Here is a 72,089-nt window from a genome sequence, read left to right on the forward strand (position 1 = left end):
AATTGCTTCGATTTGATCTATTAAGTGTTGATATCTTCAAAATTATCAATTGTTGACTTTAATGATTTTAGATGTATTAATAATTCGTTATTAAAATCTATTTTGTAATTTATATTTTGAGAATATAAATTAAATATATCTGCTTTATATCGTTTCTTTAAATTCCATTTTGTATGAATTATTTTATTTTGTACTTTATAATTTAAGAGAGGATCTCTAATCGAAAGTATTGTTGAATTCATTTGTAATTGTAATTTTTGGCTCTGATACCAGGTTGCGAAAATACTTCTATAATTATGTGAACTATAATTATGTTAATTATTATGTTCATTGGTTGCGAAAATACTTATATAATTATGTTAATTATTATGTTCATTATTTTCATCTAATGAAACTTCATCATATATTTCTTGTATACTATTTTCACCAAATCGAATAATTATATAATTTTCCAAAATGAATAATCGTTGATTTATTGTATTCATTTCATTATAGATCTGAATGTATACTGGATATGTATTTTCTACGGTTTTAATTTTATTTTTCAAATCTCTAAACTTTTTGTTTAAAATACGTATTTTTTGCTTGAGAGTTACTCCAGGCATGATAAGGTTTCAAATAAATTTGAATTAAGAGCAGCAGGAGGTTCAGGAAGGTTACCTTGATTGATTGATTGATTCTTGGTTTTGAGCAGATGCCAAATCCTTGCTTTCCTTAACGATCACTTGATCAGATGGTACTTTCCGTGTGGATCTCCAGGTTTACTCTCACCATGAATCTTCAATGGTTGACTTCCAACCTTTTTCCTCCTTACGTTCTGCTTGTTTATTTATGTGCCATAAGGCTTAATTTTGTTTCTGATTTTTATGTTTCTTAGAGGGTGTTTGGCAGAGCTTAAAAGCTCTTTCAAATAGCTTATAAGATGTTTTAGAGCTTTTAAGCTCTGAAAATATGTTTGATAAATTTTTTTTAAAAATAGCTTATAAGCTGTCAAAATAAGCTGTTTGACAGCTTATAAGCTGTTTTTAAAAAAGTAAAGGGGAAAGTATTTTTTTTCAAAAAGATCTTATTTTAATATTCTATCTCTCTAAAATATCTTTAACATTTTAAAAAAATCTCCATCTTATCCTCCACCCATTAAATATTAAATATTATTTAAAAAATTACAAATCACATATATTTTTCTAAAATTAAATATTAAAACAACTTTATTTTTTAATATAGGTTTATTCTAAAATTATTTTCGTATATGTATAACTCGAAATATTATTTTCATACAATTATACCCTTTTTGGTAATTTTGACAATAAAAAAATCTTATAATACCAAACATATAAACATATATAAGTTATTTAAAATAAGTTTATCCAAACACTTTAACAACTTATTTTTAAAATAAGTTCTAACAGCTTATAAGCTCGTAAAATAGCTTTTAAGCTCTAAGAGCTTATAAGCTCTTTTTAATAAGTTTAGCCAAATATCTTCTTAGTTTCTGATAGTTTTCATATGTCTTGTATGAACCAGATTGTAAGAAACTTAAGAAGAGAGAGAGAGACTCAAACTTCGCTTATCATTTCCACAACAATCATCATCCTTTTATAGAAGGAGAGATCACAAGGTTCAAAGTAAAACAAAAAACAAAAGGGACCACCCCTGACTCTTCAAAATTTAAAATGCATAATGGAATACAGTTCATTTATAATCTGAATGGACGCCTTTACACGTGGTGTGGTCCACGATTTGTAATTTTCTTACATTGATTTGTTGTCTGTATCACTAGTGGCTTCAGACCACTTCTTTATTGTTTTCTCTTCTTTGACAGCTGTTTCTTCTGTCTTTTCTTCTGTCTTTAGACAATGTCCATATTTGTGAGTAGAAATCATTGTGCCTAATTTCTTGCATAGCATCTGTTGAGTTTCTCTGGTCATGTCAACTCTTGCTTCATATATTGGAGCTTCAAATTGGGCTAACATGGCTTGATATTTCTTTTGGATGATCTCCTTGTGTCCAGTGGTTAATAAAATTTTACTAGATGCAAAATTTATTTTAACCTTTGAATTTTCATCAATCTTTCCAGTTTTTGAGATCATGTCGATTAGTATTTTTATTCTTATCTCCGGAATTATCGAGATATCCATCATTGGTTTCTCTTCATTTGATCATTTAAATAAGAACTTTTCTTTATTTCTCCGAGATTGAATGTATACCATTGGTTGGTAGAATTTGTCATTATCCCAATCTGGAAGGGTTGAATGAATGTTCAACGTTAATACTGGATCGTCTTTAAAGACTGCTTTCTTGAATTGAATGATATTATTTCTCAGTTGGTATGGAAATAGTTCTATCTCTTGATTGTTGGGACTGACTTCTAATCCACTTAATAATCCATTTGAAAAGAATCTTGCGACTTCATGCACTGGAGCACCTTGAAGTATTCTTGCTCTGGATATGTTTTGTGTATCACAAGTTTGTAGCCAAAATCCTGCAGATTGTTTGGCTATTCTCAAATAGTTTAATGTTTCAAACAACTAAATCTTGAATTTTTCTATAAATTTTTTTCCAAAAATTTGTTTTTGTGGTCGCAAATTGACCATCTTTCTTTCCCTTTTTCAAGGGAGTTTTTAAACGTCATTTCTTCTTTTTCATTTTTCTCGGTGCTGGTTGTGACCACCAGTTCTTTTTTCTTTTCTTTTTCTTTTTCTTTGTTGTTAGTGTTGGCTGTGACCACTGACTGTTTTTCATTCATCTCCATTATTTTGTCAAATGGAGTTGCTATCTTGATTGGTGTTCTTGATGAGGATGATGATGACGAGGTTTTCATATTCTATTTTGTCCTCCGAATTTTTCTGATTACATTCTTTTCTTTTTGTTGAAGAATTTGAATTTCTTCCTGTATGTTGATCAGTTGTTCCTCTAATTGATTTAATTGCTCCATCATGCACAAGAAAACATATTTATATACATATATATAATGGTTATTAATTTAACTCTTTATCGTGAGTAATTCAGATAGTTTTATTATGTGTATAATTGCATTTGTGGATCCTCTTACAAGAATCGAACCAATATTCATAAATGAGATTGATTATTTTACTCATAGAGTAATTTATGTTTCTGAATATGAATCTCTTTTCATTAATTCATATTTCCCATGCTTTATGAGGCATGTTCGGATGATTTAAAGTCATAAAATAATTCATGTTTCCGAATATAAATCTCATTTCATCAATTTATATTTCCCATAATTTCTAAGGTATGTTCGGATGACTCGAAGTCATTTTCTAGATCTCTTAGGATCTCTTTTGTTATTCCGTTACTACGGATAGTATAATTTGGATGAAATCTCTAGTTAATGCGTTGGGTAATGAATTATCCGTTTCTTTGACATGCTGGATTTCAAACTGATAATTATTCAATTCCAATTGCCATATAATTAACTGTGCTGCATTTCTTCCTGCATTTCTTGATATTTTCCTTGATTTGAAATATGTTAAATTCATATTATTTGTCCTTACTAAAAATGGTTTAGAGATAAGATAAATTTCATAAGTCCTAATTGTAAAAATTAAAGCTAATAATTCTTTTTCATTTGAGTGATAATTTAGTTGTGCGTCTTGAAAGGTTCCTGATGTATAATTACATAATTCTTCATTATTCCTGGTAGCTGTTTTAGTTAGTTCTTCTAAATTTCTTTCTCTTGTGTAATCTTTTAAACACGCTCCCCAGTATTCATCTGACGCATCTGTTTCAATTATTATTATATCTTTATTTGAAGGAAATATAACTCAGAAAGATTACTAATTATTTTTTTAATAATGTCTATGCAATTAGTATCTTCTTTCGACCATTTCCATTTATAGTCCTGTTTAAGTTTTGACTGTAGAGGTTTTCTGATCTCTGCAATTTTCTTAATGTAATTTTCGGAATATGTTAATAATCCTATAAATCTTCTTAATTGATCTTTATCTTTGATTTCACTAGGGAAATCATGAATTTTCTTAAGTATATGCTATTGTAAACAATGTTTTCCGTCTTCTATTTGTAATCCTAGATAATTTATTTTTGTTTTAAACAATTGTGCTTTCTTTTCAGAAAGTATAATTCCATCTTTATGACAAATTTCTAATACTGTCATGAAGTTTTTATAATGTTGATCCAATGTTTTGAGTAAATTAATATGTCATCTATATAAATACAACAAAAATCTACATATGGTTTAAAAAATTCATCCATATATCTTTGGAAAATACCTGATTCTTGTTTAAGTCCGAAAGGTAATACAGTCCATTGATATTATCCTTTTTGGACAACTGAATGTTGTAAGTAATTGTGTTTGTGGATCTAGCTGAATTTTCCAGAATCCTGATTTGCAATCTAAACTTGAGAAATATTTCATTCCTCCTATATAAGATAGTAAATCATTCTTGTTTGGGATATAATATCCATCCATAATTGTTTCATTATTCATTTTTCCATAATCAATTACCATTCTTTTCTTGTCAGTATCTTTCTTACTGACATAAAAGACTGGTTGAGCTTGAGTAATTCTTGAACCTCTTTTTAAAATATTTTTACATCATCCATGTTGCATCTTCTTGGTGCTTCTCGGATAATGATATTAAGATCTTTAAGTTTTATTGAAGTAATACATTGTTTTCGTTTCTTAATTTTGTCTTGAGGATTTTCAGAACAAATATCATGAAATTTCTTCATGATTTCTTTTTAAGGGTTAATCATTAAAATATTCTCTATTTTTAATTCTATCGAGTTTGTATTTCGTTTATGAAAATTCTTTGTAAATCCTTCGTTTCCTACACGAAATGATGTTCGTATTTTAGGAATTTAGATCATTGATGATCCTTTATTTAAAGTTATGTGATCTTCAAATTGCATAAAAGGAAGATATTGTCTCAAAAAAATTATTTTCTATTATAATATTCATTCCTGATTCTATTTGGTATATAATTGATATTACAAATTTTGTTTCCTCAATTTTTATTTTTAATTTTTCTACTACTGTATCAATCATAATAATTGATCCATATCCTATTCGAACTTTTAGTCCTTTATCGTATTTTTTTTAATAATGACTTGGAAGTATATGTTTACTTGATAAACACATACTTGCTCCTCTATCAACATTAGCATGTATATGATATGGTTTATGCTCTTTTAGTTTTATTTGAATTTTTATATAAATACTATTTGGATTAGTCTTTGATAAGTACATTTTGTATGCATTAGTTCATGATATTTTTATGTTTATTTTGTGTGCATTTATATTGTTTTATGTGCTTTTATGTGTTTTAGTACATGTGTGTGTATTTCACTCCTCGGGTGTTAATTTTGTAGGAAAATAGATTTGTGAAGCATTAATTACCGAGCAGCCTTGGTAAAAAATTCAAATTTAATTTTAGAGAGTTCCAAATCTGATCTCCACCGTTCAAATTCAATTTCAAGATGTTTGAAGCTGCTGTCAAAATTTCAGGTCAATCCGACGGCTGGAACTCGAGATATGATTTTTGTAAGAAAAATGCGTGCGGGAAAGAAGACATACATGGACCTAGACACGGACCTGGCACGGGTCCGTGCACAGCGCGAGCTTGAGCGAGAAATACGGAAAAGAAATTTCGGGAACAGAAAACTGCTCGCTCGAGCGAGACTTGGGCTCGCTCGAGCGAGCCGCGCGATCAAAGTTTTATTTTTAGAAAATTCCTTGGCCGAGCAGGATACAATATTTTTAATATTTGGACATATAAATACCCTTTCAACCATCAGATTAAGGGTTCCAGATTTCAGAGAATTTCAGACGGAAGGCGGCTACTGCTACCAGGCTTGGGAGAAGATTTTTTCTTCTTTTCTTTTATTTTATTTTTACTTTTCATGATTAAAAACCTTATTTGGTCATGAATTTATTTATTGAGTATTTTTCTTTCTTCGATCAAGGCCACGTGATTGGGCCAGACAATTTATGTAGAAAACATGGTTTGTTTATTTGAGATTTTTAGACTTGATTTGATTTTATTGTTTATTGAATTCATATTTGTCTTGTGAATTTCCTGGCCAGTTATTTGCTTGCTTGTTAATCGATTCCAAGTCGACATAGGAGGTTTTGATTTTGATCACTTCGATATTCAACATAGTGTAAAACTGACTAGAAAAAGAATTCGGTTTCATTATGCGGTTTGGGTGTAAACTGAATTTTCACAGTTATTCATGCATTCAAATTTGGTTAGAATTACGAAAGATTAGTTCATCAATATTTGAATAGGTTTGATTGTTCTAGAAATAGTCCTTCGAACAAATTAGGAAAATTCCCGTGAATTAAGATTAAGTCTGATGTCTTAGATCGAATCCTTGTTACATGAATTGTCTGATACCTACGTGAGTCCTTGATCGAACTTTTCCCACATTTGAATTAATCCAAATTTTTCTGCTGCGTTTTAATTAAGTTTATTTTATTTGCAATTTTAATTATTAGTTTAAAATCTGAAATTTTTCTTTTTGATTAGTCTAGATTAAGTAAAAATAAATATATTTTGGTATTCATATATATACAGTCCCTGTGGGTTCGACATCTGGACTTTTGTCCACTATATTATAATTTGACCTGGTACGCTTGCTAGTTGATTTTTAATCACACCGATTTAGCCGGCCAAGTTTTTGGCGCCGTTGCCGGGGACTGTTTTGATATCATAATTTTTATTTCGCTTGAGATTACACTGTTTTTTTTATTTTATTAAAAATTCTGAATTTTCTTTTGTTCTTTGTGATTTTCAGGTACTAGCTTGTTGTGCATGCATAACATTTGATCTAAGGAGCTTCTACCACTTGATTTGGAGATCGAACGCACGCTCAGGAAGATCCGGAAAGCAAGGAAGAATCTTAATCTAGTACTTGAAACAGAATCTGAATAAGAAGAAGACATGGCAGACAACCGTACTGTTTGGGATATTATCCGTCCGCCAACCGAAGGCTATGGATCTAGCATAGTTCACCCCGCTGTTGAGGCGAACAATTTTGAGCTGAAACCCTCTACTATTCAGCTGATTCAATTGCAAGCTAGATTTGGGGGTACGTCTGTGGAAGACCCCTACGCTTATCTGGAGTGTTTTATGTCGATCTGCGACACGTTCAAAGTTAATGGGGTAACATCCGATGCAGTGCGACTGCGGTTATTCCCATTCTCTCTTCAAGGCAAAGCTGTTGAGTGGTTAGATGATTTACCTGCAGGTTCCATCACTACATGGAACCAACTTGTTCAGACTTTTCTGAACAAGTATTTCCCTCCTACTAAGATGGCGAAGTTGTTCTCAGATATTATATCTTTCAAGAAAAAGGAGGGAGAATCTCTACATGCAGCATGGACCAGATTTAAAAAGTTGTTGAGGATGTGTCCTCAGCATAATCTCACACAAAGGCAGCAAACCCAGACGTTCTATAATGGAGCAGATCCTTCAGTGCGTTCTATGCTAGATGCTACTGCTAATGGATGCTTATTCAGGAAGACGCCAGCTGAAGCCTGGGAGATCATTGGCAACATGACAGAGAGTAACATTGGGTGACCGGATGTGAAAAGAGAGAAGAATGCTGGAGTTCTAGAGGTCGATGCTTTGATGGCCCTCAATGCGAAGATCGACGCTCTGACACATCAAGTGGCACTCATGAAAACAGCGCCAGCACAAGGGAATATGCAACAAGAACAACAGTTGTTTGAAGTTGAGGCTGTGAATTTTATGGGCAATCAAGGACGACAGCCGTACAACTCCTACAACAACTATAATCCGAACTGGCAGCCTAAGCAAGAGGAGAAGAAGCCGAGTTTTGAGGAGATCATGATGAAATACGTTGCAGGAACTGAGGCTCGCTTACAGAATCAGGAAAGTATGCTGCAGAAGTTAGAAGTCCAGATGAGTCAGATAGCAACCCAACTCTCTACTCGTCCTACTGGAGCATTGCCTAGCAACACTGAACCAAATCCAAGAGGCGTGAACGCTATCATGGTAGTGACTAGATCACAATCTGAAAAATCTGAGGAGCAGAGGGACGAAACATCTACTGTGGAGGGGCCGAAAATTGCAGAAGTTATGGAGGATGTGCGTGTTGAAAATTCCTCCAAGGCAGGTAAGAAAGGTAAGACTTCAAAATTTGAAGTTAATGATAAGGTTGATATATATACTCTACCTTTTTCCTTAGAGCTAAGCAACTGTTATTTGATTCTCAATTTAAAAAGTTTCTTGAAATTTTCAAGAAACTACATATTAACATACCTTTTGCAGATGCTTTAGCTCAGATGCCGAACTATGCAAGATTTCTGAAAGACTTGCTGAAAAATAAGAAGAATCTGAACGACGTAACACAAGTCACACTGAATGAGGAGTGTTCGGCGGTGCTGAAAAAGAAGCTTCCACCAAAATTTCAGGATCCAGGGGGTTTTTCTATACCCTGTAAAATTGGAAGTCTATCTTTTGAAAATGTTTTATGTGATCTAGGATCGAGTATAAATTTAATGCCATATTCTATTGCTCGAAAATTAGGCATAGAAAATATTGAACCTGCTGCTATCTCTCTCAAATTTGCTGATGGTTCTATTAAATATCCAAGAGGGATAGTGGAGAATATCCTAGCAAAGATAGATAATTTAATTTATCCTGTAGATTTTGTTATTCTTGACATGGAGGAGGAGTTAGAGGTTCCGTTGATTTTAGGACGCCCTTTTCTTGCTGCTAGTAGGGCGTTAATTGATGTTGAGAGAGAAGAGTTGGTACTAAGGCTGAATGATGAACAAGTAGTTTTTACCATGCTTAAGTCGGCTACTGAGAGCCCAATTTTAAAATCTTGCTCTGTTGTTTATTTAGTTGATGAGATGCATGATGTTGGTGCATGTCTGCAGGTGCAATTTCATGCAGGAATTAGTCCCTTGCACAATTTCTTTAATGGTGTGGCATGCAAGTGTAGGACTAATCTGAGTTTTTCAAAGACGGTGGATAAACCACCTTGAATGTCGCCACTCAAGAGAGGAGCAGAGTCGGGCTATAGACTATAAATTTAGAGCTGACTGGGAGGCAACCCAGTGTTTTTGTTTTTGCTTTTTATTTTGTTTTTGCTTTTTATTTGATTTTTGTTTCTTTCCCATGCCAGTTTGTCGTGCCTGCTGATTTATCTCGACTGCTGCTACCGTCCCGGTTGATACTGTCAAGAAGGAAGAGGATGAATCGAAAACCAGGGGAGTGTTATTTTTGTTCTCATTTTGTTTTTGTTCGTTTCGCATTCTGTTCATTGTTCTGAAGCATTGAGGGCAATGCTTTGGATAAGTATGTGGGGGGGGGGGGGGTAGACTAGTTTATTGCATTGTTTGTTATGTTTGTTTTGCATCTGTCGTGTTTCGTATTTGTTTTCATACAATTTGTTTTTGTTGTTGTTTGCATTGTTATGAGTAGGATGAGTCATAATAGCCAATGATGATGAAGTTTATTTGAAAAAAAATTTTTTTTTTAAAAAAAATTGCTCTTGACTTGACATGAGAAACTGTAGGTTGAACCGTGAATATTTATAAGCACTTGTGTTAGACCAGTAGACTGTAACGAAAGATTTGATGAAGTTTTTGTCTGTTTGACCATTGCACGGCAATAGGTGGTTTGTGGATCTTGATTGTGTTCTATGAATTTTGATAAGGCTCTAGTAAGACACTTATGATCTTGGGCGCACCTAGAAAAAAAAATTATTCAATTCCATCCGGGCTTTGAAAGGATTAAAATCCTATATAAAAAAAATTAAATTTAAGGCTAATTATGCGGATTAAATGGGATTGATGCTCCATCCGGGCTATAGACGAGGGGATTAAAAAGAAAAAATAGAATGATTTTTCGTATCCTAGCCAGTTATAGCTATGTCAGCGGGTAATTATTGGGGCTAAAGCAATACCGGGTGCAAAATCCGGAGTTGTGTAATTCATTATCTCAAGGGAGGTGGGTATAGTCTAGAGGTCGTTGAAAGGAATTGACACTTGAAGAGAACTTGCACTGATTTATCATAGGTCGCTAAGCAGATTTGAGACGAATTCGATTTAAGTTGCATGAAACTGGAATGACATTTCACACACACACGTTCACATTAAATCGAAAGTGTATTATGAAAAGTTGAGAGCATGTCTGTGTTTTTGGTTTTGTGATTGAACTTCTTGGAGGCTTTGCGCATTTATGAATCGTCCTTACTTATGTTTTTGTTTGCATTTTGTTTTTGCATGTCTTGCTCGAGGGCGAGCAAGAGTTAAGTATGGAGGTGTTGATAAATACATTTTGTATGCATTAGTTCGTGATATTTTTATGTTTATTTTGTGTGAATTTATATTGTTTTATGTGCTTTTATGTGTTTTAGTACATGTGTGTGTATTTCACTCCTCGGGTGTTAATTTTGTAGGAAAATAGATTTGTGAAGCATTAATTATAGAGCAGCCTTGGTCAAAAATTCAAATTTAATTTTAGAAAGTTCCAAATCCGATCTCCACCATTCAAATTCAAGCTCAAGATGTTTTGAAGCTGCTGTCAAAATTTCAGGTCAATCCGACGGCTGGAACTTGAGATATGATTTTTTTAATAAAACTGCGCGCGGGAAAGAAGACATACACGGACCTAGACACGTACCTGGCACGGGGTCCGTGCACATCGCAAAAATTTCAGACTCGCTCGAGTGAGAAATACGGAAAAGAAATTTCGGGAACAGAAAACTGCTCGCTCGAGCGAGACTTGGGCTCGCTCGAGCGAGCCGCGCGATCAAAGTTTTATTTTTAGAAAATTCCTTGGCCGAGCAGGATACAATCTTTTTAATATTTGGACATATAAATACCCTTTCAACCATCAGATTAAGGGTTCCAGATTTCAGAGAATTTCAGACGGAAGGCGGCTACTGCTACCAGGCTTGGGAGAAGATTTCTTCTTCTTTTCTTTTATTTTATTTTTACTTTTCATGATTAAAAACCTTGTTTGATCATGAATTTATTTATTGAGTAGTTTTCTTTCTTCGATCAAGGCCACGTGATTGGACCAGACAATTTATGTAGAAAACTTGGTTTGTTTATTTGAGATTTTTAGACTTGATTTGATTTTATTGTTTATTGAATTCATATTTGTCTTGTGAATTTCCTGGCCAGTTATTTGTTTGCTTGTTAATCGATTCCAAGTCGACATAGAAGGTTTCGATTTTGATCACTTCGATATTCAACATAGTGTAAAACTGACTAGAAATAGAATTCGGTTTCATTATATGGTTTGGGTGTAAACTGAATTTTCACAGTTATTCATGCATTCAAATTTGGTTAGAATTACGAAAGATTAGTTCATCAATATTTGAATAGGTTTGATTTTTCTAGAAATAGTCCTTCGAACAAATTAGAAAAATTCCCGTGAATTAAGATTAAGTCTGATGTCTTAGATCGACTCCTTGTTACATGAATTGTCTGGTACCTACGTGAGTCCTTGATCGAACTTTTCCCATATTTGAATTAATCCAAATTTTTTCTGCTGCGTTTTAATTGAGTTTATTTTATTTGAAATTTTAATTATTAGTTTAAAATCTGAAATCTTTCTTTTTGATTAGTCTAGATTAAGTAGAAATAAATATATTTTGGTATTCATATATATACAGTCCCTGTGGGTTTGACATTTGGACCTTTGTGCAGTATATTATAATTTGACCTGGTGCGCTTGCCAGTTGATTTTTAATCACACCGATTTAGCCGGTCACGCCAAAAACTTGATTCCAAAGAAACAACGTCTGGAGTATCTCTCTGATCTTCGTCCCATATCTTTATGCAACGTACTCTACAAGATTGTTGCTAAAGTAGTGGCTAATCGGGTTAAGGGATTGCTTAATTCAGTTATTTCTCCCTCTCAAAGTGCCTTCACTCTGGGAAGACATACTACAAACAATGTTCTATTGGCCTTTGAGATTGGACACTATTTAAAGCGTAAAACTCAAGGGAAAACGGGAGTGGCAGCTCTGAAGATTGATATGTCAAAGGCGTATGATCGGATCGAATGGCCTTTCTTAAGGCATATGTTGATTTGTTTGGGTTTTCATAGGAGATGGGTAAACTTTGTTATGATATGTATGAAAGAGTGGGTGCCCGGTTAGCTAACGTGTGGCTAAGGGCTTTTGTGACTCTATGTGTAAACAATCTTTGTTTAATATAATTTACACTTTTATATTGGCATTTACTTTATCTTTTATCATATTATTATGTTGTGACGTACTATACGATGTTTAGATAAAGACCTTGAATATAATAGAGTGCATATAAGATATGATAGTAGAATTGAATGACTATCATGAAACACATCTTATAATCACTGTATATTCTAAATAGTTCCTAGTCAATTGAGTCGTCCGCTAATAAGGATAAGGATCGCTCGAGATTGAGACTAGCATTTGCGATGCCTAGTACCACGTTTCATTGGTATAGAACATAGAGATGTTCAAAGCATGCAAATAGATATTCATATGATGGATGATCAAACTACCCTATTCGGACTTTCCAAGTGGTTATCATTAATTGAGTGGATAAGTCCGCGGTTTTGGTTGTACACCATTTTGGTTGTACACCATTAGTCCTTACTACTTGAAATATCATGGAGACTCTATATGCTAGTACTGTACTTTGACTCGTTTACCGACTCTATGAGGGTCATCGGGTGTCGAGATTGGGTACAGTTACGACACATATAGGAGTCGATGCTTTGTTGTCAAGGATTCACCACACGCTTGCGAGTGTGGATATCCTATGCGATCTGAGGAGATATTAGTGTGACAAATCTCTGGCCAGAGTACATGATGTGCTTTAGGTTACTTTCTTTCCTAGTAGCACATGCGATGTCACTATTTGATCTTCAAGATGCATTGCATAGTTATCGAATCTCGAACGACTCTCGATGTACCAATGGTTGTTGATTCGATTGGAATATATGGATGAAGGGACCGTACTGTACGCTAACCAAAACCTACTGGTTCTTGCAGGCACTATCAGTGATACCTAAGAAATCATGGGGCGATGTTGCTAGGCGCTCTTACCATGATTCGATGAGTAAGTCGGAAATTGTTGTTCCGAGTCACAAGGAGTTGTGAGCCCACGGCTAGCTGTATCCCTGAACCATTGAGGGTTACACAAGTAATGGATTTCTAATCCCCGTTGAGATATTTGAATTTAAAGAGTTAAATTTGGCAAAAGAGAAGTTGGACTTCTTAACTAAAGGGAGTGGAATTTCCTAAAATGACATAGGGATGGGCATTTTTGGAAATCACTGAATTCAGATTCAGAAAAATTATCTTGACTTTAAAAAGTGCAGAAATGATTTCTGAGCACATTGGTGAAATCAGTTTATCAATCGGAGTCATGATGAATTTTATATTAATTTCTATAATAACAGGCTTGGCTTGTTGGGCTTAAATTATGACTAATGGGCCCTAAGAAGTTAGTGTCCTATTAGACATATAATTAATCCAGTACATAAATTATATATATAGTAGAGGTAGGGGATTTTGAAAAAGACAATTCATTCCAAGTTGGAATTTTCGAAAATCTCATATTAATCTAAGTTGGAATTTTCGAATTCCTTCTCCTTTTTGAGAGAATTCAGTCTGTGATTTTTTTGAAAAATTACATTCTGAATTGACAGATCAAATATGTAAATCTCTTCGATAAACATCTGATTGATTTCTAGTGCAATCAATCAGAGGGTTTTTGTTTTCTATTCGTGGACCTAATTCAGGAGTTGATCGAGCAAGTCATCAGTTCCTGGGATTTACAAGAAGAGCAGATTTAATCTGTTGGAGTCCATTAATCAAGCCATAGCTTGAAGAGGTAAAATATTAATTGTTATTATTATTTTACTTGTAGATTTTAATCGTAAGGATTTGATACCCATGATATGAAATCGTTTCATATCAGAAAAGAAAAATTTTTAAACTTCCGCTGCTCCGGGTATCAGATCTGACTGATATGAAAACGTGTTCCAACAGTGGTATCAAAGCCAGGTTGTTCTCAGATCAAACGATTAAAATTTATCGATTGTACAAAATTTTGGCCTCGGTTTTTTGGAAAACAAAACAAAATTTTTTTAAAAAAATAAATTTGAAGGGAAACACGGGCACGGGCAGCGATGATCGCTGCCCGATTGCTGCCCTGGGCAGCGATCCAATCGCTGCCCAGGCACCACGTGGGCTGCCCTGTCCCACGTGAAGGTGTTCCCGGGCAGCCCGGAAAAATTGAAATTTTTATTTTTAAGAATTTTAAATTTTTGAAATTTTAGTTTTTGGTCCGATCGAAAATTGTTTTGATTAGACCACGAGGCATCGGGTCAAATTGTTTGAGTCCGAAATTTTTAAATTTGATTTTTGGATAAATTTGAATTTTTGGAAAATTTATAAATATTATCCGTTAAATTAGATTTTACAAAATTAATTATTTTGGTACAATTGATGATAAGATATGATCTTATGATTAAATTAAATAAAATTTGATTTTATCTTTTTAATTATGTTGCCATTGCATGTTATCCAATGATTTAATTATTGGATAAGAGGATGATCGATTGTCATGACCAATTTTGTAGGTGTGTGTTAGGTTGTTTACATTTGGTTTTTATTATTGTTGTTGGGTTTTATTATTGGGCTTGGTTTATAGCCCAAATTGATTTATCATTTGTAATAAAAGTGGGCCTGGTTTATGGTTCGTTCCCATCCTTAAATATGTATCCCCTACTTGTCATCGAAATTTATTGTAAATTTATTAGACTTAGTGGGAGATAAAGATTTGAAGACAATGGTGGGCCCAGCAGACAATAAAGACCGAAGAAATGTAAATTGGAAACTCAATGTAATAGGATTGCATTGCATACTTGCATATTACCTAGGATTGGACTTAGACTCGTGATTGGAAACCACGGGTCGATAAGATCTAGGCATCGATCATCATTTATATAATATTTGATATTATTGTTGTATGCATTTTTAGACTAAATTGCATGAATCCCGCAAGCATGCAAATTATTAAATGATGAGACAATTTTTCAAAATTAAAATCCCTCATTTTAAATATGATTTAAAATTGATATCAAGATTAACAAAAGAGAATTTAAATATTGTTTAAATGTTCCTACCTTCCATCAACGATCAATGTATGAGATGTTACCCGCGGGCGTGGTCCGGCTCATATTATTGGGGGGGGCCCGTTCGTTGGAAAGCTGTACATTGGATCGACACATGTTGTAAGTTGGGTGGAACTCCCATGGGATTGGCTCATATTATTGGGGATTCACATGGCGACCGTCCATCACAACTTAATATTGATGGGTCATCTTGACATGTCACAATAAACGGCGTCATATTATTGGGCCCTTATTGGACATGAAGTAAAAAACATGGGGGTTGCTTTGGAAGCAATTGGGCTCTACCTTTTGAAAATTATGGTTGGCTGATATTATTCGGGACTATGATTTGTCAATTGGACTCCATGTTCCCACTAAGGAAACCAGTTTCTCATTTTCACTAGAGGGTGGTGAAATCGTTAAAATAGTGGGAGTGTAATTCATAAAATTAATCTCGCCTTATTTTATGTCTTAGTAAATTAATTAAGCAATCACTGATAATTATCTGCTTTCATCTCAGTATTTCATTATGATGAATTCGAGTAATCCACATGTTTCTATTCTCAAACAAAATAAAATTACTGGCGCAAACTATACGGATTGGTTCCGTAAGTTAAGATTGTCCTGAGTTCGGAGAAGATTTTCTACGTGCTAGAAAAGGCTCCTCCAAAAACAGCCCCGACTGATGTAACTTCGGAAAGGTTGGACGAACTAGAGAAATTGTGGGACCATGATCTCAAGGCCAAATGTTACATGCAAAACTGGACAAGTTTAAAGAAGTTTGCCATCACTGCAAGAAACCCGGTTATTGAAAACGTAACTGCAAAGAATATCTCAAGCAGTTGCGAACTGCAAAGGGTATGTTTTACATTGAAATAATTGTTTCACTTAATACTACTTTTTGGGTATTGGATACCGGATGTGGATCTCACATTTTCAATGATTTGCAGGTGATGACAAGAAGTCGTAAGCTTAGGATGGGTGAAACCCAGTTGAGGCTCGGAAATGGTTCTAGAGTTGAAGCCAAAGCTGTGGGAGACGTTTATTTAGTTTTGCAGAATGATTTTAAGTTATTTTTGAGAGATGTTTTATTTGTGCCAGATTTGGTTAAAAACATTATTTCTGTTTCTATGCTTGATAGAGATGGTTTTTCTTGCAATTTAGTGAATGAGATTTGCAATATTTACAAGAATAAATGTTTGATTGGAAATGGACAACTTGAAAACGATCTATATAACTTAAAATTAAAAGACGTACCAATTAATTATGTTGATAAACCGGCAACAACAAATAAAAGGAAAAATGATAGTCAAAACCCGGCAAACCTTTGGCATGCTAGGCTAGGTCATATTTCCTCAAGGAGGATGAACAAGCTAGTGGGAGAGGGCATGTTTGATATGTCTGATATTAACTCTCTACCAACTTGTGAGTCCTGCCTAAAAGAAAAAATGACTAAAACTCGTTTCAAAGGAAAACCTGAGCGTAGTCAAAATCTGTTGGATTTGATCCATACAGATGTTTGCGGCCCATTTAGTATTGGTACTAAATATGGTCACATCTACTTCATTACCTTTACTGATGATTATTCTAGGTACGGGTATTTATATTTGATGAAATATAAGTCTGAATCATTTGAAAAGTTTAAAAAATTCAAGGCTGAAGTAGAAAACAAACTAGGTAGAAGTATTAAAGAACTTCGATCAGATCGAGGTGAAGAATACTTAAGTACCAAGTTTTTAGGCTATCTAAAAGAGAATGAGATTCTCTCTCAGAGGAATCCTCCTATGACACCTCAGCTAAATGGCATTTCGGAGCGTCGCAATCGAACTTTGTTGGACATGGTTCGATCTATGATGAGCTTCACTGAGCTCTCACCTTCGTTTTGGGGCTATGCACTTGAAACAGCGGTATTATTGTTAAACAATGTCCACACTAAAGCAGTGAACAAAACTCCATATGAATTATGGAATGGCAAAACTCCTAAGTATTCGTACTTGAGGATTTGGGGATGTCCTACTTACGTGAAGCAGACAGTGGGAGATAAGTTGGATAGTCGATCCACCTTATGTTATTTTGTAGGATATCCGAAGAATTCAATCGGATATTATTTCTATCATCCTACTGAAACAAAAGTGTTTGTTTTGAGGAATGCCACCTTTATGGAGAAGGATTTCTTACTTGATAAGAAAGACAAGATGATGGAACTCGAAGAAATACGAGAAGAACCCAAGATACAAAATAACGATCCCGCACCTCTGGAACCAATACTTGACACGCCTCTTCCTAGAAGATCCGAGAGGACTTCTAGACCTCCTATTCGACATGGTTTGCTTCTTGAAGGGGATCAAAGTGAACCCGACATTGGATGTGATCCAAGAAACTTCAAGGAAGCAATTTCTGATGCTGATTCGAACTTATGGCTTGAAGCTATGCAGACGAAAATAGACTCGATGCATACAAACCAGGTTTGGTCTTTAGTAGATCCTCCCGATGAAATTGTTCCAATAGGGTGTAAATGGATCTACAAGAGAAAACTTGGGCCTGATGGTAAGGTACTGACCTACAAGGCACGATTGGTCACAAAAGGTTATACTCAAAGACAAGGTGTTGACTATGATGAAACTTTTTCACCAGTCGCAATGTTTAAGTCCATAAGAATCCTTATTGCCATAGCAGCTTGGTATGACTATGAGATATGATAAATGGATGTGAAGACTGCATTTCTTAATGGAAACATTAAGGAAGAGATCTATATGATGCAGCCCAAAGGATTCACATCCATGGGAAGCGAGCATAAGGTATGCAAGCTTCGGAGATCAATTTATGGTCTCAAACATGTATCAAGAAGTTGGAACCAGAAATTTGATGAAACAATAAAGGACTTTGGTTTCATCAAAAACCCGTAGGAACCGTGCGTATACAAGAAAGTAGTTAAGGATGCTGTGACATTCTTAGTGCTTTACGTTGATGACATCCTACTCATTGGGAATGATGTAGGGATGTTTCAGTCAACAAAGATATGGTTATCAGGTAGATTCTCGATGAAGGACTTGGGTGAGGCGTCCTATATTCTAGGAATACAGATCTATAGAGATAGATCTAAGAAAATGATAGGACTCACTCAAGCAACCTACATCGACACCATATTGAAAAGGTTTTCTATGGATGAGTTCAAGAGAGGACATCTACCTATGTGCCATGGAGTTTCTCTATCCAAGTCTATGTCTCCCAAGACTGACGAAGAGATAGAGAAAATGACACACATACCATATGCGTCAGCCATAGGGAGTATCATGTATGGGATGATATCTACCAGATCGGATGTGGCCTATGCTCTGAGTGTCACGAGCAGATATCAAGCCAATCCCGGTCAAATGCATTGGAAAGCTGTGAAGGATATTCTTAAGTACTTAAGAAGGACTAAGAATGTGTTCATGGTTTATGGGGGAAGAGAATTGAAATTGGAAGGCTATACCGACTCTTGCTTCCAAAGCGACGTGGATGACTCGAAATCAACCTCTGGATTTGTATTCATGCTCAATGGCGGTGCTGCCTCTTGGAAAAGTTCCAAGCAGGACACCACAGCGGATTTCACCACTGAGACAGAATACATTGCAGCATCAGCTGCTGCTAAAGAGGCCGTTTGGATGAGGAATTTCGTCCAAGAGTTGGGGGTCATTCCTGAATCTGTTGGTCCAGTCCCGGTGTACTGTGACAACACTGGTGCCGTTGCTCAGGCAAAGGAACCAAGGTCTCATCAAAGATCCAAACATATACTGAGGAAATACCACATCATCCGGGAGATCGTGGAAAGAGGAGATATCACTGTCGAGAGAGTGGCCTCTGCAGACAATATCGCTGATCCACTTACTAAGCCCTTGCCAGGACCATTATTTGACAAACATCGCGAAGCAATGGGACTACGTAGTATGACTAGTTGGCTTTAAGGCAAGTGGGAGATTGAAAGAGTGGGTGCCCGGTTAGCCAACTTGTGGCTAAGGGATTTTGTGACTCCATGTGTAAACAATCTTTGTTTAATAAAATTTACACTTTTATATTGGAATTTACTTTATCTTTTATCATATTATTATGTTGTGACGTACTATACGATGTTTAGATAAAGACCTTGAATATACTAGAGTGCATGTAAGATGTGATAGTAGAATTGAATGACTATCATAAAACACATCTTATAATCACTGTATATTCTAAATAGTTCCTAGTCAATTGAGCCGTCCGTTAATAAGGATAAGGACCGCTCGAGATTGAGACTAGCATTTGCGATGCCTAGTACCACGTTTCATTGGCATAGAACATAGAGATGTTCAAAGCATGCAAATGGATATTCATATGATGGATGATCGAACTATCCTATTCGAACTTTCCAAGTGGTTATCATTAATTGAGTGGATAAGTACGCGGTTTTGGTTGTACACCATTAGTCCTTACTACTTGAAACATCATGGAGACTCTATATGCTAGTACTGTACTTTGACTCGTTTACCGACTCTATGAGGGTCATCAGGTGTCGAGGTACAGTTACGACACATATAGGAGTCGATGCTTTGTTGTCAAGGATTCACCACACGCTTGCGAGTGTGGATATCCTATGCAATCTGAGGAGATATTAGTGTGACAAATCTCTGGCCAGAGTACATGATGTGCTTTAGGTTACTTGGTTTCCTAGTAGCACATGCGATGTCACTATTTGATTTTCAAGATGCATTGCATAGTTATCGAATCTCGAACGACTCTCGATGTACCAATGGTTGTTGATTCGATCGGGATATATGGATGAAGGGACCGTACTGTATGCTAACCAAAACCTACTGGTTCTTGCAGACACTATTAGTGATACCTAGGGAATCATGGGGTGATGTTGCTAGGCGCTCTTACCATGATTCGATGGGTAAGTCGGAAATTGTTGTTTCGAGTCACAATGAGTTGTGAACCCATGGCTAGCTGTATCCCTGAACCATTGAGGGTTACACAAGTAATGGATTTCTAATCCTCGTTGAGATATTTGAATTTAAAAAGTTAAATTTGGCGAAAGAGAAGTTGGACTTCTTAACTAAAGGGAGTGGAATTTCATAAAATGACATAGGGATGGACATTTTTGGAAATCACTGAATTCGGATTCAGAAAAATTATCTTGACTTTAAAAAGTGCAGAAATGGTTTCTGAGCACATTGGTGAAATCAGTTTATCAATCGGAGTCATGATGAATTTTATATTAATTTTTATAATAACAGGCTTGGCTTGTTGGGCTTAAATTATGACTAATGGGCCCTAAGGAGTTAGTGTCCTATTAGACATATAATTAATCCAGTACAGAAATTATATATATAGTAGAGGTAGGGGATTTCGAAAAAGACAATTCATTCCAAGTTGGAATTTTCGAAAATCTCATATTAATCTAAGTTGGAATTTTCGAATTCCTTCTCCTTTTTGAGAGAATTCAGTCTGTGATTTTTCTGAAAAATTACATTCTGAATTGACTGATCAAATCTGTAAATCTCTTCGATAAACATCTGATTGATTTCTAGTGCAATCAATCAGAGGGTTTCTGTTATCTATTCGTGGACCTAATTCAGGAGTTGATCGAGCAAGTCATCAGTTCCTGGGATTTACAAGAAAAGCAGATTTAATCTGTTGGAGTCCATTAGTCAAGCCATAGCTTGAAGAGGTAAAATATTAATTGTTATTATTATTTTACTTGTAGATTTTAATCGTAAGGATTTGATACCCATGATATGGAATCGTTCCATATCAGAAAAAAAAAATTTAAACTTCCGCTGCTCCGGGTATCAAATCTGACTGATCTAAAAATGTGTTCCAACAATGTGTCTCTTCGGTGCAATATAAGGTGCTCCAAAATGGCTATGAAGTTGGCCCAATCATCCCACAACGTGGCCTTCGTCAAGGAGATCCTCTTTCTCCTTGTCTTTTTCTGCTTTGTACTGAGTGTCTCTTATCTTTTTTACAGGCAGAATCGATGAGAGGCAACATTAATGGGATTAAAGTGGCCCGTTTGGCTTCGGCTATATCTCATCTCATTTTTGCGGATTATAGTTTCTTGTTTTTTCGGGCTACGGAGGAGGAATGCAATCGAGTCAAAAATTGTCTTAGTTTGTATGAGAGGGCATCCGGGCAGATGGTAAATTATTATAAATCTTCTATATCGTTCAGTCCAAATCTGTTAAACAAAACTAAGCATTAAATATGTGAAGATCTTGGGGTGAGATACACTACAGATCATGGGAATTATCTGGGTTTATCGTCTTTGATTGGTCGAAATAAGAGGGAGGTGTTTGCTTTTTCGAAAGAGAAATCTTGGAGGTGTATGCATGGGTGGAGACATAAATGGTTATCATGAGCTGGTAAAGAGATTCTTCTAAAGGCAGTGGTCCAAGCACTACCTGCTTACGTGATGAGTGTATTTCTTCTTCCTTATCTGTATGTGAGGAGTTGGAGTGCATGATAAACTCGTTTTGGTGGGGAAAAACTGGATCAAATCAAAGGGGATTGAGATGGATGAGTTGGGACAAACTAACATATCATAAGTCTGAAGGTGGCTTGGGATTTCGTAAGATTCACTTGTATAATTTGGCACTTTTGTCAAAGCAAAGCTGGAAGCTAGTTACGGAGCCAAATTCTTTAGTAGCTCAAGTCTTCAAACTCGTTATTATCCTTCATCTTCTTTCTTGGAGGCTAATTTAGGAGCTAATTCAAGCAACGTGTGGCGGAGCCTTTTGCCACTAAAGATCTTCTCAGTCGAGGAGTTTGGAGACGCATCGGGTCTGGACATCAGACTTTGATCTGGGACACACCGTGGCTGCCTGATGTGAGTAACCCCTATATAGTCTCAGCTTGTCCGCAAGGGTTACAGCTTAGTACACTAAGCTCTTTGAGATTGTCAGATACTTGTGGTTGGGATGTTGACTTGTTAAATGAGGTGTTTGAGGATAGAGATAAGAATCTTATTCAATCCATTCCTCTGAGCCAGTGGGAGTGTGAAGATAGGTGGATTTGGGGGGCTGATTCTTTGGGGAAGGAGATTTATACGATTAAAAGTGGGTATAAATTTTTGTCCCTTCATCAACCAAATTCTTCACTCGCTGAGGTCAATTGGACTTTGGTTTGGCAGCTTAAAGTTCCCCGTAAAGTTAGAAATTTTCTTTGGCGATCGTTATCACAGTGCCTTCCTACTAGAGGGGCTTTAAGACGAAGGAGAGTTAATATGAAATAATGGTGTCCGATTTTCAATCACGGACCCGAATCTGATATTCATGTTTTGGTTCTCTGCCCGTTTGCTAGAAGTGTTTGATGTTTTTCTTCATGCGGAAGCATTGTGAGAGCAGCTTCTTCATTTCGAGAGTGGTGGATTTCATCCACAGACAACCATCCTTTATCTGATATTGAAAATGCAGCTATGGTTCTATGGGGTATATGGAATGCTCGGAATAATGTTGTGTGGAATGGAAATCTTACACAAGCAACCATAGTATTTCATACAGCAATGGATCATCATGCTTAATGGCTCAAGGCAAATAAGAGACATGAAAACAATAAAACTTCATCTATACAGCAGATATCAACAGCTTGGTGCCCACCACCGACAAGTTTCTTCAAATGCAATGTTGATGCAGCAATATTTACAGATCCTCCTCGGATCGGCGTCAGGTGTATTATCTGTGATTTGTCGGGGGGTGTCATTTCGGATATGTGTGGGAGTCTTCCTGGCTCGTTTTCTTCGATCATAGCAGAAGCCTTAGCCATTCGTGAGGCTCTCAAATGGATTAAGGAGCTTAATCTCTCAAAAGCTATTGTAGGATCTGATGCGCTCGTAGTAGTGGAAGCTTTAAGGTCGACGATTCAGGATGTTTCAAGCTTGGACTTAATTTCAGAATACTATAGTTCTCTCGCTTCAGAACTACACTCTTGTTCCTTTTATTTTGTTTGTACATCAGCGAATCAAACGGCTCATAGCTTAGCTAGGTCGTCGGGTTCTTTGTCTGGTTTTTAAAGGGGGTATTCTCACAGCCTTCTGTTATATCTTTTGTAAAAGTTTGATGGCTATATAGTTTTTTAGCTTCGAAAAAAAAAATTATAGCCTCCGTGTATCAATTGGCCCAATTTCATTAATAATTCATATATATATATATATATATATATATATATATATATATATATAATAAAAAAGAGGTAAGAGAATGGAAATAAAAAATCTAATCCAAACAGTATTTATATAAAAATTCAAATAAAAATAAAAGATCATAAACCATATCATATACATGTTTATCTTGATACATGAGCAAGTATGTGTCTAGCAAGTAAACATATATTCCCAAATCATTATTGGAATAAATATGAGAAATGATTAAAAGTTCGAATATGAGATTGATCAATTATTATGCTTAATACAGTAGCAGAAAAATTAAGAATAGAAGTCGAAGAAACAAAATTTATAATACCAATTATCTACCAAATAGAATCAGGAATGTATGCAATTTGAAGATCGCATAACTTTAAACAAAGGATCATCAATGATTCATATTCCCAAAATACGAACGACATTTCGTGTAGGAAATGGAGGATTTACAAAGAAATTTCATAAACGAAGTACAAACCCAATTGAATTAAAAATAGAAAATATTATATCAATTAATCATAAAAAGAAATCATGAAAAAATTTCAAGATATTTTTTTAGAAAATATTCAAGACAAAATTAAGAAAAGAAAACAATTTATTGCTTCAATAAAACTTAAAGATCCTAATATCACAATCCGTGAAGCACCAAGAAGATGCAACTTGGATGATGTAAAAATATTCGAAAATGAGGTCCAAGAATTACTCAAACTCAGGATAATCAATCCAAGCAAGAGTCCACACTCTTCACCAGCCTTTTATGTCATCAAGAAAGACACTGACAAGAAAATAATGTTAATTGATTATCGGAAAATGAATAATGCAACAATTATGGATGAATATTATATCTCAAACAAAAATGATTTACTATCTTATATAGGAGGATTGAAATATTTCTCCAGTTTAGATTGTAAATCAGGATTCTGATAGATACAGTTAGATTCACAAACACAATTACTTACAGCATTCAGTTGTCCAAAAGGACAATACCAAAGGACAGTATTACCCTTCGAACTTAAACAAGCACCAGGTATTTTCTAAAGGTATATGGATGAATCATTTAAACCATATGTAGATTTTTGTTGTGTCTATATAGATGATATCTTAATTTACTCAAAAACATTAGATCAACATTATAAAGATATCATGACAGTATTAGATATTTGTCATAAAGATGGAATTATATTTTCCGAAAATAAAGCACAATTATATTGTTTAAAACTAAAATAAATTATTTAGGATTACAAATTGAAGACGTAAAACATTGTTTACAACATCATATAATTAAGAAAATTCATGATTTTCCTAGTGAAATCAAAGATAAAGATCAATTAAAAAGATTTTTAGGATTCTTAACATATTCTGAAAATTACATTAAGAAACTAACATAAATAAGAAAACCTCTACAGGCAAAACTCAAACAGGACTATAAATGAAAATGGTCGAAAGAAGATACTAATTACATAGATACAATTAAGAGAAAAATAATTAGTAATCTCACTGAGTTATATTTTCCTTCAAATAAAGATATAATAATTAAAACAGATGCAACAGACGAATATTGGGGAGCATGTTTAAAAGTTTACACATGAGAGAGAAATTTAGAAGAACTTACTAAAATAGCTACCAGGAATAATGAAGAAATATGTAATTATACATCAGGAACTTTTCAAGGCGCACAACTAAATTATCACTCAAATGAAAATGAATTACGAGCTTTAATTTTTACAATTAGAACTTATGAAATTTATCTCATCTTTAAACCATTTTTAGTACGAACAGATAATATGAATTTAACGTATTTTAAATCAAGGAAAATATCAAGAAATGCAGGAAGAAATGCAGCATGGTTAATTTGATGAAAATTGGAATTGAACCACTATCAGTTCGAGATTCAGCATGTCAAAGGAGCATATAATTTATTACCCGATGCATTAACCAGAGAACTTCACCCAAATTATACTATACGTAGTAACGGAATAACAAAAGAGATCCTAAGAGATCCAGAAAATGATTTCGAGTCATCCGAACATTCCTTAGAAAGCATAGGGATATAAATTGATGAAAATAGATTTATATTCAGAAACATAAATTACTTTATGAGTAAAATAATCAATCTCATTTATGATGATTGGTTCGATTCTTGTAAAAGGATCTATAAATGCAATGATACGCATAATAAAATTATCCGAATTACTCATGAAAAGAGTTAAATTACTAACAATTTTATATATATGTATAAATACGTTTTCTTGTGCAGGATATATTCAAGATGGAACAATTAAGTCAATTGAAAGAACAACTGATTGACTTACAGGAAGAAATTCAAGTTCTTCAACAAAAGGAAAAGAATTTAATCAGAAAAACTCAAAGGGCGGAAAATAAAATGACAACCTCGTCATCATCCTCGCGAAAAACACCCATCAAAATGGCAACTCCATTTGACAAAATAATGGAGATGAAAGAAAAACAGTCAGTGGTCACAATCAGCACTGACAACAAAGAAAAAGAAAAAGAAAATGGAAAAGAACCGATAGTCACAGCCATCATCGAAAAAAAAAGGACGTTCAAAAACGCCCTTGAAAAAAGAGATAGAAAGATGGTCAATCAATGACCACAAAAATAAATTTTTGAAAAAACAAATTTTACAGAAAAATTCAAGAATGAGTTCTTTGAATCATTAAACTATTTGAGAATAGTTAAAACATCTGCAAGATTTTGGCTACAAACTTGTGACACACAAAGCATATCCAAAGCAAGAACATTACAAGGAGAACCAGCGCATGAAGTCGCAAGATTTTTCTCAAATGGATTATTAAGTGGATTAAAAGTCAGTCCAAACAATCAAGAGATAGAACTATTTTCCTATCAACTGAGAAATAGTATTATCCAGTTCAAGAAAGCAGTCTTCAAAGACGATCCAGTATTAACATTGAATATTCATTCAACTCTTCTAGATTGGGATAATGAAAATTAATTCTACCAACCAATGGTATAAATTCAATGTCGAAGGAATAAAAAAAAGTTCTTATTCGAAGGATCAAATGAAGAGAAATCAGTCATGGACATCTCAACACTTCCGGAGATAAGAATAAAAACATTAATTGACATGATCTCGAAAACAGAAAAGATTGATGAAAATTCAAAGGTTAAAATAAATTTCGCGTCTAGTAAAATTTAATTAACCACTGGACACAAGGAGCTCATTCAAAAGAAAGATCTAACAATGTTAGCACAATTTGAAGCTCCAATCTATGAATCAAGAGTCGGCATTACAAAAGTGGCTCAACAAATTCTATGTAAAAAACTAGGAACAATGCATTCCACTAACAAATGTGGACATTGTCTACCAATAAAAACAGAAGAAGTAGCTGTCAAGGAAGAAAAACTAATAAAAAAGTGGTCAGATGCCACTAGCGATTCAGACAGTGATACAATGTAAAAATATAATCGTGGACAACACCACGTGTAAAGACGTTCCCTTAGATGTAAAATGAGTTGTCTTCCATTATGTAGTGTCAGGGGCAGTCCCCCCCCTTCGTTCTTATCTTTGTACGCATTTTCTTCACGCCTATAAAAGGAGATACTTGTGGTGTAAATGGACAAGTGAAGTTTGAGTTTCCCTCTCTCTTTTTAAGTTTCTTACGCTCTGGCTCATATAAGACGTATGAAAATTATCAGAAACTAAGAAACATAAAATCAAAAAATAAAAATAAAAAATTTAAGCCTTATGGCAATAAACTAAACAAGCAGGGCATAAGGAGAAAAAAAGTTGGAAGCCAATGATTGAATAGGAGCAGTTGATTGAATAAGGAGGAAGAAGGCTGTTGCTACTTATTTTAAATAGGATCAGTTAAAAATTGTTCCTAAAAATTAAATTAATAGAAGCGATTTTATAAAAAAATCATTTTATACAAACCGTTACTAAAAAGTATTCAATTAGACTGGTTTTCAAACTGCTCTTAAAATTTAAGGTAATAGAAGCGGTTGATAGGAGCAGTTTATACAAAATGATGATAATTGATAAAAGTATTCATTAGGAACACATTTCAAACCACTCCTATAATTTAATACTTTATGAACGGTTTTGTTCAAACCGTTTCTATTGCTAAACATTTATGAACGGTTTTAAAAGTCGCCCTTAAAAAATCGCTCCTGAAAATCAGTTTTTTATATATGTAGACTAAAATCATGCTTATTTAGTTGAATTGGAATACACTAAAAAGGGGACTCGTATATTTAACATCGTCACTTATATTTGATGTCACAAAGAGCTAGGTTGACACGACTCTTAATATCGGTAAGTGAGATCCTACCTATACAGGCACTACATTGGCATACATCTAACGTTTGACATTTATCAATAAATGTGAGGTCCATTATTTTTTTAGTGATCCCATATGTATTGATAAATGATCACTCTTAGATCTATTATGGGGGTAGTGCCTGTAAAGGTAGGTTGAAATTATCCCTTAATATCATTATTTCAACAAAAAAAATCTCTCTAAATAAGGAAGATTGCTGCATTACCAATTATTTTGACAGCTTGAATTAGTGAACCAATTTGCACCGATTCATAGAGATGACAATCTCCTCCAAACCCAATGGATAATATGATATTCTACTTGAATGGAGGAGGACATGGAGGGAGTTTTTGTACCCGATTATATAAATTGATAATCAGGTTTGATGATTTTTGGGTTTGGGGATGGAGTCGGATGTAGTAACATCCTACCCATACCCGTCCCGAATACCCGATTATATATATATATATATGCATATACATTTATGTATTTATTTGTATTAAAAAAATATTAATTCTAATTTACTTTTGTTAAATGTTGGAAGGTCGATTGAACGAATAAAATTATTAGTATAAAGTTAATATTATTTTTAGGATAATGGTATTGTAATAAATTATTTATTATATTTTATTATTTCTTATATGATGTTTAGTTTGTTATATTTAATTTTTTATTATTGTTTTTTAAGAATTTGGTAAATAAGCATATTTTATCGAAATAACTCAAATAAAAAAACAATCGTAGGTATTTGAGTATAAAGCGGCAAGCGCTTTATATATATATATATATATATATATATATGAAAAGAAAAAAAAACATTTTAGTAAATAAAAATTAAACAAATATAAAAGATCTCTTGTTACATGTATATGCTTATAATTATAGTATGAGATGAGAATTAGATAGTTGTTTGAGGAGATTGTTGCATCTTTTATAACATATTTTGTCAAAGAATATATTTCATCGAGCGATCAGATAAAAAGTTTATTTAAATTTAATCCCAATTATAACAATTGAATATAATAGCAAACTCAACCTATTCATTTATAAGAAAATGATATGTCTAAATATGAAAATAAGCTTAGAGAACCGAGCAGAGATCAACATAATTTTTTTTTTTCAAATTATACAAATCAGGTAATCAGAAGATGACAAAAAACCATGAAAATCGAAGATGATGAAAGCTGTTGGATGCAATAATTGTCTTTGCTCGGTCGGGCGATCGAACCATGACACTTGAGTTGCTGTGCGGTTTAAAAGATTTGAGTTGCATCATTACCACCAGCTATAGCTTTTGGTAAAGCGACAAGTATGGGTGATCACGATGTGGTTGGACGGTTTTCTCACTAAATTCAAATCGAATTGTGAAGTACGGTTCGGTTTGAAAAATATTTTTAATCGTGGTTTTTTTTTATGTAAAAGTTGATGTGCGGTTTCAGGCGATTCCGGTTGATTTTAGGCATTAATGCGGTTTTTCTTATGAAGTGAGAGTGGTCGAAAACTTTCAAATAAAAGATAAATTAACAATAACATAGGAACAAAAATTAAGTTGATAATAAGAATATTAAATGAACTTATAATGTATTTCAAATGAAAACATAGTCTAAATTATGTAAAAATAAAAATTATATAAAACAATATTTGAACCATGAAATCTTATAGATCAAAACAATATCGATCACAAGGAAAGAAACAAATGTTTTAGTAAATAGTTGATAAATGTTCCTTATTTCACAAAAATTTGAAGTTTTCAACAAAGTTTCCTTATTTGAACAAAAAAATGTTTTTAAATCTAATAAAATCGGGTTTTATTTACTTTTTGTTTAATGTTAAATATAGAATAAATAATATACAATTAAATTATAAATAGTAAAACACTACGCGGTGTGATCGGTGCGGTTTTTCATTCAAATTATCATTACACTATTATATGTGGTGTGGTTTGATTGTTTATTTTTCAATCACGGTTTTAGTCAAAAAATTGTACATGGCGGTGTGGTGCGGTTCGGCTCGGTTGGTTTGAGCGGATTTTCATAAAGTTTGATCACCCCTAGCGACAAGCGCTCTGTCCTGCAAAACCATTGCTGAATTTAATCGAAAAAGAAAACAAAAAAATACGAAAAATATGAAAGGAATCTGAATGGGGTGAAAATCTAACCATTAAAGTATTCAACAAATCATGATTATCAAAAATGATATAAAAAAAAATTATATAACAATATGTGTTATTTAAAAGTTGTAAAATAAATAAATTATGTGCCTATATTTATTTAAAATTTTACGGTTATTCATTGTGCATCCATCTTCGTTGCCTATGTGCAACACATGTGCATCCTACTAGTTATTTTATTTTATTTATAAAAGTGTGAACCAAGGCCAAAGTTTTTCATTGTAAATTATCGATTTTGTCCTTTGTTTGTACACACTTGATAAATTTATTGAGGATATTTTATTAAAATCAATTATTATGATAAGGTTAAAATTGACAAACCACGTGTATGCTAGATAAGGATCCAGTTTCCTAGAAAATTGAAATACCAAAATACTTGTGTTTTATTTGTTTGTATATAAAGTGGAACCAATGTCAAAGTTTTCTATTGTGTATTGTCAATTTTGTCTTTCGTTTTTTACATTTGATAAATTTAGTGAGGATGTATTTGTAAAATCAATTATTATGATAAGGTCAAAATTGACAAAAACACGTGTGTGATAGATAATGATCCAGTTTTCTAAAAAATTGAAATATCTAAATACTTAGGTTTTATTTGCTTGTAGATAAAGTGAATCCAATGTCAAAGTTTTTCATTGTGTATTGTCAATTATGTCCTTCGTTCGTACACACTTGAGAAATTTAGTGATGATATTTTTGTAAAATCAATTATTATGATAAGGTCAAAATTGAAAAACCATGTGTATGATAGATAAGGATCCAGTTTCCTAGAAAATTGAAACACAAAAATACTTAGGTTTTATTTAGTTGTAGATAAAGTGAATTTATACACGGTTAATTTATATGTATTTTTTATTTTGTCTGGATTTTATATTTTATATAAATTAGGGATCAGTATGGATGATTCATTATGAACAAGATGGGTAGTTCATTTTTGTCTATTCAAATTGCATGCATGAGCAATTTTTGTGAATATGTAGATATACAATTTTGATATGATGTCCACCCATCGTGTCCACTACCATGCCTACCAATGAGGTGACACTCACCTATTGGATGTGATAAAATATACATCTAATAGTTGAGTGACACCTCAATGATGGGCACGAAAGTGGGCACAGTGGGTGGACAACATATCAAAACTCTTTATATATATATATATATACATATATATATATATATATACATATATATATATATATATATATAAAAGTTTGATACCCTTCAATGTTATGGTCCATCATTTTATTCAATGTTAAATTTACTCTAATTTATTTAAGTTCGTTATTCAAGGAAAGAAATTTATTATCATAAATTTAACAACACGATGTACATTGATATACAAATAATAGAAAACGATAACAACGCAAGAATAGAGATTGCAGATAATGAATGCTATTATTGTAAAGAAATATTTTCAGCATAAAAAGAGGGGACTAAAAAGAGAGAGGGAGAGACCGTCCAACAAAAAAATAATCATATTTTTAATCCTTACCTATTGGAACTTGATTTTATTCCTTTCAAACATATTAGAACTCTATTTTGAGATATTTAAAGGGATTTTTTAGGGGAAAATATGAATAGAAAATCCCGAGAACAAAATATTTTGGGCGTTAGAGATCAATTGGCAGCTAGGGCAAAGAGAAAGAAAATTTCAACGAGATTCACGCTAAGATTTTTCATTATCTATCTTCTTGAATATAATTTTTTATAGATTTGAATATTGATTTATATCTTTCTTTTGAATTGAGGAGGTATTTTATCATTGAATAAGGCCACGATAGTGCTAACTATATTTGATATTTGGTTTTGATTCAATGAACATAATACAAGTTAATTCTAAATCTGTAGTGACCCTACCCAGATTACCATCTAGCCAAAGTCTTAAACATGCAATAACAATAATTAGAAAACTTAATCAGAGTTACTACATAAATTAAGTCAACATACTAAACCAACGAAAAACAACTGGTAAATATAATCCAAAATGAATAGCAATAAATTCCAAGCTTAATCTAGAAACCACTGATGACCCTTGCTACAGGCCCTGATCACCAACTAACCACTGATCTCGCTTCTGGTCCACTTGCAAAGCTGCCCCGTCGAATGAGTGTCAAAGAAACACAACGTGACGTGAGCAACTACGCTCAGAACTTAAAGCACGAGTATACAAACCTAGTATAATGCATGCATATGACTGGATACTGGGTATCACAGTTTATGCTCAGTCTGGGCCCAATGAGTATGTAGTAATGTCTGGAGTCAACTCCGTTTGGTACATCCACACACTCATCCGAACCATTATAGCGTCAGCCTCCGTCAACACGGCGTCTCCTGGTGTCAGACAATATAACAAGGAATATAGGGTTGAGTGACCTACTACAAAGGCTATCTCGAATGAGACTCAGCTCAACATGAATATTGCAGCATAATATATCAAAGCTGTAAAACATGTATATATCATGACACATAATATGCAACATATAAACATGCATACTCGTTGGGTATCTCATTCAGTACTTAGGTACCTCAAGCACTAGCTTAGATGTAAGAGTATCTACAGTCCAAGCCTACAAATCAATAATTATCATATCACTAATACTAGTCTATAAGTGTTAACTAAGTTAATAGATATTTCCTAATACTAATAAAGATCTAGGAATATACCTGCGTCCGTCGTCAGTTCAATGATTTCGAAGGTCTTGACCCAATGACAGCTCCGCTACAAGCACCATAGAACCTCGATAATGCTCGACCCTCGAGTATAAGGCTAGAACCCTAAGAATATATACTTACACAATCAAACACATCCAAACACACACTAATTGTGATGATCTCGTCGCCTTATTATAGGAAAAAGTTTGGAATCTTCGAACTCGCATGTCTTCCACGTGTCGAACTGCCCTATTCGGAAGCTCCGATCCTACCCTTCGGACGTTCCGATCTCATGCATGCAATTTGATGATACCAAAAATTTACCTCGAGTTCAGTCTGGTAGAGAAGATCTCCAAATCTCTCACGAAGCGGGTTGGGTCGGGCGTGACGTCAGTCTGCACAGACAGAAACTTTGTTAGGGGGAGCCGAATGTGTTTTCGGCGTGATCCCTCCGATGCCTATGTCAGTGCTCAGAAGATGAAGAGAGCAAAAAGGAGAGAACAAAGGTGTGTGAATATGTGAGCAAGAGTGAATGTGTAAAATCATAAACAATACCTGTATTTATAGGGGCTAGAGGGGTGAATTATCTTGTTGCAGTAGAATTATTGTTAGGGCAAAATTCTACCTAAGGTAGGAGACTAAAGTAGGTAGGACTCATTCATCATGTCGGCTAGGACTCTTGGGCCGACTTAATAATTGATCATATCTCGAATTTGACATAGCTTACCTTATCTGTTAAAGATCCTCAGATATTTTTCGATATCTAAATTCTCGTATATTGGGCCCGGGTCGGGCCTCCGCATTACCGAGTCAGGGCTCGGCCCAATGTGCTCATCAGTTAGGGCTTAAACCATAAAAATTACCTTTTTGTATTAACTGAGCTTTTATCCGGCATGGGCCTTGTCCTATGATGGAACTGTGGTGACTTTTGGATTATCTCCCTTGGACATGAATTATCGGGTTCGGGTCGGACCAGACCCAAATATTTTTGGGGGCATCACAATTGCATGTCAAAACGCTAGCGACGCGTCACTAGTGCGTATGGCCTAACTCTTCGAAAGTTCCGATCTCTCGTTCGGTGGTTCCGATCTCACCCTTATAATTTTGAACTGCATCGTTTGGTCCGAACTCTTCGGATCTTCCAATCTTCCGTTGGTTCATGTTCGGACCTTCCGAATTACCCGAGTTAACTTTGATTCTTAGACCATTTTCTAACATTCCGGAGTCGATTTATTGGTTCGATTAATCATATTAAAATTTTAATCATGTTTATTCATTTAAGTTTGTAAAATGAAATTCGGTTAATACAAAATCTTATTATTATAATTTTTTTTATTCCAACTAACCTTCCACCATATAGGTCTTGAGCTATGTTCTTTTCGTGCATTAAATTTAAATTTAATGTTTAAACAATATTGTATGCTACCAGCATGCCAATTGTCCCGAGCAATGTTTTTAAAATTGGACTGGACCGACCAGTTCGATCGGAAATCGATCATTGATTCGATCTGGAACACCTTCAAAAACTATTTTAACGGTTCAATCGCTCAGAACCGGTCAAGAACCGATTAAAACCGGTCGAACCGGTCAAAACCGGTCGAACCGGCCAAAAACCGGTCCCAAGAACCGGCCGAAAAGCCAGTTGAACCGATTTTTCGATTTTTTTTAAAAAAAAATTAGTTTTTTTTAAAATTTTAAAATATTAATTTAATATTTTATTATATATAATGATTATTTGGAATTTGTACTTCATTAAAAATATTATTTTAGTATTATTATAGCTTTTTTAATTAATTAATTAATTTTTAAAAAAATATATATAACTATCATTAATTTGAATATATTTTATATAGTTATTTATTTTTTAAACTATGATAAACATATTTTTGTCTATTTATATACATCTTTTATGTTTTTAAAATTTAAAAGATATTATTAATTATATTATATTATATAAACGATTTTCCGGTCCGACCGTCCAATTAAAACGATCCGACCGGTTGGATCATTTTTTCAAGATCAACCAGTTCGATCATCGATCCAGTTATGAAAAGATTGGTCCCGAGAACCAAAATTTATAAATTATGCCGCGTTTTGCTGTCTCCAGAACCCCAACAAAAACAAAGGCAACAAATCTTCGAATTTCTATGGATTGCATTAAAGGGAACAAATCTCTGAGTTATTTACAGCACTCACACAAAATTTACTAGACAATTTGAGCAAATGCTGTAATGCATGTGAAAAGAAGAGTGATTGCAAAAAGATTTATGATGAAACTTTGCAGCTGCACAGGCTACAATCCACCAGGCACTCGTTCCGCCGTTGATGTCTCAGCTGCCACACCTGAACAATCATTTCATTTCTCCGGTCATTTATCAAAATTCTAGCACAAAAACGAAGATTTTCGCACAAAAACGAAGATTTTCGCAAAAACTGATCGTTACCTTACGGAAAGGGAATGTGGCCGCACTCCAACAAGGCAACTTCCAAGGCTTCCTTGATCTGCAAACAACGTATACAAGTTGCATTAAAGAATCACTTTTCGGTATAAAGTCTTCAAGATTGACGTATACCTTAGCAGAATATCTGGCTTCAAGGTCATTGAATCCAGGCATCCGCCGTTGATTTCCTTGTTCACAGGATCACCTCTCATTCGATTATTTCTTTCAGTGCTATGAAGCAATGCTCTCTGCGGCGTGGGCGTATCTACACCAATGCTGAGAGCATTTCCATCAGTGTTCCGTATGGTCTTCACCGTCTCTTCTCCATGGCATGTATGAGATCGAGACTCACACTCATGCGAACACATCTCAGCACACTTACTGCTAGGTCTGATTACTGGAGCCGAATCAAAACTTTCTGAAGGATTACTTCCACTTTCTGCTGAGAACTCTGACCTAAGATGCACTCTACGTGAGCAACTGAAAAGGCTGAAAGGTGGCTTCTTGAACGTCACATATTTGTTAGCAGCATTATTGGCAAGATTTATCCTCAGTTCTACATTATAACCGAGCAAATGCTGAAGCGCACTAGCGATCATTTTCCATGACTTTTCAGTCTTACGTACATATTTAGGATTATTAAACTCCAACTCCGCCACTGCTACGCCTGGAATAGGACACAAGTTTTGGTCATGAATCCTCATTAATTGTCATTCATGTACGGTAATGGACAAGTTAGCGACCTTGCTGGACCATTTGACAAAAGGGTATTAACAAGATCGGATAAGCTTGAGCTACAATTCAGAGACAGAAGATACTTAGTTGTAGTTGCTCACTCCAAGTAAAATATAAAACGTGTCACAGATCTTGAATACTCTCTTTGAAAGTTACCAAACTTGAGCTTGTTTGAGGTCCACCAACTATAGTTATATATTTTAATACATTTTCACATCAAAACCAAATGGTTAAAATTAACTTGAAATTAATATCGAAGACACAAAAATTCATCTTCATCGAGCATAATGCCGCAGATGCCTAGAGATAAATACCCAAGACCAACTTACTGTAACAAACGGCATTGTGCACCAAAGATTTTGTTCTGCCGACCTCAATACTCTGATACTACATTCAAACACTTGTCACAAAGGCAGTGTCTTACGAGAGATAGGTCAACAATAGTTGTACATTATAGTATTATGGAACTGGACACGGTATATGATTAAATAACTTGCCTTGGGGGTTGAGACGAACAGACACAAGCTTTCCCCGATTTTGGAGGAATTTTTTAAAAGAACTGGGCCGACACATTCTAGTGGCTCTCCTCCAAACCAACTCCAATGTTACCCCACCATCCCATGTCCCCGTTTTCCCAGATTCAGCATTTCCACATGTAGATGTCACAAGATGCTTCAAGCACTCGCCATTTGACGACGTACTGCAGAAATCACCTACAAAGTGGAACATGGTTGAAGTAGTGATGTTATGTACCTTTCTGGATACATGAGTGGCTTGCCCCAAATTTACTAGTAAAAAATGGGTTTCTACTATTTTTCACCTTGTGGGTGTAGTGCTCTATGGCTCAATCTTGGAATACCCTCATTGTATGGCATGTCGGCTGAACTTAATTGTAGAAGAGCTGCAGTGAGCCATGTTGTCTGGTTCTTGGACATTCTTAACTGTTTCTCAGCTTCCGAGAGTATTTTTAGTGCGTGGCTTAATTGTTGCATGTCAGCATCAGCTGTAGCACATATTGAATCTTTTAGACTAAAATCAGCATTCATCAAACAGAATACAACAAAACTTACAGTTATGCATGTCAAAAAGCTTCCTTTTGACTTCCGATACACCTACAGGGCATCTGCCTGCAAGAATATCCATTATGAGATTTGCCAACTGTGATACAAGTTGCAATGGATCTATCCGCAATCCCATTAACTCTCTGGCTCGTTTGACTGTATTTGAAGCATCAGATGATAATGCCAGATACAACAAATCCAGCAACTCATCATCAGAGACAACTCCATTCTGAGCCACCAAACTTGAAGTTAGACTGGAATCCCAACTGGGTGTAGAAAAAATAATCAACAAATTAAATAATTAAAATACTCACTGCTTCATAAACCAGTGACACCGTGATCTTCTTTCCAAGCAAACTCAACTGATCAAGCATCATCTCTGCTTCCCGCAGTGAACCATTTGATTTAGTAGCAACTAAGTTTAGTGCATCCCGATCAAATTCAAGACCTTCCTTTGCACATATTTTCTCTAACCTGATGGCGATGTCAACATCTTTTAGCTTCTGAAAATGGTATTTCTGAGATTTAGTTATCGCACAACGAGGCAGCTTATCAAGTTCAGGAGTAACCATAATGAAAACAACTTGTCGAGGAAGCTCCTCGAGCTTGTTCATTATGGTTGCCCATGTTTCCCCTCGCAACAAGTGGCACTCATCTATAATATAAACCTTAAATCGTGAGAAAACTGGAGGGATATCTGCATCCTTAATAAGAATCCGTAACTTTTCTGCTCTGTTGATTTTTGCAGAGTCCACTTCCCTGACATCCGGACTCTTTCCAGATAAGAATAATACACAGTCATGGCACAAGCCACAGGGTTTATCAAAGTCAGGAGAGAGACAATTCAGCGCAGCAGCAAATATCCTTGAAGCAGATGTTTTACCTATTCCACGTGGACCATGAAACAGATACGAGGAAGCTATCCAACCTTGAGAGATGGCATTCAAGAGAGACCTTGTCACCATGTTTTGCCCCACCATGTCATTGAATGATTTTGGAAGAAACTTTTGACAGAGATTCCTAGGACTTTCCCGATACCGGGGAAAATCTTCGCTCTTGCGCTTCCAATCCAGGTTCTCTTCAGTTGATAGTGCTTGCCCTGAATTTCCCAACAAAAGAATTTGTTCTTCCACTTCATGAGGAACATTAGAATCTCTAAGTTTCAAGGTCCTTGACCAACAGCTGTTAATCCCACATCCTTGATGACCAAACTCCATTACACCACCATCTTTATTTCCAACTAACGACCTTCGGTGCCTCAAAACTTCCCTCTTGTGATCACTAACAGCAAAGCACTGACAACTTACAAGATCCACAATATCATCACCATCTGTCACTCTAGACAAATTTTCACGCTTCCTACGCCAGCATTTCCTCATTGAGCCTCCAAACCTTTTCTTTTCTGCTTGCTTGGATCCTACTTCAGGTTCATCATGTGAACCCCCACCTTCGGCACAGTAACTGGATGGTGTTCTACACTCCAATTCCAATTCTTTGTCTCTGCAGTTTTTGCAGTAAATTTCACTCAATGTTGTGCTCTTATACCCAATTTCCAGGCTCAAAGAACTAGCATCTGAGCCATCAACACACGTGGACTTTTCGGTTGTCAATCCTGTGTTTTCAATCAAGTCTCCTAAAGTGTCTCGAGAGATTAATCTTGAATCACGGCGTCTTATACCACTATACAGCTCATCATCACTCACATGTCGTTCCTCCCCGACGAACAACCTCGATCTTCTCAATCCAGAAAGACTGCTATCGATATTGCCTACATTATGGCCAATTTCAACTCCCAAAACAATGGGATTACCTGAATTCTTTTCCCAATTAATGCTGTCAACCAGGGAAGATAATTTGCTCATAGAGTTAGTGGATGGATCCCGCAGAGACCTCACTCTCCTAAGTGCTATCAGTGCTCTTGATATAGGAACATCAACAGAATGCCGCCGTCCATCCATTTCTCAAACAAAGCAAATAAATTTTCTAACTGAATGTGGAACTTTTATTATAGGAACGAACCACCTAAATAAATCACAAAGTCAACCTGCAATGCACGAAAAACAGGCACTCAAAAAGTAATTCTCTTAACTTGAATCATTTTCTTTCCCCGTCCCCAAAACAGGTATCAAGAAGTGGGTAAAAAAGGGAGAAAAAAATGACGTGGTTGGCAATAAATGGAAGAAAAAAAGAAAGAAAGATTTCACAAAACATGTGTATTATACATTTGGCTTCACATTGATTAAAGCAAATGCTGTTGGCCTTCAGATATTATGAACTTTAATTTAGCACTTCCATCTACCAAAAACAATATAATAAGCCACAACTTTAAGCAATTTCTAACAAAGAATACTGAAATAACCATCCAAATAAAAATAAAAAAAGCAATACGAAGTCACATACAAGAAATGAAGCACATTGTATCGCCTTTTCTCAGCGAATAACACGGCAAAAGTTGAAAATTCCAGCGGCCACCATTTTCACCTGAAAATTAGCACAGAAAACGTCAAGCCAAAACTTACCAAAACACACTCACCCACACACAAAAGGATAAACAAAACAGGCATAAACAAATGCAATTTTTTTATATTAAAAAATCCCAACTTCAACATCCCTCTCACTTTAAAAACATAAAAAAAAAAACCCAATCTCGAAATTCCAAAAAAAAAAACATAAACAAATACCAGCAAGTACTTCTCATTTACTAATACATTCTTGACCAGTATTAAACTCCTGCATTCCCAAAAAACAAGGTGAAAAAATGACAAGTTTGAAAAATATGCAAGAGCCCAAAACATTAAACCTGCAAATCCATAGAACAAGCAGCACACAGGTTGTCCTCTTCCCATTTAAATACTCGAGAAACCTCAAGATTCAAACCCAAACCGAGATTTTAGGCAGACCCACCAAGAAAAGACTCTAAATTTATCCAGAGATGGTACAGTGAAGTCTAACACACACACGATACATACAGTCACTAGCCCCAAAAAGAACACTGGCCTACGCAATTTTCTCGGGGCTGGAGCCGGAGATGGTGGCATGTGGTTCAGCAGTAAATGTTATTAATGAGAAATGGCGATACACGCCATATTTCATTAAGATTCTTATTAATTGTTTCTTATTTTTTCATTCGAAAACGAAAATATTTAAAGATATATATTATTTTCATCTTGTCACATTTGCTGTTCTTTTTCTGCACTTTGGCAGAGTTTTTGGAAGTTTTTTGTGTTATTTTTTTTAGTTTCTTTCTTCATATTCCCCCTTTTGGTTTCTAGGGGTAGTTTCGGGATTTCGGCACTGACAGTTGCAGTTAGTTAGGTTAGGTTGGCAGTGGAAAAGGAGCCGCTTCACGTGGTGGCGCGTGGAAACACGCTGGATGATCATATTCATTTATAGTTTATTTACTATACTGTTCAATTTTTGTTTTTTTGAAATAAATCATTAGCTGAATGTTTTTTTAAGGGAGAATTTGTGATAAATGTCTCGTAGCAAATTCGAATTCATTCTCAGTCTCCGTTTCAGACATTATTTGTTCTCAATCTCTGACAAAAGCCTGCTCTTTGTTTGAACTCCCTATTTGGGTAAGTTTACAAAAATGCCCCTAAAATGATTTATGAAAAAAAAAAACAGGATTGTTCCACTGTAATCGTTATTTTTCCTATGTTTCTTCTTCTTGATTCTCCTCTCCCGAATCTTTTCTTCTCTCAATCTTAAACGTTTAATCCATCAACCAAAGTCGCAGATCTGTGTTTACTCGGGTAATGTTGAAGATCTACATTGACGTGGGTTGAGGGAATTTCCCATCTTTGTGCTGAAACGGAAATTTTCACATATTTGCAGGTTAGTTTTTAGATTAGAAATCTTATAAATTTGGAGTGAATAAATTATTGTCACGGCTTGATGTATGACTTACAAATTTAAAATGTTGAATTGATGGAATTGTTTGAGATTTTTTATTATTATAGAGGTGGTGTTGAATTTCCGGGCATCGCGTTTGTTTTACAGATTAGCTTACTAATATCAATTTTCACGTTTGTTGCTGGGAATGCAGTTCATTTCACGAGTTTTTGTGATAGATTAGCTTATATTTCGTATTGTTCTCGATTATAATGTTTTAATTCTTAATTTTGGGGTTTTAGTTCTATACTATTACATTTATACTGTGATTTAATTTAGTAGACTTAAAATCTAGTATTCTGAATTTGAAATTTTGTACTGTTTATGTGTAATATATGATGAAAGAATATATTATTACTTCGATTTATTGTATTGAAGAGCATTCCCCTTTTGTAGTTTGAGAATGAAGTTTTACAGACTAGCTTACCAATATCAATTTTTACGTCTGTTGCTGGGAATGCAGTTCATTTCATGAGCATTTGTGATATATAAGCATATATTTCGTATTATTCTCGATTATAATGTTTTAATTCTTAATTTTGGGGTTTTAGTTCAGTACTATTACATTTATATTGTGATTTAAATTATTTGAATTAAAATCTAGTATTCTGAATTTGTTATTTTGTACTGTTTGTGTGTAATATATGATGAAAAAATATATTATTGCTTCGATTTACTGTATTGAAGAGCATGTCCCTTTTGTAGTTTGAGGATGGAATCTGGAAGTGGTCCTTGCAATCTTTCATTTTTGGGTTGCTGTAAATTCAAGAAGCAGCTGTTTGTCATATCAATTTTCAGTGGTTGTAGCTTGACGGATGTTTTTTCTAGTCTGAGCAAAAAATGTGCAGAAATATCTTCGGAATCCACTATGCTTCAATACGTAGCTCCACTGCATAAGATGCTTGTGTCTTTGAATAATGATGATGATGTCCTTAATATGATTCATCTTCATATGTGTGTAAAGCTTACGACGATTGAATTGAGGGCAGAGAAAAGAAATGAACGGTTCAACAACTTGAATGATGGGAGGTAAAATTCATTTACTTATTATTAAACGTATATTTTCATTCTCCTATTTCGATATGTTTAGTAACATGTTTAATATAAAAAAATTAAAGGTAAAATATTGTAGATTGCTTTGTATAAATTATCAATTAGTTGCTTGAAACCAAGATTTATTTTTAGTCATTATCAATTTGTTTTTGTGGTTATTGTTCTTTTTTATCTTATTAAATGTAAATTAAACTGTAAGGGTTTATGAGGAAGACACGCAGTCGAAGAGTGACAACGAGGTTGAACAGGCCCCTTGCGCCAATACTATAGATGCTTGGATTAATTATATTCATGGTGTAGGACAAACATTCAAGGGTGCTGGTGAATTTAGAAATTATTTGAAAAACTTTTCTGTTGCCACAAGACGTTCATTTATGTATGTAAAAAATGACAGCGAGAAGGTAATTGTGATTTGTAGTGAAAAGAGTTGCGGTTGGAGAATTTATGCTTTGAAACATAAAAGAGACAATCTATTTGCCATCAGAAAATGTAAACTGCAACATAATTGTGGTGAGAATAATCTACGTAGCAGAGGGCATCCTAGAGCCGATGCCTATTGGATAGCGAATGTTGTGAAAGAAAATTGAGAGGGGAGCCCTCTTATCGTCCGTGTACAATGCAGATGGACTTGCAAAGAGATTTCGGGGTAGAGTTAGAATACCGCAAAGTATGGAAGGATAAAGAGTTGGCGATGCATGATATTCATGGCACAGATGAAGGATGCTATGATAGATTAAGATGGTATTGTGATGCTGTTAAAAATACTAATCCTGGTAATGTTGTAGAGTGTGAGATTGAACCTTTGACTAAAAAATTCAGACGGTTGTTCATTTGTTTTCATGCATGTGTCATCGGTTTTGTTAGTGGTTGTAGGCCATTGATATTTTTGGATAGTACTCATATAAAGAATAAGTATAAAGGATGCATCTTAGTTGCTATGTCGAAAGATGCGAACGATGATCTTTTCACAATTGCTTATGCCATAGTAGATGCGGAGAATGATGCGAACTGGGATTGGTTTTGTTATCATTTGAGTCGTGTGCTCCTTTACTATCAATGCATTCCATTCGACGAGTTCACATTTTTCTCGGACAGACATCCCAGTATCATCAAGGCAGTGAATCAAGTATTTGTTGGGAGTCACCATGCTTATTGTTTGAGACATTTAGTGGATAATTTCGTTAAGCAGGTAAATTCCAAATTACGAATCCTTGAGCAATTTTACTTTAAATTTCTCATATTATCTGATAATTTTAAGCTGGATCTAAATTTTTATTAATCTTTTTAGGTGTTGAGAAGTTATCCCAGACATAACAAAAAACATTGGTCTTCGGTATTCAAGAAAGCTGCGTATGATCACATACGTGTGCAGATAATGAAAATGATGCACCGACGACGTGAATCAACTCTGTTCATGACCAAGGAATTAAGTCCAAGAAAAGAAAAGTCTGTTGTAAGCGCATATATGGAATCCCGAACATTAAGAGTTCAACGGTCGTGTGATTGGAAGTTTGAGGTTGTTGATGGTGAAAAGTCATTTGCCGTAGATTTAGTGGATATGACTTGTTCATGCAGAGTTTGGCAGATCAATAAGATTCCGTGCAAGCACGCCATTTCTGCCATTGAGACAAAATCTCTGTCTGTGTATGATTTTTGTGACAAGTATTTCAAGATCGAATCGTATCGCACTGCGTACAAAGGACATATTAATCATATCCCAACCTTTGACATCAGTGAGTCATGTGTTGCTGAATTCGATACAATCCAAGCTCCTTCTGTGCGTAGTCAGCCCGGTCGCAGAAGGACGAAGAGAATACCATCGCAAGTTAATACACGTGTCTCAACATGTGGTCGTTGTCATGCTAGAGGACACAATAGACGCAGTTGCAAGGAACCTATAGAGTAGATGTAATCGTTTAAAAATACGATGTTTCAATTATTGGTTATTAGCATAACTTTTTAACAGAATTTATTCAAAACTTAATCTTGACTGTTCAAAAAATATGCAGGGGCAAGCGATTACTGGAAGCTGGTTCGAGCATGAAATTGCCCTCGAAAAGGCACACATGTTCGAGTGGAAGCATTGCTGGATTGCGCTTGGTTTGAGGCTTTTGTGGAACCATCTGCTGTCACATTTTAACTTGAGCTGGGGTCATAGTGTAGTTAAGTGTATTGTGTTGTCTTAAGTTCTTCTAAAACCAACTCTCTGTTTGTGGTAAACAAATATGTAATGTTTGAATTTGAGAAATGATATTTGTCATTACTTTTCAGTGGACGATGCCTTCTCAGTTAACTAATCAAATAAGTCGTTGCTTTACATTTTGAAATGGCAAGTGCTAAGTGATATGTATTTCGTACAACTTGTATTTAATATGGAATAAAGCTGCATAAAATTGGAACTTAATGTCGGATTATTACAATACACAGCGCTACAAGTAATATTAGCACAAGAACGAAACATGTGCAACCAAAGCAACAACATATTCCTATAATATGGTCGTGTACTGATGCACTAGTAGGCTGGTTGTGTAGCGCCTCAGAGGACGAATGCTCGTTAAGCTTGTAATTCAACTATTCCGTTGAATCATGGACGGAGGAGGAGGCAGAATGTTGAGGCATTGAATACACGCAGCTCTCTTTACCTTGCTTACTTGTGTTTGGTTTCAACTTTGATGATTTCTGAAGAGATTCACCGTGATAATCATCGTACCAGAAAAATCGATTTTGATGTTGCAGCTCACGAGGACAGAGGTAATACAACTCCCCAGGGCGGGTCGAACGTGGTCCGGTTCTTCGTAATATCATTTCTCCAAAACCACATATACATTGTGGTGCAATCTTCATTTCCATTGTGCTAGATCTTGAGAATTGAAATTTTATTTCGAAAAGCAAAACCCTAACCAAACTGAAACCAAGAAGCTAATGGAAGAGACGAAGTGTACCGACAAAGCTTAATAATGAGGGGGTAGGTGGTGGTCAAAGTATTTGATTGGTCAATGTCCACTAAAGTAGTGTGTTGCTCGTGGCCCACAATGTGTGTCATGCAGCGTATTGTACCATCTTGGAGCATGTTCACAAGGGTATTGTGCCGTATTTCGGAAGGATTATTCTCAATTTATATGTAATTGTTCTACATAATAGACATTTTGATTCAAAGACACTTCCAATAGGGGAGTGTGATCCTTATGTCACACAATGGTTGTCTTACAATCAGAACGAATTGTTCTCGATTAAGTTATGATTATCCCATTATTGTTTACTAGTTGTGCTCGATCTTAGAGTATCGTGTTATTATAGATGAGTGAAATTATACCAAGTGGAAGTCCACAAATTGGTGTATTAGACGAGAAACAATCACATCAAACAACTCTCAAGTTTGGAATTCGAAAAATATACCACAATAGTATACAATGGTTGTTAGTAGACATCCACAAATGGTGAATTATCAATGTATTCCTCCTACACCATAGACAAAGTGGGGCACAAGCCATTACAAGACAAACACTTGGGTGATGGTTTCATCAATCTCTATAGATTGAAATATCCTCTTCACTTGTGCCGTATTTCGGGAGGATTATTCTCAATTTATATGTAATTGTTTTACATAACTGACATTTTGATCCAAAAACACTTCCAATAGGAGAGTGAGATCCTCATGTCACACAATGGTTGTCCTACAATCAGAACGAATTATTCTCTATTAAGTGACGATTATCCCATTATTGTTTACTAGTTGTGCTCGATCTCAGAGTATCGTGTTATTATAGATGAGTGAAATTATACCAAGTGGAAGTCCACAAATTGGTGTATTAGACGAGAAACAATCACATCAAACAACTCTCAAGTTTGGAATTCGAAAAATATACCACAATAGTATACAATGGTTGTTAGTGGACATCCACAAATGGTGAATTATCAATGTATTCCTCCTACACCATAGACAAAGTGGGGCACAAGCCATTACAAGACAAACACTTGGGTGATGGTTCCACCAATCTCTATAGATTGAAATATCCTCTTCACTTGTGCCGTATTTCGGGAGGATTATTCTCAATTTATATGTAATTGTTCTACATAATAGACATTTTGATCCAAAGACACTTTCAATAGGGGAGTGTGATCCTCATGTCACACAATGGTTGTCCTACAATCAGAACAAATTGTTCTCGATTAAGTTATGATTATCCCATTATTGTTTACTAGTTGTGCTCGATCTCAGAGTATCGTGTTATTATAGATGAGTGAAATTATACCAAGTGGAAGTCCACAAATTGGTGTATTAGACGAGAAACAATCACATCAAACAACTCTCAAGTTTGGAATTCGAAAAATATACCACAATAGTATACAATGGTTGTTAGTGGACATCCACAAATGGTGAATTATCAATGTATTCCTCCTACACCATAGACAAAGTGGGGCACAAGCCATTACAAGACAAACACTTGGGTGATGGTTCCATCAATCTCTATAGATTGAAATATCATTTTCACTTGTGTCATGCAGTGTATTATACCATCTTGGAGCATGTTCACAAGGACAAATCATATTGTGCCATATTTCGGGAGGATTATTCTCAATTTATATGTAATTGTTTTACATAACTGACATTTTGATCCAAAAACACTTCCAATAGGAGAGTGAGATCCTCATGTCACACAATGGTTGTCCTACAATCAGAACGAATTATTCTCTATTAAGTGACGATTATCCCATTATTGTTTACTAGTTGTGCTCGATCTCAGAGTCTCGTGTTATTATAGATGAGTGGAATTATACCAAGTGGAAGTCCACAAATTGGTGTATTAGACGAGAAACAATCACATCAAACAACTCTCAAGTTTGGAATTCAAAAAATATACCACAATAGTATACATTGGTTGTTAGTGGACATCCACAAATGGTGAATTATCAATGTATTCCTCCTACACCATAGACAAAGTGGGGCACAAGCCATTACAAGACAAACACTTGGGTGATGGTTCCACCAATCTCTATAGATTGAAATATCCTCTTCACTTGTGTCATGCAGCGTATTGTACAATCTTGGAGCATGTTCACAAGGACAAATCATATTGTGCCGTATTTCGGGAGGATTATTCTCAATTTATATGTAATTGTTCTACATAACTGACATTTTGATCCAAAGACACTTTCAGTAGGAAAGTGTAATCCTCATGGCCCACAATGTATATCCTACAATCAGAACGAATTGTTCTCGATTAAATAATATTTATCCCATCCATGCGTACTATTTGTGCTCGATCTCTCACTGACTTGTTTTTAAAGATGAGTGGAATTAGAGTAAATGATAGTCCTTAAAGACGAGAAAACATCATATTAAACAAGTAATGAGTTTGGATTTCGGACAATATAGCCATATTATATACATTGGGTGGCAATGAACATCCACAAATGGTGCTCTCATTGGGTCATGATCAATGTCTCTCTCCTACACCTTAGACAATGTAGAGCACAATACATTACTAGACAAACACTTGGATGATGGTTCCACCAATCTCTAAGGATTGAACACACCTCTCCACTTGTGTCATGCAGTGTATTATATGATTTTGGTGCATGTTAACATGGACATGCCTTATTGTTCCTCATATGGAAAAGATTATTCTTCATAATTCAAAGATTGTTCCTAATACATGACATTTTGATCCAAAGACACTTTCAGTAGAAAAGTGTAATCCTCATGGCCCACAATGTATGTCCTACAATCAGAACGAATTGTTCTCGATTAAATAATATTTATCCCATCCATGCATACTAGTTGTGCTCGATCTCTCACTGACTTATTTTTAAAGATGAGTGGAATTAGATTAAATGATTGTCCTTAAAGACGAGAAAAAATCATATTAAACAAGTGTTTGTCCTACAATTGGAACACTTGGGTGATGGTTCCACCAATCTCTAAGGATTGAACACTCCTCTCCACTTGTGTCATGCACCGTATTGTACCATATTGGAGTGGAACACTTGGGTGATGGTTCCAAATTCATATTGGATTGTTCTACATAACTGACATTTTGATCCTAAGATACTTCCACTAGGGGAGTGTGATAAAATACTTGCAGCCAGTCGAGCACGATATATGTCCATCTTCACTGTATTCTGATATTCCCACATCTCAGCCGAGTCACGGGCTAGACACTCTATCCACATGCATGCAAAAACACCACAATCAATTTATATGTAATTATTGGAGCATGTTCATAAGGACAAATCATATTATGCCGTATTTCGGGAGGATTATTCTCAATTTATATGTAATTGTTCTACATAACTGACATTTTGATCCAAAGACACTTCCAATAGGAGAGTGAGATCCTCATGCCACACAATGTATGTCCTACAATCAGAACAAATTGTTCTCTATTAAGTGACAATTATCCCATTATTGTTTACTAGTTGTGCTCGATCTCAGAGTCTCGTGTTATTATAGAAGAGTGAAATTATACCAAGTGGAAGTCCACAAATTGGTGTCTTAGACTAGAATAAATCACATCAAGCAACTCTCAAGTATGGAATTCGAAAAATATACCACAATAGTATACATTGGTTGTTAGTGGGCATCCACAAATGGTGAATTATCAATGTATTCCTCCTACACCATAGACAAAGTGGGGCACAATTTTTAAACATACTTATATACTGTATCTCCATAAACCATAAAAGCATACAAAGACTATACATGTTAATCAAAGTTGTTTTTCAGCATTCCCCTTTCGTGACATAAAATATTTGCAGCCAGTCTTGCACGATAGGTGTCCATCTTCACAGTATTTTGATATATCCACATTTCATCTAAGTCACGGGCTAGACACTCTACCCACATGCATGCATAAACACCACAGTCAAGTGTTTCACCTTGATGACGCATACGTTCCCTCAACACAACGGAGTCGGGTATGATGAAATTTGAATGATGACGAACCCAACCAACCAAAAAACGTGCCTTCAAAGATAAATATTATCAAAACACATTTATACAATTCACATAACATGACACAACGAAAACTCACCAACGTTCTACATGCCCCTAGGCTGAACGAATCGGAAAGTGAATTCCACATTTTGAACACCCCTTCCTTTGCGTGAAACACTAGCAGAAACCAATGCGCTCTGCTATTGATTGGAAAAATGAGGTATTTGCATCTCTTAAACAAATCACCATTCATTTTCTGCAAAAATAACTTTGAGGCAGAAGAGAGTCGCGAAAAAAAGGAGTCATAATCATTATTTTGAACCTTTATTTTTTTCCCAATTTTTTTGAGGTGCTCAAACAATTCTGCCTGCAAATGAAAGAACAAGAAAAATGAAAAACTAACTCAAGTGTATAGTATATCAAACGTAAAATATTAAAATATTACTAACCTGCACCAAAGTGTCCATGCAAAATATTTCATTTCCATTATCCACACTAAAATTTTCCATCATCCGCATTTGAACATTTATAATCTCATGACTAACAAGCTTACCAAACAAGAAATCACAGAAAACGGACCCTGGTAAATGGACAATTCCGTCTAGCCAAACATCAACACTACAAGAAAATACGAATTATTTTGTATTAAAAAAAGATCCCAAAAAAAGATTAAAATTAATACACGATCTTTCAGATAGAAAGTCATACGCTATGTCATCACTCAAAAGATATTCTTTCAACAATTTTTTCTCTTCGTCAGTGGCTTCTTCATGTCCACAGAAATCTGTTCTACCTTGATATTCACCAATCCAAGCCTTACTCAAGTCGTTATCAGGTAGCTCCTCAACATCAATTACTTTATTTGCCTACGTCAGAATACACAAAGATGGTAAAAAACAATAAAGATTTCCACGAATTAAAATATAGGACTTCAATATCAAATAATCAAGGTTAAAGGAAGGATTCTATCAAAGTTAAACCTTTTTTCTTCCCTTCCTCTTTGGCGTGGTACTGGGTGGAGTCACAAACATTGACGGTTTTCTTTTCTTTACCCGATCACCCCTCGTTCTGACATTATCGACAATAGAAGATTGAAAATTAATGATTTCCTCAACCTTCTCAGAATTATCGTCAGTCTCGTCCACCCCACCACTTTTGTCAGAAGTATCCTCATCAATACGACTTTCAACCACGTTGGTTGAAATATCACCCGCAGAAACATTATTCTCTTTAACCACTTTTGTTACAATATTATCCAACAACTTTTCAATCTCATTCAGATCTTCACTACTACCGTCACATGATCCGTTAAGAGAATTCTCTCCATCAGCTTTGCTTTTTTTCATTCCCATGTCACCACTTTCTTCATTTTTATCCCTCCCAAGCTCAGCACCAACAACACCTTTTCCATCCCCCAAGTCATCAACACCTATACTTTCTTTTATCTCAAACTCGATATCAGCCACACCCTTTCCCTTACCCAATCCGTCAGCACATACATCTTCACCCTTCTTCAATTCACCAATATCTGAAATTTTTGTCTCAACCAATTTCTGAACAACCTCACCTTCTGCATTCAAATTTTCAGATAAATCAACACAATTGTTGACAGGCACATCAACAAAATCATTTAAATTATCCCATAGGTCATGACTCGCACTCAACTCCTCTTGCTCATCGGTTTCATTCATTCCATCAGCAGCGTCATCAACACTCAGATCATTATCAACTACAATGTCCTTGCCTTTGCGATTTCGAGCAAATTCTTTCTCCAAATCCAGATTTTCTTTCAAATCAAACAGCTTCCTCTTAGCGCCAACTCTCTCACGTTTCAGCTGCGCACAAGTTCTTTTCAATATTTTAATCTTAGCAATTTGTTTATTCACAATTTTTTCTAGTTCACAATTATCTCTGCTGCCTCCTTGTTCCTTTGAAACCGGCAGCAACAACTACAACAACAAAGAAGTTAATGAAGAATATTTCTTATTTTTAAAACGTGAAATGAAGGATGCTACTCAAATTACCTTGTTCTCCAACAACATTTCCTCTTCAGGAAAGGGATGAATCGACAAAACCTGATCCAAAAACAAATATATATCATGCAAACCTCCAGCATTCGAAATATGATTAGTAAAAAAGAAGATACCTTGGTTGACGATATGGCATCAAAAGCCACTTCAGCTTTCACAGCATCCAACTTGATCTTGCTTTTTTCGAAACGAAACAGGCGGGGGCAGATATGAACACCACGAGGGACGGTTAATGACGACACTCTTTCATAGAACCAAGCCTAAAGAAAAAAATCATATAAGTAAACAAATTCAACAAATTAATAGCACAATAACTCAGATAATTATATACTAACCATCAAACCAGCCGTGCAACCATCCAAATACAATTTACTCGCTTGATTGTCCAATTTTCGGTATAAAAACCTAAACGCAGCTCCCTATCCAAACTCAAAAAAAGTGCTCAGTTCATCAATATAGGGAAAGATAAAAGCAGGAGTAATGTAATTACCAGTCGAGAATATTACAGAATTAAATATGAACAAAATGAACATTCGAACAAAGTCATCAATGTCAGCTTCGACATTACTACTCGCAAGGAAAACAAGCTTCTTTTTTATAACGATCCTATGAGTGTTGCTTATTTTTCCTTCGAAATGCCGAGACAGAAAGCTTGATTCAAGCTTGAGGTCCAGATCAACTTGTTGACCTCTCTGATGCAAACCAAGCACGATTGAGAAGTCTCTTGATGTGAAACGAATGAAAATATCGCCACCAACAACGAACGAGCATGAAGGACTATCAAATCTTTTAAACAGATAGTCAACCCTGCCACTACTCATAGGTAGAATAGGCATGTCTATCCATTTACCGAATGGAGTTTCTTTTATTCTGCTCATTTGTTCATTCCCTATGACCACCTTCAACTCCTCCAGTATTTTTTTACAATAGGCGGGAGAACATCGAGTAAATATAATCTTGCCACTTTTGATCGACTCAAAATCATCACATATTTCTTCTTCATCAGCCATTTCTAATATTTAAAAATCATTACAAAAATTTTACATTATAAAAATAACAGAATGGAATATTGCATGGAAAAGAACAAAAACTTCAAATTTGGGAACAATTGGATACTTTTATACAGAAATTTATCAATTGTCTTCAACAATATAACATTATTGAATATATATTCAATAAATCACAAACATCACAATAACATAACAATATAGAATTCATTTACGAAGATATACTTCAAAAACAATTTCAAGAACAAAACCCTAAAAATTGGGGATAAATAATTTAAACTGAGGAACTGTCAAAATTAAATACAAAATTTAGGAATAATGATGCGAATGTTTCGACAAATATATGCAAACAAGAACGGTACTAAGACAATTGAGCCACGAAACCCTAAAAATAATGGAAACACATAAATATTAAAGATTCTTACAATGAAGACCAAATTATTTCTCTAAACGAACAATTTTTCTCAGTTACTCGAGAGACTAATCATATATAGCGGCCAATTTAACAAATTTAAAACATGGTTCACCTATTTTTGATTTTTTCGACTTCTTTACCGTGCTAGATTTTTTTTCCTTCCGGACTCTAGAAGCTCCTTCAACTGACTTATCTTTTGAGTGTCTGCTTCGTCTAGTCAACAGTGCCATTTTCTGATCTCAAAAACTTGTCGCAAAAGATCACTGCTTTCCTGCGGGAAGAATCGGTTGGGTGAGGGAGGGAAACTACCGATCGTCCATGTTTTCTTGTTTTTTGTTTATTTGAAAAATAAAGTGAGGGATAGTGTTGGGTGTTTAAATAAATTTTAGGGGCATTTTTGTAAACTGACCCAAATAGGGAGTTGTAACAAATAGCAGCCTTATGTCAGGGATTTAGAAAAAATAATTGTTGACTTGGGGACTGAGGAGGAATTTATGTTTACTAGTAGAGATTTATCACAAATTTGCTGTTTTTTTAAAAAACATTATAAAATCAATTAATAAATTACATGATTTAACAAATAACCCAGGTGATCATTGAGACTAATGGTACCCCTAAAACAATAAAACAATTAACCCAAAAACAATTAACAAATAAAACAATTTTTGTTTGGAAAAGGCTTGACTTGTATGCAAGTTAGGTACCCGACTTGCGTCGAATATGGAACCGATTAAGGCAAAAACCATTCTCTGATAGAGTTCATGTGCATCCGATCAAGGAAAAAACCATTCTCTAATATATAGTTCAGGTGCATCTTTAGTTCGCCAGTGTAGTTACCTTGTGTCTCGGTTAGGTCTATCTGTTACACTTAACAGTATTTTCATTTCTGTACTTGTATTTTATTATTTACAGTTCAGGTCATTTCTATTTCGTCTTATATCAAATTCGCAAGACAAAATAAAATTCAACTCGTCATGCATGCCACATACTTCCAACCTCGAACATTTCTTCTCCGATTGTTGTCTGGTGTTTGTGTACAAAAACACACTTTAGAAAAGCAATTAATGTATGTCTTGATTTCTTTGTATCATACGTACATTGTGTATTTATAGGCTTCAATGAACTACGTTTTATGATATGAAATAAAAACCAACTATGTTTCATTGATATGGTCGATGTGATACTTCGTAATTTTTACTAATAGATCGTAAATTGTTTGAATCTATGATATAATCATATCGTTGAGATATTTGAATTTTTAAGATACCGTGAGAGACATAAATATATAAAGATTTGTCACAATTCATCATAAACCGTCGTTTGACGGGATGAAGCATGGTGGCCCATCTTTTGGATGAGTTATGAAATTTTCAATTCAACTCGGTGAGACGAACTGGCCCACCAGACCTAGCTAGTTTATTTATTTTTTTATTATTATATTGGATGGGCATGCTCACAACCTGTCATTTGGCGAGCTGAGATTTATCAAAAAATTGTCGACCCACTCCATCTAATTGACGAGAAGAACTTAGCTAATTTTGACTACTCAGTAAATATCATTGACTCAATTGGTAACTGGTCACTCAGTTAAAGTAGTTTTTTGGAGAGCTTTTTAGAAGCACTTTTCAACTTTTTCGTTAACAAAAATTTAAAATTTTGTAAAATTTTATTAACGAAAAGCTGAAAAGTGTTTTCTAAAGCTCTTCCAAACACTACCTAGAGGCCTAATTAACTTTACATATTTCATGTAAATTACTATAGCTGATTCGAAAGTCTGGATCAGTCTGGACCTTGGAAACCTAAATTGAAAAGTCAATCAACATAATCAAGGCCTCATATTATTATGCTAACTGGTCTTAAAAGATGCACCTATATTGCTATTCAATCTATTTAAACGATTGTAGGCCAATGCGTCTTATGCAAGATATCCGAAAACCGCGACGCGAACATATTATCTTTGGTCTTAATCCTCTTCGAAAATTTATGTTGTGATGTAATACATGTCAAAAGTTATAAACATCATTTTTTTTAAAAAAAATACATTCTTTGATTTTTATTATCATAAACTTTTCCAACTTTTTAATGGACTCTGCGGCCAATTCACTTTTTTTTAATGTTTTTCGCTTATCTTTATTATAATTTTTGAATATATATTATCTTAATTAATATTTTAATTTTATATTTATATTTATAATTAATTTAGTATTTTAAATTTAGTTACATTTATTTATATATAATATAATTCAGCTTATCCAACTCATTTCTTCCGTAGTTGAAGAATTCTAGAATTGATAAATAAATATATATATATATATATATATATATAGATATAATTTTTATATCATGGACAACTACCATGAACATCTACATGAACAACAGCTGACTTGAATAAGCTGAATTATATATATATATATATATATATATATATATATATATATATATATATATATATATATATATATATATATATATATATATATATTTTGTAATTTCCTTCCATCACAAAAAAAAATCTAGAACAGAATTAAAAAGAAAGGTAAATTCTTGGAATGAATTGCAATAATTGATAGGATTGATGGGAAAAAAACGAGGATTAGACGGTTGTATGTAGGATTTTATAAACAACATTCGTTAATGCATTTTAACAAATTGGCCAACCACTTTTGAGAAATAAAATGAAAAAAAAAAATCAAAATTCAAACCAAAAAAGAAACCACAAGAATTTTTTTTAAAAAAAAACTGAAAAGAAATTGAAACGGACAATTTTGTACCGTCAGCGTTTTAATTTTATTTTTCATTATATAAATATAATCCCAAGTTTTTGAGCCAAATTTATCTTATCTTAAAAAGTAAAAACCTCAAATCTCAGTCTTAAAGTGGGACGAAGGTTTAAAAGCTATTAGAAGAAGCACAATAGGTTGACATGTCAAAATGGGAGCATACCTAAAATCCTTCATTTATCCTTTTCCTATTTCTTTGTAAATGTCAATGCCGTGCTAACCACCAGGTCGGTCCTGAACTTTGAAGGATCCAATGCGAAGGAAAAACATTGGGTGATTTATATTTACTAGGAAAAGATATGTGCACGGCATGTGAATAATAAATGAGGGAAATGCGACGAAAATAAACAAATATTTTTTTGGAAAGAATCATTCATATAGTACCACATTCATTCATACAAAACAATTTTATTCCGAAAAAATTATTCAAATAATATTATTGATGCCAAGAAACATAACTAATCAATATTTTTCCTTTTCACGTTAATCACTTTAACTCCTGCTTCTTTCCTTTTATTCAATATTCGTCTTCTTCTTTGAGTAAATTCAGTTATGTTCTGGTCATCTTCGATTTCAATGATTTCATCTGTTGGTTGTTTTGATACCTTCATATCATCTTGCTTATTTGTAGTTTTCAATGAATCTTTCTTTTTTTTCCTCTTGCGATCCCGACAACTGGTTGGCGCCTCTTGAGTTTTAGATATTTTTGAGTCAATTAAAGATTTCTGACAGTGGCTTCTGGAAGCCTTCCACAACTATAGACAATTTCTTTTTCTGTTTATGAATTTCTTGATCTATCTTAAAAAGAAACACATGATCTCCCTTGATTGTCTTGTCAAGAGCAATAAAAAATTTTGTTTCATCTGGTTCCTGTAGTTACATAATTTCGGTCGACAGATAGTAAATAAGTTCAATGGACCGTTTAATAAACACCAAATTTTCGAACATGACAATTGGAATTATGGTTACAATCATGTATACATTATTCAGTACTTCAATGTATTCCTTCACAGCGCAACCAATAAAATCTAAAGCGACATCATCAAATAATGTAAGCCTTGCTCATTTGTCATTATCTTACACTGTCATTGTTAGACGATATCTATAGAGATTCATTTGGCAACAAAGTATAGGCAGATATTTCCCAACATCATTACAACAGAGTGTATGAGTTTACCTTTGCATAACTTGAACAGGTTGGATTGTGCAATTTGCACAACTGATTCCACTAGTTTTTTTAGTGATTGCTTTTAGACAATTAGCATATGCTTCATACCATGGTTTTGATCAATTTTCAATCTCACATATAGTTGTCTTAAAACAGTAATACATGTCCTGTGAAAAAGAATTAACCTGTCAGTATTTATGTTGAAAACATAAATTCGTTTACATGAACATATTTAATTTATTTATATTTATATTTATATTTATTTAGTAGCATTATCTTATGGAAATATATATTGAAAATAATATACCGAGCTTTAATATTGTATGTACCTGCTTCAAAGAATCATTCTTATTCACAAAATGCTTTAGTTTGATTTTCTCGCATTCCTTGATTGTTTTTTCCTCCCATAGTATATTCAAATTTTGTTTTCCCACAATAATCTCCAACCTAGCTATGTTAAAAGAATTTTGTTAAATAGCAGAAAATAAATTTTATTGAAAAACATAACAATGATATGTTTTTGTACCACAAGTCCACAAGTTTATTTTTTCTACTTTGCTGCATTCTGGGTTCTGTAACACTCCAGTTGTAAATGTTGACTGTAACTTAGGAAATCCTAGATTATTAATAAGAGGGTGGTCCAAATTATTCTTTAACATAACATAAGTAAATGATAGAAAATATTTTTTGACAATACCATTATGTATGCTCATTTTAACACTAGTAGAAATTTGCATTTTTCTTCGCCAATTTTTACTTCGGCGATCCATATTGCCGAAGTAATACATAACTATTTACTGCAGTAATAAAATTAGTAAAGTAAAATATATTGTAGACTTCATCAATTAGAAAACACGGGCTTCACTTAAATTTTTAAGTCACATTTTACTTCGGTTTATGAATTTGACGAAGTAAAAAGGGAAAAAAAATAAAATTCTAATAATATTTAGTTTATTATATTAATAAAGTTATTAATAAAATATATTATTATATTATTTTGGGACGGGTCGGGAATCCCGTCGGATAAGGTTTTATTCCCGATCCCTATCCCGATATTAATTGGGATGAAAAAAATCACGAAAGTTTGGTTCGGAAAAATTTCGGGTTGAGATTTTTTCAAGACGGGAATGAGATGGGATTCAGGAATGGTCGGGATTTCGAAAATTTTTGCCACCCCTACTATTTTATTTCGAGTTTTTGGACCGCTAAAATAATCTTTAATGTTTCATATTTTTTTTCTCATTTGATCTCTGTCGTTAGATGAACGTTAAAAAAAGACAAAAACTCTTATGAGACGGTCTCAAGGGTCTTTTTTTTAGACGGGTCTCTTATATGAGTTATCCATTAAAAATATTACATTTTATGTCAAAAGTATTACTTATTATTATAAATAAGGGTAGGATTGATCCGTCTCACGGATGAAACCGTTTCACAAGAGTATTACTCTAAAAAAATGTGCACATCTCCAAATAACCTTTTTCTCAAATTGAGAAGTCTCCACTTCAAGTATGCCCCAAATCCAAACCCTAAATACATAAAAATAAAATCGAAGAGCAAAAAATAAGTAGGATAGCAACTTGAAGACCATCAACCTCTAAATTAGATTTTTAAATATCGCCTAAACCTTGAGCTTGCTCACTATTTTCGTGTTCAAAGAATTAAATACTGTACAAAAATCATGAAAACAAAATGCAACTGAGATTTTACTATTGAATGAATTTCTTCTTGAAAGAAATAAATAGAATTACTCTTCCTCGTTCACCCACAACAACAGGCCAACGGTGCGTGTGGTGGCTACTGGAAGCTAAGTTACCTTCGTGTGCTTTGACTTTGGCTGCTTCGAATTTGTATTCGGAGTTCTAGGGTTTTGATTTGAGGGCAAAAACGAAGAAGAGGGGTTCCAAATTTGGGGGAAAATGAGAAAGAAACCTGCTGCAACGTGATATATGAATTTGGGGTTTTTTTAACGTGCATCTAACGACATGGATCAAATGGGGAAAAAATATAAAACATTAGGGACTATTTTGGTGGCTCGAGAACTCGATGGACTATTTTGGAATAAGTGACAAAGAAGAGAAACGAAAATAGGCTTTATTCCGTGATATATACGATAATAAACTTTGGTTCGTGTCATAGATCGGGAGGAAAAAATACATGGACAACGGTTTCTTAAAAACAGTTGTCTATGATTTAAAAAAAAACACACGAAAAAACAACGGTTATCTTTAATTAAGATTATTTCTTGGATGCACGCGTTGTATGTTTGTATAACTATTTTTTAACGAAAATAAAAAGAAAAAATGGTGAAATAAAAAAATAAAAAAATGATATTTTCATATATAAATATCCAACAAAATAATATAAAATTTTTGTAATTAAATAGCTATTCAAATAGTATCAAATTAATTATGGTAAATTTGACATTTTGATGATGGACCATGACACTAAAATTTCTCAAGTTTAATAATATAGTATAGATAAGTGCTCATAGACAATGATTTTTGTAAAAACCGTTGTTAATACTTAATTTACAACAATTTTTAACAAAAACATTGTCTTATGGATGGTGTCGATCACCCTTTTCTTGTAGTGATTCATTCCAATCATAATAATATTTTGAAGGCCAAATAATATTTTTAGTCCACTAACTTTCAGTATATTGGGTTTTGATCGACTAAGTTTTAGATATTACTTTTGGTACATTATATTTAATTTTTTTTTTCTAGATTTCAATATTATTTTTTCGGAGTGCAAATGTGGAGTTATAAAACTCATTTTCATCCATCTTCTTTGTCATTTGTCTTTAAATAGTCCTTCGAATTTTCAGACCTCTAAAATGGTCCCTAATGTTTCATTTTTTTTTTCTCATTTGATCTCTGTCGTTAGATGAACGTTAAAAAAAAGTTCACATCTCCATATCATCAAATTATAACCTATTTTCCCAAATTGAAAAGTCTCATCTTCACGTATGTATTTGTATGCATATATATATATATTGATGTAGCAAAAAATTGATATTACCCGATTAGTGAAAATCTGGGTAACTTGTGAAGACCGGGATAGCTGGATCAATACTCGAACTGTTCCAATGTTCGATCTTCGTGGGTTGTTACCTGCATCACAAAACAAAGTGAGTGACGTCGGGGGTTGTCCGACGAAGATACTCCGACGCTCAAGTCAGTATTTGCCCAATAAAAGTTTTAGAGAACTAGAACATGTGACTATAGAGTGCGTACCTTAATAATGAGAGAAGTTGAGCTATTTATAGATAGTCGAAGAGTTTCATGGGCTTGAGCCTCTTATGGGCTTTTAGAAATTTATGGGCCTTGATAAAATGTCCAAATAAATATATCGGAGTAATATTGGACCCAGATGGATTGAGTCATTGGGCTTGGGCCCGGGAGAAAGTCAAATTAGGTCATAACCCATTATAAGCCCCTCACTCTCGAGCATGTCTTGTTTAGTAGAGATGATCGAGAGTAAGAGTTTTTTTTGAGTAGTCTGTCAGTAGACATGTAGAGATATTAAATTTCGGTCGTAACCCATCATAGGCTCCCCACTATTGGGCGGGTCACGTGCTTTGAGATGACCAAGAGGAAAAACTCTGGATATAATGTTATGGAATAACTGCAGTAAGATTGCGGTGCAATTATTTGCAGATAGTGGATGTTTGAGTATTGTCAAAACTTTATGTAATATTTCCAGAAATTTATTTACCAACAACGAATAATGTTTGCCACTGCGAAAATTATGGAGATGTCGTGAACTCGTGATGGAGTAATTGTAGTAGGACTGTGATGCAATGAAATTGCAAATAGCAGAAATTAAAATCCTTTACGATTGCAGTGTAATTTGATAGGAATCAAAGTCCTACCAAAATAATAATTGTACAAACCCAATAGAACTCTGGTTAAATTATCATTATAAATTCAACATCATAGTATTTTCATCACAACTTACTAACTCAAAGTTTTTGATGTTGTGTCTGAATTTTTTTTATGGCATTCACGTGATCATATTCAAAAAAATATAGAGGCAATAGAATCAGCCTCATTCACATGGCAGGTATTAACTGACTTTCTATCACGTGGGCCGTGGCTTAAAGAATTTTTCTCTTATTTTTTCCCAGCAAAAATATTTTATATTAGATGTTATAATTTTGGTCAATATTTGGTTCTTGTACGTAATATAGTTCAAAACCCTTTGTTATTATTTTTATAATTATTCTGATCTATCATTTTTTATTTTTTTTTCTGAAGAATTTTTTTTGGGACAAAAAATTAATAATAAATATAATTGTTCACTGTTTCATTTCATTTGTTTTAGTTTTGGAGTTAGCAAGCAAAAAAAATCAGTTTTACCATATTTTTTTCTTATCTTGTGTATTTAGGATTATGATAAGATAAACATTTAGATTTACGATGATACATTGCTTTATTATTATTATTATTATTATTATTATTATTATTATTATGCTTTTTAACTCAGGTCTTAGTGCATAGGGATAACGATATATAAGATGATATCATATCGGATAATGTACTGACAGATTTTATGACATCGATAATTTTATATTCATGAAGACTATAACAACAATATGTGATAGATATTAGGGATGATAAAATTTAATGAAAAATCGCTCAAACCGATCGAATCGAACCACACCACACACTATGTTCAATGCTTTTGACCAAAACTGCGGTTGAAAAAAAATAGCAAATCGCACAACATAATATGGTGTGGTATCAAATTTTATTGAAAAACCGCACCAGTTGCAACACATAAATAAATAAATAAATAAATACTTTTAAAATTATTTATGATATATTAATATGATCATGAATAACATTTATATAATTTATTATAAATTCAATCGAGTGATTCAAATTAAACATTACCATGTCTGTATCTAATTATAGTACCATAATTATGATAAAAATTCAAAATTTATGTACAGAAAAAGAAACTATATAATATGTCATAGGAATTAAAAATTGACTTTATTTCATCATATGTTATCCTCAAATTAAATCATGCAAATTTAGGGAATTTGGAAACAAACAATCATCCTTACTTTGTAAAATCTTTCTATAGGTTATAAATAAATATTTAACTTAAATTAACTACTAGATAAAATCATAAAATCTAATTTCAGTGTATTCTCTCACCGACCGTCTCTTAATTCCATCAGTTAATTTTATTCTTTTGTCTCAAATTTTTTCTTATTTCTCAACCTTCAGTCTATATTCTCCTTGAAATTTTGTCAAGATTTCAAGTCTATTGGAAAAGAGATAATTATTCAATGTATCGATTAATATTCTAAATACGACTTCATAAAATTTTTGTTTCTCTACAATTTATTTTTTAAAATAGTTTTGTTTTTCCTTTCTTATACTATTTTTTTTAAATCTTGCACGTTGAAAAAATATGAGGAAATTTTTATACATTTCTTTTAGAATTTCTTTCGTTTTTTGCAAGTACTATACCTTGAAACTCAAAAGTAATTTTTGACGGAACATTCAATTTCAATTATGATATTCCGTGATTAAAAACTTGACTATTGTTTTATGTCATTTATTTTTTAATGATTTGAAATTTTCCATTGCATTTTTTTATTTGAAAAACAATCTTTATGTTTTCAAGTCGCACTTAACAAAAAATATTATAAGTTCATTAAATATTTTTATATTAACTTATGTTTTTTTGGTGTTATTGTATTCATAATATATTTTTGTCTACTTGATAATCATTATTATTTATTAAAAAATCACAAAACCTTCCGAAACTATCCCAACCCGCATATCTATATTTACACAAAAAACCGCAATTATAACTATCTTTGAAACCGAACCGTGCATAGTAATTTGGTTTGAATTTCTTGAAAATACCGCTCAAATCATACCGTAATCATCTCTAATAGATTTTTATACAAAACTTGAAAAAACTAGGTTGAATTATTATCGTACGTAGAAATCAGACAGAAATGACATTTGAGTTTTATCAGGGCATTATTAATTTTTTTTTAAGGGTTGACCCCGAAGGGACCAATTTTCCACATGAGTCAGAGGCCCATTGACTCATGCTAGTGGAGAAACAAGAGAAAATGAAATTGGAAAAAGAATTGTGCTTCCAACAAGAGTAGTAACTCATGGTACACATTATTAATTGATTATCTCTCTTTTGAAGGACAGAAATGGTGAATACATTTTGAATTTTATTTAATTATTGTACATTTCGAATAAGTTTAATTTTTGCTCCTTTTTCACATATTTAATTTAAATTATATTATAAATTACATATATGTACTCAAATATAATTTCCCTGAACCGTTTTCATGTGCAACGCACGTGTTGTTTTCTAGTTTTATTAAATATTTCAATAAATCTCTATATCAAGTTTAGATAATTAAAGAATGCAAGATTCAGAAACTCCATGTACGTAAAAATCACGCACAAAATCAATCACTAAATTATTAACACTGGAAATCCAAGAATATCCCAAATAAATAAAAAAATTCAAAACCCACATGCATCCATTCTTTCACTCTATCTAAAATTTTGTTACAGATTTTATTCACGTTTTTGACCCAAATAATTCGTCAATTTTGACATGAGCTCTACAATATTGCTTGGATCTTGTGTAGAATCCCCAAAAAAAATAAAAGAAAAAAAATGGATGAAATATTATTATCTTTTATGGTAACAATAATAAATTTTAAAATACTTCATCTACACAATCGATCAATCCTCCCAATTTTAAAGAAACTTGTCATTTATTCAAATATATATCAAACTGACGTATAGGTCCGTCTATTTTCTTCTCAAATTACACCAATTTTCTTTATTAAAAAAATATGAAAGGATTTTACAATGATATATATATATATTTTCTGTTTGAAATCTCAATGATATTTTTTAAAAAAATTAAAATACACTATAGATATTTTTTTCTTCTCGCTTTCTACATAGATATATAATCGCATGCTATATATATTAATATATATATCTCTCGAGGAAATCATAGCTAGTTGTTTTCATCTTCTTCTTGAACAGCAAGAAAGCAGAGAGGCCTTTCTTGTTTGTTCTCTCCACTTGGTTTTCTTCCTTTTGCCTCTTAGACTCTCGTTTCAGTTCTCCCTGCCAAGATTTTGTGCGTAGTCTACGATTTTGATCAAAAATAGTCTACGATCTTTAATGGCCTTCTGTACAGGGATTTCGATTACTGACCCTTTTGATGGTTCTGGTTCTAATCATCTTAATTTCCGTTTTCATTACTCTTTTTGCGTTTTTTTTTTGTTGAAGGTTTGGATTACATGTTTCCGAGTTTCAGATTTTTGAACGTGCAGGTAGTCAAGAACTTGTGGGATTTTTACTTTTGATATAGATTCAGTTATGAATCACGGCCGGGGTTTTAATTGTTTGAATCTTGATGCATGCATATATTCTTGTTTTCCGCTCAAACTTGGATTATGTAGTGTAATTTGATTTTGTCTAGGCAGTTTTTTTTCTGCAAGAAAAACTAATTTGTTTTGATTTTAATTACAGGAAAAAGAGGCCAAAGTTATGGATTTCTTTGTGGTTTAATTTATTCGATCGGTTGAGAATTGCTTCTTAATGCATAGCTTGTTTGTATTAAACCAATCTTGAATGAATAATCCCTTTGAACGAACTGAACTTAATTTTGTTATCGATTGGACGGATTTCTTATATATGCAGGGGGACAGATCGAATGATCTGTTCTTTGACATTAACATCATGATCAATGATCTTGTTCCAGAATTGTCAATTTCTAGTGGTGTATTTGTTTCAGGTTGGAGAGATTTGGATGGTATACGATCGAGGGCAGGAAACAAATTAAATAAAAAATCATGATCTCTTTTAATACACGGATACCAATATGAGATCGAGGCAAAATTGTTATAACATCTGGAATCGGTACGTATTTTTTGAATCATGAATATTTGATCATAAATTTAAATTAAAACACATGCGGCTCGGGATCAGTATTATAAGTAGCGTGTTGATGATAGTTTTGTGCAGTGCTTGACGCCAAGAGGGAAGCGTCGTTGCGGAAGAAATCTTGCAGAAAATAAGTTGAGGAAAAAGGCGCGCAAAAGGATCGATGTTCTTGTAATCTGTGGGAATATTGTGTACGTCTTGATACATGCATGCTTCTTTTAATTTCCTCTTAAACAATTGGATTCTGTACTGTAATTTGATTTTAATTTGACGAGGCTTCTCTTCTCTTCTCTTCTGTAGGATCGGAGGACTATGGGAAAAGGGAAGGAACTGAAGAAGGTCTCCCATCAAGACAAAGGAATAACCAACCGTGGGAGCAGTGCCAGCGCAAAGGATTAATTGGAGGCATCTCAGAGGAGAGACGAGGCAAGAACTATTCAAACTCTAAATTGGTTCACATTTATCTTTAAACATACAGTAGCTAGATATGCATTTTTTCCATCAATGAACCAGGATGAGTACATTTTTTTGCTAGAGGAAAAATAATTCATCAACTTTTTTTGAACTATATATAACATGTCATACACTTAACATTTGAGTACATACGCTGTTCTAATTGATTATTCATAAACGCGGATAAAAATTTTTTTTCGAATAAGTTATCATGATAGTAGTCTATATCTATATTACTTGTAGAAGTGTAAATGAAGAATGATGTAGCCCTTCATTTGTGTTTTCCCCTAGCTAGGGTGACTTGCATGTACATGCTTACATATATTTCTAAACACTTTCTTTAACATAGGAAGATGCAATAATTGTTTTTACAGTTGCCTCCTCCTCCTTCCCTCTAAAACCCTTGTTTCTTGTATGTTAAAACCTCGAGATTTGTGAGAAATTTTACACTTTTGATCATGGAGATGAGATTGACAAAATGATTTTACAAAAATTACAAGTCAACCCAAATGCTTTAAATCTATCATTTCTTGTAGCTAACTGCTCATTAAGGTCGATGCCGCCTTCATTATTCTTGCTGCAATTCTTGTGTATTATTTATTTAAATTCAAATATTCATGAGTATTTGTATGATTTTTTTTTTAAAATCATAAATCACGAAAAGATTTTTATCCGCGTATTTGAATAATCGATTATCAATCAATTAGAACGGCATTAGGTCCGCGGTACGTACTCGTCATATTTCATAGTTCATGCATCCAATACCATGATATGTTCTGCAATTCAAATGAACTTTATGCACATATCCTATGATGCATTGTTTTATGTTATGCAATTTAGATGAACTTTATGCTCATATCATATTATTCATCTAAGCAAAGCACCGTGGATCACAATATTAATTATGAGATTTATTTACCTGATCAAATCAATATTGACAGACGTAGAATGCATAGTAATAATATAAGAAAATGCATAAATATATAATGTAATCATGATTTATTGGTGTAATGAACTTAGTATTCCAATATGTGATAGAACTGGATGTGTTACTTTGGTTATCTTAAGACACCCTCTACTAATACTCGTGAATTTGTGAGTTTAAAGAAATAATACATAAGAATGGTAGCAAGAACAATGAAGGCGTCGCCGGCCTTAATGAGCAGTTAAGCTACAAGAACGGATAGATTTGAAGCATTTAGGTTGATTTATAATTTTTGTAAAATCATTTTGTCAATTTCATCTCCATGATCAAAAGTATAAAACTTCTCACAAGTCTTAGCGTTTTAACATACAAAAAACAATGATTTTAGAGGGAAGAAGGAGGAGACAACTGTAAGAACAATTATTGTGTCTTTCTATGTTAAAAAAAGTGAAAAAGGCTAAAATAAAATGGGGGAAAAAACAAAGATGTTAAAGAAGATGAAAAGGAAAAAAATATGAAAAAAAATAGGCTGAAAATAAATCCTCCTAAAAAAAAAAGGAATACTTCACATATATATGTATGTACATGCAGGTCACCTTAGGGGTGGAAACACACAAGACTATTATAAAATATAAATTTAAATAATTGATTAATAATACAATAAGAAAAAGAAAAAAAACTTACATGAGATGATAAATTTTTAGATAAGTTATGGACAACATTGAATTGAGAATGGATTATAAATACTTTCAAAAAAAAAAAGAGAATTGATTATAAATGTTCTCAGATTTCAACAGCAGATAGTGTATGATACTTTCTACAGTTCAAAGAAAGTTGATACATTCACTGTTTTTCTTCCTGCAAAAAAGTGTACTCTCCTTGGTTCCTAGATGGTAAAAATGCGTATCTACTTGATTTTTATAGTTACATGTGAAAACCAGCTAGAGTCAGACTTTTTACTGCTTTGTCTCTCCTCTATGACGCCTCCAAATCCTTTTACGCTGGCACTGCTCCCACGGCTACTACCCGAGACGACTGCCTCTATTCCTGTCTTTGCTTTTCAATTCTGCTGCCATCGCCTGGCCCAGAAGATTAAATTCAGGAAAATCAACAGGTAGTTCTCGATTAATCACTGTCAATTAAGAGTTATCATCAAAACTTGTTAAGAACTATAAGATAGAATCAATTGAATTAAAGTTCATCCAGTGTTTTTTTATTAGATCACATGATGTCTCCCTGTTAATTGATCATGCATTAAACATTAATGTTGTTCGTTCACATGGTTTATGAGAGATTGGTTAATGTAAACAAGCTACTGAACAAACCACAAAGAAATCCATAAAAGGCTATCTTCCTCGTCAACTTTGGCCTCTTTTTCCTGTAAATTTAGAACTTTCATGTTGTTCAAAACCTACAAGAATTCATTTAAAATAAACGACATGTGGTGAGATGACTCCTAACCCGTATAGTACGCTTTTCATATATGCATTTCATACGCAATTTTAATACATTTCCTGTTGAATATTATACTGACTTGAGCGTCGGAGTGGCTTCGCCTTCGGGCGGAGTCATCTCACTGTTTTTCTTTGATACACAGAAATATTTTTGGGGTGGATTCGGTTCGGTTTATTGAAGAAAATTGGTTCGTCGATTACCAATTCAAGGTATTTTATTAGGTACAAGATCCATTGTCGTGCTGCCTGGGCTAATGGCTACTGTCTCCATGAAGAGTAAAACATCATTTAATGGATCACATTGTCTTGGGTTTATCTCCTAAACTAATCAGTATCATCAGACATGAAATACGGATAGTATTAATATAAGAAAGATATTAGCCATTAGCTGGGATATCCAAATCAACAAGATTTTATGGTTTTATTGATTGAACCGAGTCGTCTCCAATTAGCTGAGACTAAGGCTAGTATGACAATCATGATGACAAATTCCATCTCATGCAGCTAGAAGACATCAAACAACTGAATTTCTTCATCTTTAAAGAAAAAAGAGTTTAATCTGATACTACTATAGCACTAAGCAATGAAGTTATAATCTGTTATTTAAGATGAAAAAATACCTTGGTTGCGGCATACCAATGGCTAGTGAAGGTTAGTGCGAAAATAGCTTGGTTGCGGCCTGTTAATGTAAAAAATTCAAAAGTCAAATCAGAATGAAGTGATTTATTTTCTCCAAAAAATATGGGAAAGGTTTAACAGAGAGTCAATTAGATGATGGGGCTTACACAATTATCGACACCGCGCCAATAATCAAAGTATTTTCCAGTACAGTGCTTTTGAAAATCTCGCCCCTCTAACATGGGATCAATATTCAATTTAAAGAATCAAAGAGAACGACTTTCAGGTCATCGGTAGGACTCCACCGGATATGAGATAGGCATGGCAGTCAAGATGGTTTCAAAAAGTTTTTGCATGCTTAGAAAATAAACTTGCCCCATCTGAAAATGCAAATAATAACTTTAAGACACAATTGGAAGCTAAATCGTTAATATATTATAAATACACACCCGACAGAGCCTCCACCGGATCCAATTACACAACAGTCTTTTCGGGTGGAAATGATTCAACTCTTTAAGCAATTGGAAAAGAAAATGGGTAAATATAGGAACTACCCGGACTTACCCCCATACTAGAGTGCACACTGCACAATAACCCATACTTGATGGGCTCTTTTTTCTCTCTGATTTGATCTGCAAAAAAAAAAAAAAAAACCGAATAATTGATGAAATGAAGAGACATATACTGATTGAATCGTACAAAGAAAGAAAAGGAAAAGTGATTGAAAAATAAAGACAGTTCCAGTCGATCTATCAGAAAAAAGGAAAAACCTCATGGCATCACATAATGCAGAAAATCAGGAGCAATAAAGATTAGTCAGACAATAGCACAACTCATTCATTTTTGCACAAAACAAAATATTCTTGACAATGCTTCAAACTTTAAAAAACACAAATTTACAAAACCATAGCCCAATACTGAGAAATGAACTCCTTCGGCTTCATGTATGGCATTGCGCAAAGGACTATTAAATCAAATAAATTATGTCCCCGTATAACCCAAACAAACAACAAAACAGCAAAGCTAACTTTTAATGCTATAAATCTTAGCAGAGGATTAAAATACCAAAGATATTATGCACCCATCAGCATATGCAACATGCAAGATGATACAAAAAGGTAAAACGAAATTGAAACAAAAGCTAAGACCTTTGACTTGGATCTTCTTCCGAACGAAAATTCCACGATAACGACCCATTGCAAGAATCGTGCAAACAAAATTTATACCGTAAAAGGAAACTGTAAAGAGCACGCAATTAACCTAAAAATGTATCGGGTCTTCATGTGAGCTCCATCGTTTCAACGGAAAGCACAAGAATTAAGTTCGCAGCGCAACAAAGAAGATTCGGGTATCTGTCATGAACCCTAAATTCAAGTATTATACTAATTTCAAAGGGTAGCTAGAAGACCACGAATAAACCAGAAATCGGAGCAAATTAGCCGGAGCAAACAAAGAAGTACAATTCCGATCGAAACGGGCGATGGCTCGCACAATTTGACCTCATTGTTTCTTGGATTCAGAGCATAATCGAGTTCATGGGGCCTTGGGCTAACATCCAGGGTGGTCTCCGGGTTGTTCCCGTCGGAGTAAGAGCGGCGACGACGGCTGATTGGTGCTGGTCGGGAGCCGGAGGTGACTAGAAAGGGTAAGGTTTGGTGTTTGGTTTTTTTATTTCATTGATTCTATCGTACCGCTAAAATATCCCTAATGTTTCTTTTTTTTTTTTCTCATTTGATTGATGTCGTTACTATTTTGAAGGGGCGGAATAAGGTCGGACTCGTCCCGTAAACCTGCTTAACTTTCGTTTCGAAAAGAATATGAAATTTTTTTTTTCTCCCGATTTCGTACCCGAAACATTTCGGAACCCGACTATTCAGAATCCCGATGAGAAAATCCCAAAATATAAAAAAAATGAGATTATTTATATTTAATAAAATAATCTCATTTTTTTTATATTTTGGGATTTTCTATCGGGATTCTGAATAGTCGGGTTCCGAAATGTTTCGGGTGCGAAATCGGGAGAAAAAAAAAATTTCATATTCTTTTCGAAACGAAAGTTAAGCAGGTTTACGGGACGGGTCCGACCTTATTCCGCCCCTTCAAAATAGTAACGACATCAATCAAATGAGAAAAAAAAAAAAGAAACATTAGGGATATTTTAACTTAAAAAATATAATATAAAAATATTTTGGATAATGTTTCAAGGTTTTGTTAAGTGAAAAAATGTATCGGATAATTATTAATAAAATGTTTGGATACAATTACTAAATAAATTTTGTTAAATAGATTGTCAAATTAATCTCTTGAGTCTTGTTCTACATATTTATTATAATTAGATAATTATAAACATGAATTAATTAAATTATTAATTTATTTTAAAAAAAAATCACAAAAATAAAATGTTATTTCGTTATTTTACAATTTTATCGTTCCAACAATAAAAATTATGCGAATTAAGTCCACAATTAAGTGTTATATGAGTTGAAACCTAATAATATTTAGCTTATTATATTAATAAAGTTATTGATAAAATATATTATTATATTATTTTGGGACGGGTCGGGAATCCCGTCGGGATAAGGTTTTATTCCCGATCTCTATCTCGATATTAATTGGGATGGGAAAAATCACGAAAGTTCGGGTTGAGAAAATTTCGGGTTGGGATTTTTTCGGGACGGGAATGGGATGGGATTCGGGAAGGGTCGGGATTTCGAAAATTTTTGCCACACCTACTATTTTGTTTCGAGTTTTTGGACCGGTAAAATAATCTTTAATGTTTCATATTTTTTTTCTCATTTGATCTCTGTCGTTAGATGAATTTTTTAAAAAAGACAAAAACTCTTATGAGACGGTCTCAAGGGTCTTTTTTTTAGACGAGTCTCTTATATGAGTTATCCATTAAAAATATTATATTTTATGTCAAAAGTATTACTTATTATTATAAATAAGGGTAGGGTTGACCCGTCTCACGGATGAAATCGTTTGACAAGAGTGTTACTCTAAAAAAAAACGTCCACATCTCCACATCGTCAAATTATAACCTTTTTCTCAAATTGAAAAGTCTCCACTTCAAGTATGCCCCAAATCCAAACCCTAAACACATAAAAATAAAATCGAAGAGCAAAAAATCAGTAGGATAGCAACTTGAAGACCATCAACCTCTAAATTAGATTTTTAAATATCGGCTAAACCTTGATCTTGCCCACTATTTTTGTGTTCAAAGAATTAAATACTATACAAAAATAATGAAAACAAAATACAACTGAGATTTTACCATTGAATGAAGTTCTTCTTGAAAGAAATAAATAGAATTACTCTTCCTTGTTCACCCACAACAACAGGCCAACAGTGCGTGTGGTGGCTACTGGAAGCTAAGTTACCTTTGTGAGCTTTGACTTTGGCCGCTTTGAATTTGTATTCTGAGTTCTAGGGTTTTGATTTGAGGGCAAAAACGAAGAAGAAGGGTTCCCAATTTGGGGGAAAATGAGAAAGAAACCTGCTGCAACGTGATATATGGATTTGAGTTTTTTTTTTAACGTGCATCTAACGACATGGATCAAATGGGAAAAAAATATAAAACATTAGGGACCATTTTGGTGGCTCGAGAACTCGATGGACTATTTTGGAATAAGTGACAAAGAAGAGAAACGAAAATAGGCTTTTATTTCGTGATATATACGATAATAGACTTTGGTTCATGTCATAGATCGGGAGGAAAAAAAACATGGACACGGTTTCTTAAAAACAGTTGTCTATAATTTTTAAAAAAACACGAAAAAACAACGGTTATCTTTAATTAAGATTATTACTTGGATGCACGCGTTGCATATTTGTATAACTATTTTTTAACGAAAATAAAAAGAAAAAATGGTGAAATAAAAAAAATGATATTTTCATATATAAATATGCAATAAAATAATATAAAATTTTCGTAATTAAATAGCTATTTAAATAATATCAAATTAATTATGGTAAATTTGACATTTAGATGATGGACCATGACACTAAAATGTCTCAAGTTTAATAATATAGTATAGATAAGCACTCATAGACAATGATTTTTGTGAAAACCGTTGTTAATACTTAATTTACAATAATTTTTTAACAAAAAACGTTGTCTTATGGATGGTGTCGATCACCCTTTTCTTATAGTGATTCATTCCAATCATAATAATATTTTGAAGGCCAAATAATATTTTTAGTCCACTAACTTTCAGTATATTGGGTTTTGATCGACTAAGTTTTAGATATTACTTTTGGTACATTATATTTAATTTTTTTTTTCTAGATTTCAATCTTATTTTTTCGGAGTGTTAATGTGGAGTTATAAAATATTGATATGACATCGAAAATTATTGACTTGTTATATCTTATGTCAGCAATCTATATATATAAAACAAATCAAGTCTTACAAAAAGAAAACTTCAAGTTTTTGGGCTCAAAATACTTACTTTAAATGGATTATGCATTTATGTAAATAAAAAATAAAAAATAAAAACATATAATTTAAATATTTCAAAAAATAGATGTGTAATAGCATCATCATTACAACTCTTTGATTTTGATGTCATCCACTAACAAATATATATATATATATATACAGAAAAATATACTAAAAAAACAAAAAAAAATACATTTTCCCGCCCAAAACAAATTACTTTAAATAGTATTATCAATAAAAATTAAAAAAAAACTGAAAAATATTATTATATTGTCATCATGATAAGCTGATATTCATTGTT

General features: G+C 33.8%; 2 protein-coding genes and 2 long non-coding RNA genes across 7 annotated transcripts; 2 read left to right on the plus strand and 2 right to left on the minus strand.

Moving 5' to 3' along the window:
* Nucleotides 1-34,576: 34,576 nt before the first annotated feature.
* Nucleotides 34,577-39,719, minus strand: LOC140882473 (protein STICHEL-like 2). 3 transcript variants are annotated; one of them, XM_073288508.1, is made up of 10 exons: nucleotides 39,456-39,719; nucleotides 39,337-39,385; nucleotides 39,056-39,136; nucleotides 36,970-38,699; nucleotides 36,665-36,884; nucleotides 36,415-36,597; nucleotides 36,092-36,307; nucleotides 34,992-35,526; nucleotides 34,863-34,920; nucleotides 34,577-34,761 (listed from the first exon to the last, which is right to left on the minus strand). In XM_073288508.1, the coding sequence occupies exons 4-10, from the start codon at nucleotides 38,611-38,613 to the stop codon at nucleotides 34,684-34,686; spliced, it is 2,934 nt and encodes a 977-aa protein (XP_073144609.1). In that variant the 5' UTR covers nucleotides 38,614-38,699; nucleotides 39,056-39,136; nucleotides 39,337-39,385; nucleotides 39,456-39,719; the 3' UTR covers nucleotides 34,577-34,683. The 3 variants fall into 3 exon arrangements, with proteins under 3 accessions (XP_073144609.1, XP_073144608.1, XP_073144610.1); XM_073288507.1 differs by lacking the exon at nucleotides 39,337-39,385; XM_073288509.1 differs by lacking the exon at nucleotides 39,456-39,719 and having other exon boundaries at nucleotides 39,337-39,397.
* A 1,728-nt stretch (nucleotides 39,720-41,447) lies between these two features.
* On the plus strand, nucleotides 41,448-43,927 carry LOC140877401 (uncharacterized). The gene is made up of 6 exons (XM_073280936.1): nucleotides 41,448-41,578; nucleotides 41,802-42,003; nucleotides 42,225-42,791; nucleotides 42,891-43,379; nucleotides 43,612-43,761; nucleotides 43,874-43,927. The coding sequence occupies exons 1-6, from the start codon at nucleotides 41,448-41,450 to the stop codon at nucleotides 43,925-43,927; spliced, it is 1,593 nt and encodes a 530-aa protein (XP_073137037.1).
* A 19,553-nt stretch (nucleotides 43,928-63,480) lies between these two features.
* Nucleotides 63,481-64,328, plus strand: LOC140885533 (uncharacterized). Its single transcript, XR_012150986.1, has 3 exons — nucleotides 63,481-63,873; nucleotides 63,979-64,088; nucleotides 64,198-64,328. It is a non-coding gene; the product is annotated as an uncharacterized lncRNA (long non-coding RNA).
* A 1,641-nt stretch (nucleotides 64,329-65,969) lies between these two features.
* LOC140882876 (uncharacterized) lies at nucleotides 65,970-69,054 on the minus strand. Of its 2 annotated transcripts, none has more exons than XR_012150294.1 (5): nucleotides 68,608-69,054; nucleotides 67,912-67,979; nucleotides 67,515-67,727; nucleotides 67,350-67,408; nucleotides 65,970-66,407 (listed from the first exon to the last, which is right to left on the minus strand). It is a non-coding gene; the product is annotated as an uncharacterized lncRNA (long non-coding RNA). The 2 variants fall into 2 exon arrangements; XR_012150295.1 differs by having other exon boundaries at nucleotides 68,496-69,054.
* Nucleotides 69,055-72,089: the final 3,035 nt, after the last annotated feature.

The sequence above is a fragment of the Henckelia pumila genome, chromosome 2, assembly GCF_033568475.1.
Source record: "Henckelia pumila isolate YLH828 chromosome 2, ASM3356847v2, whole genome shotgun sequence".
Lineage (NCBI taxonomy): Eukaryota > Viridiplantae > Streptophyta > Magnoliopsida > Lamiales > Gesneriaceae > Henckelia > Henckelia pumila.

Bases quoted from the DNA above. Each gene is read 5' to 3' on its own strand.
- LOC140882473 (XM_073288507.1), bottom strand. From the start codon at position 38,613: ATGGATGGACGGCGGCATTCTGTTGATGTTCCTATATCAAGAGCACTG. The intron at 36,885-36,969 runs GTGAGTATTTTA...TTGGTGGCTCAG, and splicing joins TGTCACTGGTTTATGAAGCA to AATGGAGTTGTCTCTGATGA. The intron at 35,527-36,091 runs GCAAGTTATTTA...GTCCTATTCCAG, and splicing joins TGTTCGTCTCAACCCCCAAG to GCGTAGCAGTGGCGGAGTTG.
- LOC140877401 (XM_073280936.1), top strand. From the start codon at position 41,448: ATGCTTGTGTCTTTGAATAATGATGATGATGTCCTTAATATGATTCAT. The intron at 42,004-42,224 runs GTAATTGTGATT...TGTACAATGCAG, and splicing joins TAAAAAATGACAGCGAGAAG to ATGGACTTGCAAAGAGATTT. The intron at 42,792-42,890 runs GTAAATTCCAAA...TAATCTTTTTAG, and splicing joins TGGATAATTTCGTTAAGCAG to GTGTTGAGAAGTTATCCCAG.